Source organism: Athene cunicularia (genome assembly GCF_003259725.1).
Source record: "Athene cunicularia isolate RWA chromosome Z unlocalized genomic scaffold, athCun1 chrZ_part1, whole genome shotgun sequence".
NCBI lineage: Eukaryota > Metazoa > Chordata > Aves > Strigiformes > Strigidae > Athene > Athene cunicularia.
The window spans coordinates 2,206,738-2,260,048 of record NW_020799142.1 but is presented as its reverse complement, the minus strand read 5'-3'; the positions used below and the strand labels follow the sequence as shown (position 1 = coordinate 2,260,048).

The following is a 53,311-nucleotide window of genomic DNA, read 5'->3' as shown; positions in this document are numbered from 1 at the left end:
CGGCCTCCCCGAAGGGAGAGGCTTGTGGGGCCCGGCCTGACGCATGGGTGGCCTTGGTGGTGCTGTGACCGAGGGCGAGGGCCGCAGCCAGCGTGCCGAGGCAGACTGCAAGAGGGCACCAAGGCCGCTTCCGTCTAGCACAGCGGGCCTGTGCGTGAGGGGCCGAGGCCGTTGGTATGCGTGGGGGAGCTGGCTGGGTGCGAAGCTACACAGCTGACACAGGCAGGCCTTCAGCTCAAAGCTTTTTTGCTTTTGGGTTTCGTTTTGTTTTGTTTTTTCTTTCCCCACACGATATGATAGTGACTCGGTATTTGGGGCGGAATGGGGAGCCTGGTGCTGAGGCCAGATAGCTGTCGGCAGTGGCGGGCTGTTGTGCGCAGCAAGCCTTTAAGAGCAGCCGCGCCAGCTGGGCAGATTGCGTTCACACTGCATTATCTCGAACAAAATAAAAACCGGTGCGAGCAGGCTCACTCCTACAGCAAGCCACTTGACATTGCTTGCACTTAGTTATGAAGCACTCACACTACCAATTTGCTGGATGAGAGGACCCCCACGTTGAGGGACAGAAGACTGTCTTAGGTCCGGACTCCAGAGATTTGTTAATGTGCATCAGCTAAAAGTGTGCATTTTCTTACACATGAGCAAAAATGCGTTAATCTGTATTTACACTGCACAGGGTGGGTTTTGCACCTGCATGAGAGCCTCCTTGAAGGTGTTTCCTGTGTGTTCTTTGGTTTTGCGCCTTTAGTAGGTTCACTTGAACTACTTGTCTTCAGCGGAGCTGGCTGTGGTGGAATTGAGTTCTCTCACAGTATTGTGAGCTGCAGATATGCCTGACTGGATACTGCTGGTGAATTAACACTTTATGAAGTTATATAATATGAATCTGCATGATGCACAAAGATATAAAGAGTTGGTATTATAACTGTTATGCTGAGTACTTCTTAGGACGTGTGTGAAAGCTTACAGGCCATTTTTAGGTTCTTTCTGTACTCTTGACATGTTCAGACACTTCATTCTTTCAGTGTGGTTCTTGATTTGCACTTGTTTGTGTACACAGTTAAGTGATTTAGGGGACTGATTTTTGATTAAACTTGTGTTACACTGTATTTAGAAAAAATAAATCATGTCCTGTGGCAATAAAGAGTGCTCTCAGAGTGTTACTGTTCTCTGTTAGTGCACAAATCCTGAAGAACACATCCTTTATAGATGTAAATTTCACTTAGAAGCATGCATATTTAAATTTAAGCAAATATGTGTGATAAAATAAGTTTATTTATAGCTGTGTCAGACTCGCACAGAATTTATTTCCTGCTCTTTCTCACCCATTAAAGAAAGAAAATGGAAAAAGTTGTTCAGAAAAATCATTATTTTGAAGTTGCATTAAAATGCAGGCTCAGGAAACTTCTGTGAAATATGACTATTACCTTATTTCCTTTGTCAGCTCAGTGAATTGCAATGCAGTGTAGGTAGTGTGCAAAAGTTCTTGACAAATCAAAGCCTCATCAAAATAAGGCATTTATGAATTACTGCCTTGTTAAGCTGGCAGTTCCCATGAAGATGTTTACTCCTGCGAAAGCAGTTCAGCATAGCAAATGAAAAATACTGGTACAATGTATTGGATTAATTCAGCAAATACTATTGTGGGAATTTGTGGCAAAAAGTTAAGATGCAACTGCTACTTTTTTTAAGCAGTAATCTCCCTGTGGTCCATAGTACTTGTTGAGTTTGTTTTGGTTTTTGGTGTCTCAGAAGGCTTGAATAAAACAAGTGTTCTACAGTAGTAGAGGCCAGAATCCTGTTGTACTGAGGACAATACATTTGTAAGGTGGACAGTCACTGGCTTGTAGTTTGCAGTGTGTACTGTTTGGCATCCAAGTCATTGGAGCTGTGGATGTAATTGAAGTTGTGAGCATAAAATTCAGTTCAATGAATGTTTATCTTAATATTTCTGAACAATATTTTTGAACAAAGTATGGAGAGCAAACTTGTTCTAATTCATGTATTCACTGATATGTTAATGATCCTCCTGCATTTTTATGGATAGGGCTGTAAGCCTCGTAGTCCAATGCAGATTTATAATGACTTTTCAGCAGTCTTTTATCTATATGTTTATTAGTGTTATTTGGACAGGTCCTAAAGGTCTACTCTGTGTTCTTTTCAGTTGGCAAATGTATTTCAAAACTTCAGTTAATACTTTGATAAATGTTTGAGTTACATAAACAGCTTTGAATGTAGGCTAAATACAGGTAAACCCAAACCACTGGGGAAATGGAATGCTAGCTAACTTCAGCATTCTGTTCAGAGCATCCATGGACGGAGGAGCGATTATTTTTTATTTTTTTTTTTAAATATCCTTAAAAGACCTGCTAACCTGAGTTTAGGATGGTGCTTTCAATCAAGTTTGAAACTTGAGCTTCTGTGGTTTTGATAGCCTGAACTTGAACAAAACATACTTCATGCTGTTTATCACAGGAATACCCTGAACTACTTGAAGTAATGCTACATGTTTAATATAGGAGACCCTATTTGACTTGTCAAAGTGTAAAATATAGTAAGTATTTTAAGAACCTTTGTACTCTTAATAGGCCACACCTGGCTGGTGGTATTTGTCAAGCAGGGCTATAACTTATTTATATGTGAAATTGAGGTAACTAATAACAAGCTTATAGTAATGAGTAGAATACTTTGCAAGGCTGACAGAATGGATGGCCATGTAAATTGCTAAATGTTCATACATCACAGTGGAAAAAAGTATTCAGAAAGTCTCCTGCCAATGGTGTTAATTATTCTGAACAGTTTTAAAACAGCTTTTTAAAGTTATTAATTTCAAGTGCGATGTTTTGATACCAGACCCTCATACAGCATTTCTAGTAACTAGATATGTGTCTATGGAAGCAAAGAGAGTCCCAGCTGGCTCATATGTGCTTACAATTATTAAAACATTACCTGAAATTCTGCAGTAGTTCAGAGTATGAAATGATGCAACTAGTTGATATTACAGAAAAGTAAAATACAGAGAAATGGTTCTTACCCTGAGGGTGGATTGTGAATGATTGCTTGGCAGAGTAGTGATAATCAGTTATACCAAAATGTCTTACTCTATCAGCTCAGTGCCAAAGGTGATATTTCTGAAACAGTCAAGAGAACCTTCCATAACCCAAATTACTTTAAAACAATAGCAAAAAAGACTGTTTTAATGCCTCTGGAGTTGACTTTATATCTTTATATATATGTGTGTCTTCATCACATATTTGGTGAACAAGATACCTGTAGCTTGGTGACAGCTTAAAAAAAGTAGTGCTGTTAAAATTTTGAGCAGTTCTCAGCATCAGGAATCTGCAACAGTATTTTTGAGACCTAAAAGTTTGGTCCTAGGTAATGGATCTGTAATGAGTTTCCAAGATTGTAATAAGGTGCTTTAGGTGAAAAGTGGTTGTTTTGGGAAAGAGATGATCAAGAAAATCAGGTATTAGTACCACACCCGGTAAAACTAGTTCAGTTTCATACAAATCAACTGTGTAACCTTTTAGACATTTTTAAAATAGAAAAAATGTGTAAAAGTAATAGGGAAGTTCATCAGTAGAGAAATTGTGATTTATCTACAAGTTAGCTGAAAGCCAGCAAATAGCGATTGGGAGTTGTGTTGTAGGTTGTATCTTAGTCTACACACCAGGGGTTTAGGGAAAAAAGCACACAGATTTTCCCCTCTGCCCTAACATAGTTATGTATGTTTGTGATTCCAGCCCTGGGAACAGAATAAATATCTGAAATTCTGAAGGGCGGGTTTAGGGAAATGATGGTGGGACTGGTAGAGATCTCAGTCATCCTGTCAGGCTTTTCTTCTCTCTCAGCCCTTCCTCACAGCAGTTCTTCACTAGATGTTTGTTTGATCCCTTTCTTTGGGTTGCATTGCTGATTGATATTCTTCAGCCTCTCCAGTCAGTCTAAGTGATGATATACCTGCTGGTAGAGACATTTCCCTTATGTAATTTCCATGTGTTGTTTCCAAGTTTCAGGGAAATCTTCCTTGCTGTCATTTAAGAGTGATCTTTTTTGAAGTACAGTACTTAAAACTATACACAGAGTACTAGATTTTAACAGCATCAATCAGGATAGAAAGGTTACTTTTCATGTTTTGTAACCTTCACTCTAATACAACTCTGTATGTTGCCATTGTAACTGTGGTCCTCTATAATCTTCCACTGCCCTTCTGCTTAGCTGCATAATGCCAATTAGTTCCCCTTTGGTAATTTGCTGAGTTGTCAATTTCTACATGCCAATAATGTCCTGTACTTCTCTTCATGAGAATGATCACACTTTTTTCACAGGTATATTAGAATCACTTCACATTCTGTTTCAAAAATTTAAGTCTCGAAGACACAACTGGCTTCAGACAAGCTCTTCTGTCTGTCAGTTGGATCAGAGACTTGTTACCCTTGTATCCAAGATACAGAATTCCCTTTATGAAAGGAAAAGCAGTGAGTTTTTGCTGTGCTTCAGGAAAAAAAAAAAAATTACTTCAAAAAAAATTACTTCCACTACTTCTGGTAGTGGATGAAGATTCATTACACGTTTTGGGTTAACTTTGCTTTAATAAATTCAGTTAGGTAAGATGAAAAACAACAGTGCAAAAAATATGTCTTTGACCCTGATAATTGGCTGAATTGTATCTCTCCATTGTGTAAGTGTTTCGAGTACCTGAACTTCCACCTTGGGATTCTCTTGTGATCTCTTATTTGCTGTGTTTGTCAGGGAGAAAGGAAGTGACTTCTAACTTCTTAAAGTATGCTGAGGTCGTCTGCTCTGACAGAAGTGAACCATGTCTGCTTAAACTGTAGAAAAGTTTTGGCATTTTGTTTAGTACTGGCTTCTGTTTGCTGTCTTTCAGCTCTAGAAAGGCTTCCTTCTCTAGAAAGTTTGTAATTGGAACTGAAACAGAAGTGCAAAATGTGAAAGTCATAGGCAAAGGGAAAAGAGGACAGATATGGGGGTTTTGGTATCAGCCCATAATAGTGTTCTGTATTAAAACAGCATGTTGCTACAGGGGCTACTGACAAAGTTAGGCTTTTAATTCTTGAAGTTGTAAGGCTAACTTTCAAAGGGAGGATGGGACTTCAATGGTTAGTATGTGACACATACTCTGGTCCTTATCTTTGAAAGGTTTTAGTACTTCAGTTACTTAATCTCCCCTCTTGAGATTTAATGTGGAATTTCTGCTGAAGCTATTTGTCAGGACAAAAACTGAAAAAGCAGTTTTTGTTACCGAGCTGGCAGTTGGTAGGACAGATTTACATGTCCTACTGTTACTATAAATTTGGTCTCAAAAGAACCCCCTCAGACTTAGTCTAAAGTTTTAGAAGGCAGGCATTCCGTATTGCAGTGCTGGATTCATGGGTGATCATTCCTCCTAACATGCATGCTGAAAGACAAGGGCACACTTATATGTAATAAAAGACATGACTATTTATGTAACTTCCAAGAAGTACACACCTAATTCCATGTGTTAATATATTGTGCAAGTGTGCTAAAATTTGGGGAAGGGTCTCTGGGGATTCCGTGGGGGTTTTTTGGTGGTCTCCAGTGGTTGGTTTCTAGTGGTTGTCAACATTGAGGTGTCACTCCTGAATCCTTTCTCATGTAAGGGCTCGTTTTGGCTCATTGCTCTGTCTGTAGTTTCTCAGCTTTCTTATCTCTGGCTCCCACAGGTATCTATTGGTTTCTCTGCCCTCCCCAGGATGCACCCATCACAGTTGCAAAAATTATGTCCTTGGGTGCTTTCTTGTCTGAGACCCCTTGTAGCAATTAGCACCAACTGCTTGCAGGCATCACTACCAAAGCTGGGACTGAGTCAAAGGCAAGGAAGAATCAAGTGATGCATTTAGACTATTTACAGGTTTGTGTAATAAAGTAAGGAGAGCTGGGTTAAAATCAGAGCAAGACAGTCCAAATAAACTGAAAATGATGCAGAAATTGTGTATAATGTTGGAGCAGCTAGGTCATCAGAGGACAGTGAAAAAATTGGTGCTGGAATGGTTACAGATCAGTGCCCAGTGTAGAGCAGGCTGTGGCTCTGACATACAGGGGCTTTGGCAGCAGAGTTTATGTAGCAATTCCTGTTTCCAGCTGCTTGCATCTGGCTCGATTCTACTGCCTCAGCTGTGCTAATACAACTATCTGCAGAGCTTTAAAAGAATGAAGACAGAATTAGACCTTCAAAGAAGGAGATTTGTTAAAGCTGTGTAAATTCACACTGTTGTAACCACAGCTGAAGCAGCATCAGAGCAAGCCAGCCTAACCTTATCTCCTTGGCTGAAGTGAGCAGATGGCAGACACCTGTGGAGAGGGATTCTGTGAACTCATGTTGGTTGGAAGAGCCTGGATGAAGAAATAGGAGCTGTGCAGGATCTTGAAGGAGGATGTCTGAAGATGGAAAGGAACTATATCAAGATGGTGGTTTATAGCAACTCCCATTCAGACACTTCTGCATGGAGAGATGGTGACTGGGCTTCACTTGTAAAAGTAGTTCTGGACTAGAAGCAATCTCGTGTCTCTTTTTCTTCATGACTTTGGTAAATACTAATTGCTTTGTGAATATATCTACTTCATTTCCTTCAGAGCAACCATTTAGACTTTATTTCATATATGCTATTGTTTGTGTACTGCCAGCACCTGTTCCCTTTAAAGTCTGGCAAAATTTTTCATTTAGGTAGAGTTGTGAATTGTATATGCTGATTATAGGAGGTCATTGATTGAGATTGGGCTATGCAGATGATGTCCAAAATATTAATCAACTTGCTGCTTCTAGCCTGCATATTGACTAATGCTTTGATAAATGCAGTAATTGAACTATTTATATTTGTATGCCTTAATGGATTGTAAAATTTTGGAACCTCAGTTTTGCATTTATGGCACAAAATGTATACAAAACTGCTAACTTTCAGGGAAATGTAAAATAGAAATTGTTAGTATTTAAGTGGAAGAAAGCTGCTATCAGCTCGCCAGTGTCTGTATAAGATCAGTATCAACCTTGCTTTTAGGGGTCATTCATTATAAAATGGGGGGTGGGGGTGCTAATAATGTTTTGGATTTATATATTTATCATCTCTTCAGGCAATTCTAAGGGCTGTCTTATGTTCACATAGTCTTAATACTGAAGCATTTTTATGGATTTGAGCTAAAACAGATCGTATTCATCAGTAAGCAGAGGAAGAAAAAGTGATAAAGCCTGCGTCAAATTTGTATTCCTATCTCCTGTTGAAACAGAAAGCCTTTTTTCTGAAGCTGCATTTTAGTTTCTGTCCTCTTAACTTGTTGATTGCTAACCATTTTCATTTTAAGCACAAATGATATGCTTCATACAGCATCACCAAGCTTCCTACGTTAACATGCTACTAATTACCTTGGAGAAGGGGTCTGTTTGAAGACTGAGGGTTTGGCCCATGATAAAAATTGGAGTGGAAGGGTGCTCTGGAACTAAATCCCTCCCCTCCTTTTCAGGTCCAGGAATGCACAGCCTTCCTCTCCTCACCTGTTACCAGATAAAACTGGCTGTGTGCTGCTGCTGTGGTTTCCAATACTGCTGCTTCAGGGAGCACAGCCTGGTGTAGATCTCTTACTTCTGCTGCTGGAGCAGAAAGTTTGTGCAAATAGCCTTACTCCAAGGATACAGCTGCAGAGCGTGTGCGGGGAGCAGCGTGGGAATTTGCGGATGAGGCAGCTCAAAGCAGAGAATGACTGAACTGTCTTAAAAGTGTCAGTACCTAATTTAGGTACTGTATATACTTAGTGTCATAAGACTGCCTTGTATCGCTGCTTTACTGTTGCTGGTATTGATTCTGGTTATATCAAAATTGATACAGTAAGGCCAGTAGCATTAGTATAAATGTTGACACCAAGTATGAATGAACGCTTTTAAGTTATGAGTTTAGTTTGGAGTGTCACTAAGTGTGAAGAGCCCAGCAATGGCTTTGAAGTTCACAAAATATAAATTTGCTGTGATTAATATTTTCATTAGATCTGTAAACAAGTGTTAAATGCAGAATCATTTTTGTCATTGAAGTGAGCAAGGTGACAAGTAAACATTTCCTTTATTAATAAAGGTGTTCAGAGATCTTTAATTGCCTATGCTGTGTTCCCAAAGTTAGGCCCACAGTGGAAAAAACACCTGATTAATGTTTGCCTAAAGGATGCTTTGCACTCTTGAGATTCCACAGACCTAAACTGGTCAGTCTGTTTGAAGGTGCAGCCAGCTGCTGTTCCAGTCATTAACAAAGTAATCAGTTTCTATAATCTGAGAGGAAAAAAAAGTTTTTATTTTCATGTAAATGAATTCATTGGTAGACCAACCTTTCAATTTACTGAACTTGGACTACAGGCTACTTTCAGCCTTAGGCAAAGAGAAGGAACTGTACTAAGTAAAAGCATTGACTTAGTGAAATCTGTAGCTCAAACGAGAGTGCGAAATGACCCGGAAAGTTGATGAAAAGATAGTAATTTATGCCTTAAAAATAAATCCCTGAAGCATATTCCATTTTTCAGTGTACATGTAGCTGAGCTGATACTGCTTATGGAAGTAATCGCTACTGTGTTCTCAAATACCCTAGTGAGCAGCTTGAAGTCACTGCTAAAACAAAGACTGTGAAGAAGGAAGAGTTAAATTTCTTCATGGGAGCTTGCATGGATCTCTGTTTTGGATTTTTTGCTGAAAACAGTGCTTATAACGCAGGGATGTTTTAATTCTTGCTGAGCAGTGTTTACACAGAGCCAAGGCCTTTTCTGCTTCTCACACCACCCCACCAGTGAGTAGGCTGGGGGTGCACAAGAAGTTGGGAGGGGACACAGACAGGAGAGCTGACACCAACTGACCAAAGAGAGATCCCGTACCTTATGGTATCAGGCTCAGCAATAAAACTGGTTGGGGGAAAGGAGGTTGGCCAGACTGCTGTTACTTTAGAATTGTGGCATCCTTGTGCTGCTGGTGAGCAATTGGGGGGGGGTTCATCACTTTTTCCTTGCTTTTGCTTCTTTTCCTCTTTATTCTTTTTTTCTTTTTAAAAAAATTATTAAACTCTTGATCATAGCCTGTGAGTTTTCTCACTTTTACCCTTTTGACTCTCTTCCCTATCCCACTGGGTGGAGGTGTGAGTGAGCAGCTGTGTGGTGCTTAGCTGCCTACCTGGCCTAGACAATGACATTTGGTTTTCTGAGGTTTAGATAAATCCCGGACAGTGAAGGTAAATTCTGACTGAATATTCATTGTTTTGAGTGGTAATGTGTGAGTGTATATAGTTTGAAGCTTGTGAGCATAACTAAACATTTAAAGAATTTCAGTGTTAATCTGCTCATAGTGGCAAAAGAGGGAAATTGTGACAGTTATCAATTCTTGAAATATCCCTCTGCCTTTTGGCCTTTCTTCTGTTGACTGAAATGGAGTAACCTCTCCACCATCCTGAGCAGTGGTGCTTAGAAAACTGAAAATTCTTTATTCTAATTCAAATTTCTTTTAAATTCATCTGCTCTAGGAATCTTTCAGTACCTGCAGGAACAAAAGAGATGTAGAATATTGGTTACAGATAAAGAACATTGGCTAATACAGTTTAAAAGAAAATGTGAATATTTTAACCTGCATCTTTTTTTCTGAGTTGATCAGGAATATGCTTTCATTATGATTCAGAATTAGGTAAGGGAAAGGATGTAAAAAATGTGAGTTGGTTTTAAATTTCACCCATTTGACAGCCAAATGCATTCATATACTTGTGTGAGTAAATGTAGATTTTATTTTTTTTTAAGATAGTAACCTAGAAAACAGTAATTCTGTTAGTATTACATGCATTCCCTTTTCAAGCCTTGAATGTGAAATCTTGTTCTTGCCTTGAAGGGAATAGTTTCTGTAACTAATAGATTTAAAAGAAAAAAGAAAAGCTGAGTATGATAAAGCAGATTTGTTTTTCCTTCTCTGTCAGGTGTTGGTGAGATTGAGACCAGAATATGCATACAAGTTTTTTTGGAATGCTGGGAAAAATCTGAGAGTAGAAGAAGTCGGGACTTATTGAAAGATTTAAAAAGACACTACTTAGAGGTGTTTGAAGCTAACTTTATATGTCTTAAAAAAAGAAAAAAGCAAAAAAGCTAGTGAAATACCTTCTGCAGCAGAAAACTGACACCCCCTGCCCCTTCCCCTCTTCTGGATGAAAAACACCTAGGACTGCTCCTCCCGTCCCTGATTTACCCCTGCTACCTGACTTCCTCCCTTTCTCCCCATGCCACAATTTTGTTTTCCCCCTCTGAGGTATGTAATAGACCTAGGAGGTGACTATGTGTGAATGAATGATGCTAACAAAATAAAATTGGACATTATAGGGTGAAAACAAGATCCAGGTAAATTTGATGGAATACTTAATTGAAAATGTCCTTGTGAAGTTTCTAGGTTTATAGTATTTTTTTCAGTGGAGGTTATGAAACTCAGTTGCTTTCTCCTTAATTACAAAAATTGCTAGGTATTTAAGGGAAGGTTTTCTGTATTTCAGCTCTTGGAAGGAAGTCAAGATTTTGTTCAGATGTTCAGAACTGCTTTAGATAAACTGATTTCTTTAATTTTTGTAATTTTTTACCATTGCTTCTGTGAACTAGACTCTGCTTCGACAAAGTGGTGCTGGCCAGGTAGGTAACAGAGTCACGAGTATGACCTCCCTGCCTGCCTCTGTGGTAGCAGACATTGCCATGTTCATGTCGAGTGTATGCTGCAATTGGTGTCTTCTGTCTACATGGGTGGTGGTCATTTTTTGGAGTAGTGTTGTAGATCTAGGTCATGCAGTCTTTGATCACAGAAAACTGCTTCTCCTTTTTTCTAGTGCGCAGGATGCAAGAGTGTTAAAAGGACAGGGGAGAACAAAAGGTGGTGGAGAGGAGAGTAAAGGGAGGTGTCTGGGTTTCAGTGGATGAGGACTGGGATCCTGTCAGAGGACTTGGCATGCAATAGAGTAGGAAAATCCAATGGTCCTAAATTTGGCTCTGTAAATTAGAATGGTTTGATACTTACATGTAGCATTATGGTCAAGGGGATGGATAATTTCTGAACGCTCAAGTTACAGTCCTAGGTATGCATGCATCTACAGTTAGCCTTGAACATTGTGTTACTTATGGAAAAACTGTTTTTTATTGGAGAGGATACATTGGTTATGCAAGTCAGATGGATTGGGTCCAGATTCAGAGGCTTTCTGTATTACATCCTGTAGTTTGCTGGCTGTAGGGAGTGGAGTCCTTAGTGCAGTATTTGTAGAAGTAAAGAATCAGCATGCAGCTGTGTCAGTGCTTAAGGCAGTGCCTGGGAAAGGCTAGTCCTACCTGTTTATGCACTGTGCGTTTTAGGAGATGTTTAGGGCTTTTTGGATCCTGCTCTGTTAATCTAAAATGTTCTTCTGCTTTATGACAGCTGCTAATGATCCTTTGAGGAATTCAGGTGACTCTAAGTACCCTTTCAAAAGGATGGAGGTGTGTGTATAACATCCTTAGCCTGAGAATAACTAGCCTGTTTACCCTACCTTGGTTATTTAGTCATTGATGTGTGGCATCTCTAAGACTGGTCACTTTAGCAGAACTGTGTTGTCAGCAGGTATTGGGTGTGTTTTGAACAGGACTGCTAAACTGAGCTTCTGAAAAGAGATAGAGTGATACCCACTTTTAAGGTTGGGTTAGCCTAGAAGAATGACCTGAGAGAGGATATTATGTGTCTCAGGAACTTGATTGCCTGAAGAATTTCTTGTAAATTGATCTCTGGATTCTCTCATATTGAGGTATTTAAAAGTTAACTTCTCCAGTAGACCAAATGTGACATCCAGACTTTCAGTAAACAGTGAAAGCTTTCACTATATAAATCTTTCACAATAAATCTTTCCCAGGGCAGAATAGTAATTGTAGGATGTATCTTTTAAGAACAGTTGAATACAAGATGAGATATGCTATATGTGAGAGAATTATTTGAAACAAAACATGTAGTGCATTACACCTAGCTTTAAAGATTTTTACATGCTGTGGACTTGAATTTAAAAAAGAACATTTGCATTCACAAGTTTGACTCTTGTGTAGACACCTGGTTTTGAACAATACTGATGTTTTAGAGAACAAACTAAAATCAAGAATTAGGCAGTTATGTTGTATTTTTACTTTTTTTTTGTTTCAACTGCTTGTGTTACCAAGTTTTAGGGCACATTTCTTTGTTGCTCTGCTGATTTACTAACCTAACTGTTGGTTTCTGCTCTGCAAATTTGGATGTGGCTGCTTATTGTCAGCTCCCTTTGGCAATCTGCTAACCAGCAATTTTATAATTTAAGAATTTAAGAAATGTCAGAGCTTGCTTGAATAAAGACAAATTGCTGGTTGATGTAAGGGTATTAACTGGCTGACTAATTAAGAAAATTGTCAGTCCCCTTTTTCTTGCATTGCAGACTTTTTTGTCAAAGATGGTGGAGATTTTTCACCTTTCTAAGGATTGCAGGAGTAGTATAGTTATAACAGTTATAACTATATATACAGTTATAACAAATTGACCATCTTAGATTCTGTTGTTTAATGTGAGATGGGCAGGTTATATGAATATGTATGATGGGCAGTATATATGAAAATATTTTCAAGGAAGATTATATGTAATCAAACTACATAAAGATTCATAGATAAACGAGGGAAAAAGCCTCTGATACATGCTTTTTTTTATCTGCAAAGATTCAAAAAAGTTGTATCCCAGATTTGCAGAAATAAACAGTATCACCATATTGGAGCTAGTTATGGACATGTTTAAACTCTGCAATGTTCATGGAACTGGTCTGTGGTTGGAAAAATTTCATGTGTGGGAAGAAGAGTGGAAAGAAGATGTGGTAAGGATTACATCTTCTAAGTGACATTTTTAGAGCCATAGATAAAATGTGGTAGGAATAATGTGATAAAATGCACAATCTTTTTGTAGCAAATGTTTTTTATAACTGGCTAAAAATAACAAAAAATGAAACTGATGGCACTAGATAAAAGACTCCATGTTTTATTTTCTTAAATATGTTGCAATTTTAAGCAATTGAATTGTAAATATTTGCCTCTCAAGTTTAAGCATGGCAAGTATCTTCACTATCGCTGTCAATTCATCTGGGAGTGAAACAGTAATATTTTAGGATTCTGGCAGGTACTTTATGGTGAGTGTAATCATGTTTGGTTTACTATAACCTTATTTTTTTTCCCTGTTGGGCTAAAAGAGAAAGTGATTGTTTTTCTTATCCTGGAACTTGCATTCTTTTCTAAGCACCTGAAACTTCCACCATCATTATACTACTCATTCTGTCTTTCTTTGTTTTACCTAGAAGTGCACTTGGGTTTTTTAACAGATATGCAGATTGCTAAGAAATGTTTTCAGGGTTGCTATGCTGATAGTTGTAGACCAAATTCTTGTATGTGTCTGAACTTCTTTAAGACTAGCTCTAACTAGAATCTGTATCTTTCTTCTGTTTGCTTCTTTATTAAAGCTTTCAAGGGGTCATGTGATTTTAGAGTGCAGCCCCAAGAAAAATATTCAGTTTTTTCCTTGCATTTTATTTTTCATTATTTGTGTTAGGCATGCAGCAACAGAGTTAGTTCCCTGTATGTCAGTCATAGCAAAATGGCAGCTCCAACAGTGATGCTAGGTTCAAAAAACAAAGAAAAAAATATCTGCTTGGACTCTTCGATAGTTGGGACATGTGTGCAGTTGTATCTTTTAGGCAGTCTACATACTGCAAATACTAGCCTTACTAATGGCTATTCTGCTTGAAGCTGCATAAAATAACTGTTAATAAACAGTGTCTTTGCATATAGATACTCTTTTTTTATGGGTAGTGATGAGATCGGGTGTGTAGCCAGAAAAAAAAAAAAGCTTTCTTATTTTTCTGAAGTTCAGAAAACTGTGTTAATGGTTGCAAACTATCTTCTGGGACTTTAATGTCTTCTTTTTAGCTTGGTGAGTTTCAAGACCAGGAAAGCTACTTTGTTAATTCTGTAACTAGTGAAGATTAAAAGTGATTTAGAGGGACATGAAAAAACCACTGAACATCTGAAATGCTGAACTTCTGACTGCACTTGTGCAGGCAACAGCCTTTGGACATGAACCCTTCTGTTAAATTATTAATACCTGATACTGTTACTGTTTTAAAATATCTGATTTTCTCTATATTAAAATATGTTTTTCTCTGTTAAAAACCACGGGTTTTCAAGTTTCCTTGTACTACTTAGCGCCCTGTTTTCCTGGTAAAAGCATTAAGATCCATTAGTATATACTGCTGTAATGATAGGAGCCATATGTGGGCAATTGCCTCGTATGGCCATGCCTGAACATACTACCTACTGTAAAGAAAAAGCCTTCTCCCTGGGACTTGGGACTTTTGTTTTAGAAGGTGTGATTTTAATTAACTACTTTTCTTGTCACAGGGACAAGCTAGCTAGGGCTGGCTGAATAGTGCTGCATTACCTGAAGGCTTTTCCACTCTAGTGCTTGCAAATGTTTTTTACAAGGTGACATAAGTGCTGTCAGAGCTATATGCGGAAGTGTATCACATTAAGTCCAGATGTCATGTGACTTTGGGTTTTTTTTATTTTTTAAAAGGTCTCTGTTTTTTACTACAAATGTTAAGATGGGGGCAAGATCAGTGTTTTGTCAGTATTATTTAGTGATGATGAAAACTGTTACATGTTTTCATAACCTGTGCTTAGAGCATTTCAGATTCTTAATAATTGTATTGTTAGTGAAGCTCAAGACTTTAGAGAAATGGAAAATTCTTTACTAAAAAAAATATATCAAAGTATTTGAGAAGAGAGTGATTATAAAGCATTGTTGTCTAACAAGTCTCTCTGTCTTTTTCTTTACTCCATTATCTCTTGTAGCAATGAGTCAAGAAGCTGGCAAACCTGCCTGGCCCAGACCAGTGGGAGGATATCAGACTATTACAGGTGGAAGATATGGAAGAAGACATGCTTGTGTTGGTTTTAGACCATATCTGAATAGCCAAGACAGAGGTGAGCATCAATACTATGGAGACTGTGAACAGTTAGAATTGGAGGATGTTCAGAGTGGTATTTTTTTATGTATGTTCATATCTTTGTGTATGTGCCATTTAATTGCAAACAGGGATGCTGTGGGGTGGAGGAAGAAAGCACAGAGTAATGTGAAGGGAAAAGTGTAGCCACTTAATGTGTAAAGTACAATTCATATGGCTTTATAGAATGAAACTTAGTCTCTACTTTGTTTTGCATTCATGCTATCTCAGGCTGATTAATTTTGTCTGAAGAAGGGCATTTCTGAATGAGTTAGTGCATTCTAACCAACTAGATAACAATAACATTGTATAATGCAAATTATTTTGTTGTCAAATCAAATTACAAATCACATTTGGAAGAGAATACCTATTCTAACCTTCTGTTTAGAATATATCATGGACCAGGTGGTTTCTGTCAACCATAGTGTAGTTGTAGTGGGAATTAGCTTAAGCCTGTAAAACACTATTCAAGATTCTTTATTGGTTTATACCAGTCAGATCACTTTCCTTTCTTGGTTAATGAATATTGGATGTTAGTATTTCCTAAAATGTCTTTTGTGACTTTAGCATCTGACTAATAATTTCATGGACAAATACAAAATGGCTTGTTGAATTAGAAGCATAGTCCCATCTCCTTGAGTGTATGAGGTTCTCTGCTAAAATAAGTTTGATGTAGCCTCAAATCTTTCAAAGCGTCAGGTCCTGCACCTGGCGCAGCAGCCCTGTGCAAAGCTACAAGCCTGGGGAAGAGTGGCTGGAAAGCTGCTGGGTGGAAAAGGACTGGGGGTATTCATTGACAGCCATCTGAACATGAGCCAGCAGTGTGCCCAGGTGGTCAAGAAAGCAGATGGCACTCTGGCTTGTATCAGAAATAGCATGGCCAGCAGGGAGAGGGAGGTGATTGTCCCCCTGTACTTGGCACTGGTGAGGCTGCACCTCAATTACTGTGTTCAGTATTTTAGACCCCTCATGAAAAGACAGATGTTGAGGTACTGGAGCATGTCCAAAGAAGGACAATGAAGCTGGTGAAGGGTCTGGAGGAAAGGTTTTATGAAGAGCAGCTGAGGGAACTGGGGGTGTTTAGCTGGGGGAGTGCACCCAAGATGATCTCCAGAGAGGCCTGCCTGCTAACCCCAGCTGTTAGTGATTTTGTGAAGGAGCTTCAAGATTTCAAATGGATTAAATGCAATGTTTCAGTATTGCTTTCTGCAAGTCAGACTTCTGGTGCTGAGTGGCACAGCTCTCAGTTCAGTGCCATGAATTCACTTACATGTTAGCATGGGTTAGCTATTTAGATGATTTTTTTATCATGGAACACTCATTTTACATGGTTTATTGCCTCTACCTGTTTAAAAAAATAACATTCTAGGGAATCCCTTCAATTAACCATGTATAGGGTTTTTTTGGTTTTATAGTTAGGTTTCCAAATCTCTTCATATCAACAGAAAAATTTTAAGTTTAAGTACTCTCAAGTTATGCAAGCCATTGTATGTTCAAAATTAGTTTGGAGTATTGTCTTGGTGAGAAATTTACAAATTACTTGAACTAAACATTAATTTTGTAGTCAAAGCTGTATACATGTTTTTACATTCTTTAACTCTTGCTGCTGGGTTTGATATTTTTTGTCCCTTTATGCAAGAGGTGTGAAAGAGGTGTTCAAGAGTAATATAACCAAACTGAATTTGCAATTATGGTAACTACTAACTGTAATTCCATATTCATCCCTGCTATTTTCTTCCTGTGGGGTGTTGCTATCACAGCTGCATGTTCAAAATATAGTGCTATTAATATATAATTTATAGTAGTGATAAATGGCTTTATCTGATTGTGGCAGGAGGCACAATTTAGCCAGTTAATAAATAGTCCAATTTTTAACTTATGGCAAACAATGTTGCTTTTTTAATCTTCTAGTGTTTTTCCAGACTTCTGTTCTCATCTTAAAATTCCCTTTTATATAAACAATGTCAAAATGCTGCTTATGAATGTGTTCCTTTAATACTTGTTTTTTTTCTATCAGTCTGAGCTGAAATTGGCTCATTCAAGTCTATTTTTATATGCTTAATTTATTTAAATGAGAACATAAATATATCAGTGAAGAATTGCTTTAGTAAATGTTTATCAAAATGCACTGCAGTCATAGTGAACTATCCTTTCATTTTCATGAGCGGTTGTTGTAGATGAGGATATTTTGATTGTTTTTGATTATTCCTGTTTCTCCTGGTTTGCTAGATGAACCTTTGTCAGAAAATACTGGAACTGGAGAGCCCATTTGCCGAAGTGTATCAACCCAAACTGTTGAAGGGAACACATCATCATTTTCTCTATTCTCTTATGGTCTGGAAGGCAGACAGATCTCAAGGAACTCTGTGAATACTTACGGAAAATCTGAGGACCTTGCAGAATATGCATCTGGAGAGCATAATGATTTGAATGATCAGAATGGAATAGCGTTTGTAAACATTGACTCTCATAAGCCAGATAGCAGTGATGGAGAGGAAGATGATGCTCAAGACGGTTTTTCTTTGGCAAGAGAAAAAGCAGGTGTATTTCCGGGAACACTAGATAACATGCTTCCTGAGTTAGTAAAAGACTCCATGCCTTTTTCTGACTTAGAGTCCCAATTGTCTGCTCTCAGCCACAGTATTTCTGGAGAATGTTGCGAAGCAGCAGGACCAGTGCCCTTAATGACATATTCAGACTTGGCATGTTCAAACAACAGAACATTTAAATTGTATGCTGAAGATCAAACTATACCAAAAAGTAACACAAGTGATGTCAATTGTGAAATACAGCAGATACAAAGTATAGTGGATGCTGGCTTCAGAACCCCTATAGCAATTGCTAATGAACTCAGTGTCAGTGATGGAAAGATTGATGAAAGCAGTTCGCCTGAGTGTGTGGTGAGACCTAAAATAAGGAAACAAAATACTGTAAAACAGTTGGAGAGGGTGAAGCTTCTCCCTAGTGGTGATGAAGAAAATGAATTTGCTGAAGTCCAGCAAAGTTGTGGTGAGTGTGGCAGCAAAGAAGAGATGAGTTCTAGTATCTTCTTTGACTCAAGAGATTGTGAAGGTGATCGAGAAGACACAGAAATAGACCTAAGGAAAAATGCAGCAGCTCAAGAACAGAAAAGTGTTCTAGACTTTTGGAATGAGATTGAAGACCGCAGCAGACGCTTATCAGTGTCCCACAGAGATGAATACAGGTAAAATTTCATTTTTATAACTGTATTAGCATTGCATCCTTTGTGTGAATAATGTCAAATCTGAATAATTTGTTAGCAAATGGGATAAACTCAAGCAATTTCAGAATGCTCAAATCAGCTCAAAAGGTACCAGCTTTTTCTTTCAGTTCTCCTTCACCCTTCCTCAGGCCATATAAATAAATGGTAATGTATATTCTTCTGATAATGTAAAAGCCTTTCCTTATGTTTAGGGTCAATGTATATTATCACTAAGGAAGATTACTTGTTTATTTTTATGGGGTGGATGGAAGGTAGAGAGGGAAAAACTTGTTCAGCATGGGTTTTGGCAAATTATGGGTCTTTGAAAGTCCCCTTCAAGACTTGTTATTTTCAGAATTTGGGGGGTTTTGCCATCAAATCTCAATGCTGTTCTGTATGATAGCCTATGTATATTATTGTCTCCAGCCTTCTGGAAGAAGAATCTACTAGTCTTCCTTATCATATCTGAAAAATAACTTGATAGGATTGCCTATAATCCCTTCTTTTAAGTTGTTTACACTAGTAGGTGTTTCTAAAGTAATTTAATGAATACAGATCTACAAATGGCTCCAACCTGGACACCAGAAGCAGTATTTAGGCTCTTCTTGTTTTGGGCTTTCCACTCAAAAGATAATTTGGATAAACTTTGTGTTGATTAACTTTTACTCATATAATGCTGGTTAAGAACTTTTCCCTGTGAATTGGAGTTATGTAGCTGAGCTATTTGGGGGTAAAAAAATAATTCTAACCTTCTGTCCATTTACCATAAATGCAGTAGTCTTTATGATGGTTTTTGTTTGATTCCCACCCCACCCCCATTTTTTTTCTTCTAGTTTGCTTTCCTCTTGCTGTTTCTGTTCCCACTGCATTCTTTACAAGACATGTCTTCTCGATATTGATGTGGCTTTTTTTTCTGTGTGCTTGTCATTAGGCTTTATAAACTAACCTGCTGAATAGATTGTGTCTCCGCTGCTTTTGTAGGGAGAGCAGCATGAAAATTAATCTGCGTAAACTCTTGTCCTTAAAATATTTCAGAGTCCAAATTACAAGAGAACAAAATCCTTAAGGTGTAAATGGAGTAGTAGACTTATTTTTTTCTTATTAAAGATATAGGTAGACTTGCAAAAGAAGGATCCTCTTTTTGCTTGTAAGGTTTAATTAAAAAAAAAATACTGCATAATCCTTTTTTTTCCCCTTCTAAAATGCTGCCACTAAAAGACTAAAATGCAGTAGAGCAAATGGACTGTATTTTACAATTATAGCATTGTCTTCCATGATGCTGAATGATGAGTTGTAGCATGACAAAAAGAAATACAGATTGCATATATGAAAGTCACTAGTCATGGTGGCAATAACTGAGCCAGTAAACAGGAAGCATATGTGTTCTTTAAAAAACCCTCCATAATTTGTGTTCTAAACCCTCAAAAACCTTATCCTTATGAAGTGAGTTGTCAGTGTTTACTCTGTACAAAGGAATAGTATGTTTTTCCACTCTCAAAAGGCAAATTTTTATGTTTAAAGGATTAAACCATGTTACATGTTTATACATGTATAGCTGCATAAAAAGCAAAATTGACATATGTGTCAAGCTACAGGCTGAACAAGTTAATGTGTTATGCTTTTGGCACGTGACAAGTCTGTAACTTTAACCATTAAGTGACTTTCTGCATCTCTGCAGAATTTGTAATGCACACATTCAATGTTCTTCCTTTTTCAATATTAATGACTTTAGGCATAGCCTCTTTTCTGGTTTGAATTAGTGTTTCTGTATAAATTTTTAAAAGGATAAGCTTGACTAACAACATAGGAATTTTATGTGAAATGTTGTTTAAAATTTCTGGATTGTAAAACACAGAAAACTAAGAAGTTTGAGTATTTGGGCTACCAACCCTAAAACCCAAACAAACAAAACAAAAGGTTGTAAAATGTTAGTATTCAGTTTGTTAGAATCATAGAATCATTTAGGTTGGAAAAGATCTTTAAAATCAAGTCCAACCATAAACATCACACTGCCAAGTCCACCACTAAACCATGTCCCTAAGTGCCACATCTATACATACCTGCAGGGCTGGTGACTCAACTGTGTCCCTTGTTCCAGTGCTTGAAAACACTTTTGGTGAGGGAGTTTTTCCTAATAGCTAATCTAAGCCTCCCCTGGAGCAACTTGAAGGCCATTGCTTCTCATCTTATTGCTTGTTATTTGGGAGATTTGACACCCACCTCAATACAGCTTCCTTTCATGTAGTTGTAGAGAACCATAAGGTCTCCCCTCAGCCTCCTTTTCTCCAGTCTGAACATGCCCCATTCCCTCAGCTGCTCCTAAGATTTGTTCTTTAGACCCTTCACCAGCTTTGTTCTTTCGACATGCTCAAGTACCTCAATGTCTTTCTTGTAGTGAGAGACCCATAACTGTACACAGTATTCAAGTTGGTGAAATACAAGATGCATTAGATGGCACATCAGCATTTATTAACAGATGTTTTCTATTATAAAGTAATCCTTTAAAATAACCCAAAGTTAATGAATATTCTAATTTCCATTATTTTCCCTAGTTGTCAAAATTGTGATAAAATATATTCCTGCTTCAGATTAAAATGCTTCTATATAATCTGTCTTGATCTTCATTATTCTTCTAAAACTTGCAGTGTATAATATGCAGTTTTTTCAAAAGTACTTGTAATTCATTAAATAGCAAGTTGTGTTGGCATGTACTTACAGATACAAGGAGGGTTTCTCTAAAGTGAGTTTGTAGATGGGAAGATAGCATTGATACTGGGTTTAGCAGATTGAAAACTGAACTGCAGGTGTTGTAGATTGTTGTGTAAGATGTGCTTTTATTTTATTTATTTATTCCTGTTCACATATTAGTTTTCTATAACTTTTTTTGAAGTGACATAGCTAGTTGACTATACTTTGTATTTTGGTAGGTGCCAGCTGTCACTGTTAGTATTGAATGAATCTTCTAAGTGGCATTACCAAAAGTAGATAAGTTTGTCCTCCTTGAGATTCTGCTAACCACTATTTTTTTTTTATGCTGCCTGCAATTTAGTATTTACTGCCTTTTCCTATGTGGTGGCTGAGCAAAATTTGTCTTTGAGAAACTCCCTGCCATTCATCTGTTAGGGCTAGTGAATTATGTAATTTGCACTCAGTCATCTATTGTATCTTTGTATGATTACGAAAAAGTGACCATTGTATATGACTTAGAGGTTATGAGAGCTTTTATGTTTGTTTTAAATTTTGTTTTACTGTTGTCCTAAGTTTTGTTTGGCTGAGAGGTAAGGCTGACATTGCTTGCTCTCCAAGTAATCATTGGTGTTCTGTGTCACTGCTGCTGTCTCCTCTTTGTGTTTTTGGAAAAGGATGTGTATAGTGGGTCTAGATTTATATTCCTGAGTTGTTTCATGTACTCTGAAAATGTGGAGGGGGAAGAACAAAACACTTTTCCAAAGGCAGAATTCTTGTAGGAACTGATTTTTTTAAACAGCTCTCTTTATGTATACTTGCCTTTTAATACATCTATACATAGGAAATAATTAATTTCTTCTAGAAGATTATCTTTATTGAGAGCAGTGTTCATAGAGAAGTAGGAAATCAGAATGTTTGTTTTCTTTTGCCTAAAGCAGTGTTTAAATTCACACCTATTGCTTTGTTTAAATCGCAGCTCAGAACGGAGTGATGGGGAACGGTCTACAACTGTGTCTACCTATTTTACTGCTACAGAAAAAGGCCAGTCCTCAAGTGGTGAGAGCTGGGCAACTGTCCCAGGCAAGGAGGAACGTGAGCCTGAAGTGCAGAGCAGCAGCAGTGGTGTAGAAGAGAACACAAACGTCTTCCAAGGAGGGTATGGTTTTATTTTGTTATCTAACTTCCTATAAGTTCTGACATCAAGCAGTAACACAATATCCACATGACACTACAGAGGATAACATCAATTTTAAAAGTAGTTACTAGATCAGCAGTAATCATTTGCCTACATCAAAATAATCTGAGTTGTACGTATTTAAAATCAGGGAAAAAATGGCATGTCATGCAAACAAATCTATTTTATGAATGATACAGAAATAGTGAGACGGCATTGACACTTAGAGTCAGTAGGGATAATAGGCTGAATATACCAACTTCATAAAGCCAGATTAGGCAAGTTAATTGTAAAAATACACATTACATGCACATCTTTGGATACTACTTAGTACTCCTGGCGAAGCAGTTGTTTATTTCTGTGTCATTGCTTCTCATGTTCTACAGCTGCTCTTTGTTTCTGCAGCCCTATCAGTGATTATAGAAAACTTGAACTACTTGTTTGCTGAGAACTTGCATATTTTTCAGTTTTTAAGTACTTTACTTTATAAAATACATATGCCTTTATTGCAAATCAAAATTTTTAGCTACAAATAGCCAAGGAAAGTTTTCTTTTCCTAAGCATCTAATCTTGACCTTAAATTCTTAGTTTGGGTCTTGATAAAGCAACAAGCCATGCTTAATTGTCCGTTCAGCTTCTTCCACTCTTAGGTAGACAGTACCTATTACCAGGCATCCAAATCACTGTTACTGTTTTTTTTTCAGTGTCGTTGTCTCTTGAGCCTTGGGGAATTATTGTGGCTTTATGACAACATTACAAAAACCTGTCTGTTTCAGAACAACAACAATGGACCTGTGTACTCTTAGCTTTCTTTGATATGAACAGCCTGCAAATGTACCCATTTCTAACATGATTCATGTTTATTTGCCCTTTAAGGAAAGTGGGACTCACAGCTTTTTGGCTGTAAACATCCAGGTGACTTGTGCTTCTCTGGAAAATCCAGGCAGAACAGTCTTTCTCCTTGTACAAATAGCTTCTCTTGCAAATAGTGTCTCTTTGCATTCAGGCCAATCTTCCCCATGAAGGCTGTTCCAGGCTGTCAAGAGAGCTTTTCATTTTAGTGGCTTTAGGAAACTGTGGATTAATAAGAATCTTTAGTACCAAATTTACTAGCCCTGGCAGGGATACTGCCTGTAGGGAAAATGCAAAGCAAGCCGCTTACTGTACTGCTGGCTTTGTGCCATAGAGTTCTGCAATATAGTCATGGGTATACTAGATTCTGAGTATCAAGCTGATACCACTGGGACTTTCTTGGTTTTTACAGCAAATGCTAAATTCCTAATCTGGGACTCTGCAGTCTGGGAAATATGCATCTTTAGCCCCTGTAATATGTGTATCTTTTGTTGCTTGCATGTGTTATTAAGTCTTCTAGCTTTTTACTTTTAGCTTTTCATTTGTTTATTTGAAGGCCACAGGCATTCCCTGATCCTTTTTTGGAGGAAGGAGAGAGTCCTTGGTTACAGTACCGAGGAGGACTACAAAGTAGTAGTGATGTAGAAAATGATCTACTTAGTGATTTCATGCGTCCTGGATTCTTCCTGTTGGATGGAAATAATAACCTTGAGGATGACTCCAGTGTGAGTGAAGACCTGGATGTGGAGTGGAGGTATGCTTTTGAGTTTTCTGCATTAATTTCAGAGGTTTTGCAGTTACTGTTTTGCTTTTCATCTAAGATGTCAGAAATACTAATGGCTATCAGTATGCATGTACTTCGAAGGTGGATAATCTTAAGTTTTAACATTTAAAGTACTTCAAGTGCTATGTATCTTATAATGAGACAAAAAGGATGTAGATATGCTAAATCAGGCTATGATCTGAGAAAATTTTGGTGCACTGAATATTCAAGGGATGGGTGTACTTTTTCATTAACTGTCAAGATGGTAAGTATACTGGCAGTATAACAAGTAAAGCAACATGAATGTAATCAGCATTCAGTCAGTGCTGTTTTATAATTGGTCTTTTCCTCTTTTGCAACTGGTGTTAGATGTTATACTTTGAAATGCCATGTACTTACTTAGTATTATCATAATTTTAAATGCTTCACTCAATTTTCTGTCTTTAGATTACTGAAGAATATTGCAATATATTCTCCAAATAACAGGAAGGAAGTGATCAGAGCCACTTGCACAGCCTAATCCTAGAATATTACAATGCGTTTGTTTTAAAGTAAGAGTAAGCTAGACAGGATGATTTCCAGTGAGAGGCTTAATGCTTGCTCTCTTCTGTTTATTAAAAATATTATGAACTACATGCTAGACATATCAAAACCACAATTCCCCTGTAGCCCCTTAAGAAGACCACAGTGGAGCAGGTGGGTATTTGCTGAAGGAACTGTGCTTGTAGGGAGCCCGTGCTCAGGTAATTACTGAAAGACTGCAGTTTGTGGGAAAGACCCATGCAGGAGTAGGTTTACCCTAAAGAACTGCAGCATGTGAGAGGGACCCCACACTGGAGCAAGGGAACAGTGTGAGGAGAGAGGAATGACAGACAAGAACTTCCACAGACTGACCACAACCCCCATGCCCTGTCCCTCTGCCCTGCTTGGGATGGAGGGACATGGAGGAGTCAGGAATGCAGGAATGAAGCTGTACCTAGTAAGAAAGGGAGGGCTGAAGGGAAGATGTTTTCATTTTTGTCTGTTTCTCATCATCCAAGTTCATTTTTGTTGGTAATAAAGTCATAGAATCAATAGAACAGCCTAGGCTGGAAGGAACCTCAAAAGATTGTCTGGTTCAACCTTTCAATTAAGCTAAGGTTCTGCCTGAAGTTGAGTCTGTTTTGCCTGTGATGGTGAATGGCAAGTGATCCCCCTGTCTTTAACCCATGAGCCTTTAGTCTTATTTACATGCCCATCCAGTTGAGGTGGAGTGAGAGAGCAGCTGAATGGGTATCTGGCAGCCAGCCATGGTCAACCCAACACAACCACCTCATGAGAGTATATGCACACAGTGGTTAACAGGTGATGTGCAGTAAATTGACGTATCCAGCCCTCATGTTATTACTACTTAGTCTGAAATAAAGACTGTGTTTCCTAACTATTTTTTTTTTTCAGAGTACTTGATGAAGCTGATGGCCTAAGACTTGCTCAAGCCTTTCCTTATGTGAATCCTCAGTATCTCTCATCTGTGGCAGTAGAGGAACGCTTACACCAAGCTATGGAGGTATTAAAATATTCTTGATTGTATTATATTAGTGATACTGTGACACAAGTTTTTATTACTGAATCCTTTTTCAGCATGATCTGAAAATCAGGGAAAAAAATAACTTTCCTCTTTTAGCTTGAACTTTCAGGTCTGCAAACAAAAAGTTGGAAGTTCTTTCAAATTATGTAGTGTAAGAAGTCATTGGTGCTGCTCCTTTTAGAATATATATTTATTTCCTCTTAAAGGAAAAATACTGTTTTCTACCAGTATAGACATATGACATTCAAATTATTCTAAAGAATATTGCCAAATTCCCTACGTAACAGAATCTGTGCCTGTGAATTGTCCAAGTTTTTTTTCAGGAGTACAATTGGATTTCTCATACTTTTATTCCTCAGTAGAAGACTTTTCTGTGTTTGACTGTCTTGACTCCATGTTTTAAATTAAAAAAAAAAAAACAAAACAAGAAACAAATGACTGAAAAGCAAAAAAACCCTTTTACCTTTACCTTGTAATCTGATTTCGTCTGTCTGACTTCAGATAAACCAGAGCATTTGTTACCAAAACCAGTCATGGTTATGGTCTGTCTTTTCTGTGTTATCTGATGTTGGTCACCATCAGAGTAAGTATGGAGCTAGCTGAAATACAGTTTGATGCAATGTGACAATTTTTGCACTGCCAGAAACCTCCCTTGCAGGATATTTGTCAAAATAAGAGTTAAATGATGTGTAGGTGTTACACACAACATTAAATTTAATTGTTGTATGTCATGAGTTTAGGTTCAGCAAGGGGCAGTTTGACTGCATGCTCCTAATTAGAAGGGGTGAACTGGGCAAACTGTATGTCCTAGTGTGCTTGAGGATAAAATACCAAGGACACTCTAAAATGCTTTCTAAAGCTGACAGTCAGTGGAACAATCATAGATTTTTATTTTTTTTCCCCATGGATAAGTGTAAAGTCAATGATTTTGTAAATAAACTTAATGAGGATTTTCCAAGGGTGTGGAAGGGTTCTTCCCTGAAGTTGGCAGTCATTTATTTTCAAGGTATTGCTCATCTCCCAAGGGATATGAGAGGTCAGCATTATAAATAATCAAGTACCATAGGGTCTTCTCCAGCTGTGTAGGATCTTTTTAGTGTTACTTGTCTGTAGACATGTCAGTACTGCTTATTAATGTGCAGGAAGTGTGTTGATATCCATGCTACAAAAGCAGTATTTTGAAGTTGGATAAAGAAAATTCCTTGTCTTTCATAGCTGCTGGTTTTCAAGACATCAAAAAGAACAGAACTACACAAGCAGTGGACCTTCTCCTTTGCACCGAAGCAAAAGGATCTGTGTAGAGAGGGGAAACTAATCACATAATTTCTTTATTTTAATCTATATGATAACACTTGAAGAGGAGACTGAGACTGTTATGGCTCTTGAGTTTTTCTTAGAGTAACTTGAATAATGTTACACAGTCAGAAGAAACTTGTCAGACTGACCTGTAAAAGCAATCCTAGGTGGCTATGTGCATGTCTGGCTGAGAAGGTGCTGTAATTATGGTAGTGTCACCAGGAACAGTGTGTTACAGAACACACTTGGCAAGCAGGTAGATGACTACAAAGGCAGTTACTTTCTGGTAGCTGTGGTACAGGTCACTGTGGATGATGGACAAGAGGGAAAGCCAATTCCCTTAAATACTTTTTGTGCTTGAAATTAGCGCTTAAGGGTCTAAAACTTTGTGATGGGCATAGAAGTTTGGCATAATTGGAATTAGTCAGCAGGAAATGGTAGCTGAGTAATAGAAGGAACAGCAGTATAATCTGTGACTAAATGGACAACATGTATTTTGAGTAAGAATCCTGAATACTTCACCAAGTCTCAAGCAGAATATATGGAGCACCTCTCTTTCCCATATGAAGATGATTACTAAAATGGTTCAGAAAATAAGAGCAAGGATTACTCAAAACTGTTGAACATTTCTCTTGGGTAACATTGAAAATATTTCTGTAAATTGAGAGAAAGTGAGCAGAAAAAAAGGATCTGTAATGTCTATCCAGAATTAATTGTAATTGTTTGCTGAGATCCTGTATTTCAGTGACCACAGCAAGATGTAGATAGGATCAAGATATGTTTTCTGCTTTCTAGAAAACAGAGAAAAAAGGACTTATAAATAGCTAGTCCAGTATAGTCTCTTAATAAAATATGATATGACCTGTCCCTGACTGGATTTATATAGACTAGGAACTTGTGTTCCTGGAACACAACTTTCCTGGTTGTCAGACGGTTGTAGATTAAGATGTAGAAGTGTGTTCTGCAAATTTAAAAATGTAAAATGTTCCATTAAAATAGTAAATATCTCAGTGTTACAAAGCCTTTTCCTTATTTTTGGTACTGTGGTCACAGTGCTTGCTCAGATATCCAAAGTGTGGTGTAAAGCATTTTCAGGGGAAAAAAAATTATTTTAAATTCGTTTCTTTTGTGAAGCAAAACCCAACCTGAACTAACTTTTCAAGTTTGTGTACGAGAGATTGTTGAAAAAGTCTTTGCTTTCCGCTAGAAAATTTGATTTTTCCATTTATAGGGTATATAGAAAATGTGATATGATAATTTTTATTCTGAAGTTTGTTGCATATATATATATATATATATATATAATGTATGTATATATATATATGTATATATATGTATCAAGTGAGGAGTTAGAGATCACTGTGAAGGGGGTATTTTAGTAACTAAGGTCAAGGTGATCAGGCTTGAGAACTATTTCAGGGAAGTGAGAATTGAAGCTAGTTGTCTTTCTTCCTCATGACTGGTATTTATGCTCCTCATCCCTCTCCCCAAGAGTAAAGGGAATGATTTAATATGTTCTTGACATAGTTATTCTTATTTTGGGAATCAGGACTTGTCCTGGTTTTACTAGGCATTTTTCTGCAGGATGATTAGATTTGAGTTTCACCAGATGACCTTTCCTGCCTGTTCTACAACTTTTGTTTTCACATTGCAGCTTTTACTGTTTGCATGTGTGTTTTCTTTCCCTGTTTGGAAAATTATACCCCAAAATGGTTTGCCACTTTGCAGTTACATACTATCTATATATTTATAATGGACTTTCTAATAGGTTACTTGTTGCCAGTAATACTATTTCAGTACCATTTAGGTCTGGCTTTAGAGCAAACAGCTGTGATTTAAATCTCTCTTAGTCTGATTCTACCTTATGGGTGCAATGTATCTCTGCTTTTGCTTCAAGTTTAAAAAGTAACCCATCTGCTTTCCAGTAGTAAGTATTCTTACACCAGAGGTTTTGTAATGGAGAAGTCTGAGCTTTGACAAGGTTTAAGTACTATTATGATTTGATTAACAGATTGGCTTGAGTTTATAACATCATTAATACCCTATCTAATGACTGTGACCTCATTCAACCCCATACTGATTTATTTAATCAGTTTCCTTAAGTTTCCCATAATTCTCTTAATTAAATTAGTAGATTCATTAACCAAACCCTTTTTACCTTTTTCACAACGTAATTGATTAAGAATCTACTATAGCTCAGAAAATTTTCTGAAAATTTCTCTATCCAGCAAATGAATTTACTATAGCCATGAAATGCTTGAAAGGGATGTGACATGATAATGCATCCAGAATTCAAGTATACCTTAATTGGGGGTGGGAGGGGGAGATTGTTGTGACACTTGGAGACAAGTAGTGAATATATTAATTATTTTTTTTTTAAAGAGCTATGTTGTATAAGACTCTGGGATCCTAAAATGTAATAGCCTGCATGTACATTTGTTTCTATTTTTACTTCCCCTTGTTTTAAAGAAGTTACTTCATTGGGAGTGTTTGGTTTACTTCATTAGCAGTATAGAACAGGTTGGGTGTCACTGCAGTGTCAGTGACTTGATTTATTTCCTGTGCTGATTCACACATGTGAGGAGCTAAAAATCCCTGGAGGCTATAGCACTACTGTTTTTAGCAGTGTCCAGCACTTGGTTTATGGTACATGGAGCAGTAAGCAGTTGCACAAGTAATAAGAGGAAGGAAATAAAGATATTTTTGAAATTATAAAGATATCTTATAAAAATTGTAAAATGGACACTGCTGTGCTTTGAAGATGTGGTTTTAAGCATCAGAGTCATTGTAAGGCTTTCTGTCTGTGATGTTTCTTTTGTATAGCTTTCAAAAACAAACAGTAAAATGCTTTTTTGAGAATACATGCAGACGGAGAGGTTTGATGCATGGTAATATTTCATCCTTCTGTGTTCTTGGGATCTTACCTAATTTTTACTTCTGTAATAGTTAAGTATAGTATTTTTACTTACAAGTTATTCTCAGACTATAACAAAATGCCATTACAAATACTAAAATAACCTTAATGTTACTAAGGCAGTATTGTCTGCAGTGGCAGCGCTGAATATTTTTAAGCTGTTAAATTGGAGGAGTATACCTGTTTTGCAGGTGGACTTGCACACTGCACTAGAGAGAACTGTCTAACTATTTAATTTAAATTCATAGACTTATAACAGAATACATGTGACAGTAAGAGCTTTAAATACTTGTCCATTAGCTCATGCTGATCTCTCAGCTGCCACAAACATTTGACTGTAGGTGTAAACCTGCAGATTTGGATCTATGATGGGATGGTTGCCTGAGCTACCTTGTCACTGTGATAAAAGTGCAGGAGTGTTTTTAAGCTGCAGCTCTAGTAGCTTTCTCTAGTTTAAGGGGAAAGACCACTGAAGATGTATGTTTGTATATAATCCAATGTTTCTCTAGTATATCTTTTGGTTTTTAGTTAAGCCTACTCCCAACATTATGAAAATGTCAGATTATCTTAAAACTTCTCACCGAGTGAGTTTTGTGGCCATTAGATGATTAGAGTAGTAAATAGTGGTTGAGGAGTTGAGGAGTGTGACTAGTTCATTCAGGGTATGAACACAGTGCTTCTGTGGTCTTGGCTTTTCAGTTTCAGTTTGTTCTGCTGTTCATACAGGTATATTTCTTACTCAGTATAACCAATCTTGAGTTCTGTGTTGCATTTTTTCTACTGGAGATCCTTTTAGTGTCTTACAGGGTTGAATATATTATGTAAATTATCAAATCTGCCTGCTGTAGTGTCTGGATCTTAAAGATGGTGAAAAATTTGTTCTAAACAAGATGACTTCAGAGCACTGTGTCTCTCTTATGTCATTATACAGATGAGAAACATATATGTGGATCCCGTTTTTCTGTAAGCTTACATTGGTAGTGTAGCTGAGGTACTTAATATTTTTTGTTTGTATCTGACTAATTCAATAGTTGAAGCCAGGAAGCACATTAATGATGCTTTTATTTTCAGAAAGCAAAATGTAATAAGTTTTGTATGAGCAATCTTTATTACATTTTTGATTTGCTACCTTTTGTTCATTTTATAAAGTCTCAGAAATGTTCATTAGAGAATAAATGGTGACTGTCTGCATACTTTAAGAAAACTTGAAAATTTAGCTGTTACTCTTTTGACCTTCAATTTAATCTCATTTATTATGAAAATTAAAATGATGTAATTTTGTAATTTTGGAATACATGGAATTTTGTATTTGTGACTAAGAGAACTTGGTCTCTGGTCATCCTTTTCAGAATGCTCTGGCACATTTGGAGTTACTTGGAATTGAACAGGCTCCTCCACCAGCTACTAAAGAAACCATAGAATGTTTGCCACAGATTGTTGTCACAGATGACCACGATGGTATGGAGAAGTAATTAAGAATTAATTTCCACAAAGTTTATAAGAATAAATTTAGCTTACTGTAATACCATAGATGCAGTATTTGAATATACTTACTGTGCAGCTGATGATGATGTTCTAAGAATATTTTGAATCACGAATCAGACTGAATATAACTTTGATCAGTTTGGAAAACTCATCTTTACTGGAGTGTGATTTGTATTTTGTAATCGTGAATGATAGTGCTGGTAATATATGTATTTTAATTTGAGCTTGTCTTGGGTGTAAAACAAGAATAATAATAATGCTTTTTCATCATCATGGGTGTAGGTGAAGAGCAGCGTTGTACTGTCTGTTGCAGCGAATATGTGAGAGGTGAAATCATGACAGAGCTACCTTGTCATCATTTGTTTCACAAACCTTGTGTTACTCTTTGGTTACAGGAAGTAAGTACCCAGGACTGGTGGGGATTTTGTGTGGTTTATTGAGTATTTGCCTTCCTCTGGGAAGAACAGTTTCTTACTTCTTGAAAATGTGGGATGAAATGCAGGGGGGTTGGAGCTAAATGATCTTTAAGGTCCCTTCCAGCACAAACCAGTCTATGATTCTATGAAATAACTGGCTGCTGATTTTATGCATTATGGAATCAGATCCTACTGAGGGAAGTAATTTATATCTGTACTCACCTGAAGGGTCATTTCTTGAATAGAGGGGGTATTTTTGTGGGGAAAACCGTGGTCTGCTTTTAGTAAGAATGAAAGAGATGGATGAGTTACAACTTGTTTTGGTACAAGAAAAACTTTCTTTACTGTACTCATACCTTGAACTAAAGAAGATGGCTTTTTTTCTGAGAATAGCAAAGGATCTGATCTGTCTTGCTAGAATGTCAGGGCCATTTATGTTGATGGCTGAGGGTAGCAGGAGAAATACTGGAATGCTGGTAGATTAATTTAAAAATTTTACCACTGATAAATCTACATTGTATTAAAATTCATTTTCATAATCTGTAATCAGTTTCCTTCTAAATGTCTTAAGGCTTATATCATATTGATGCTGGGCTAAAAGAACTGTAATTAATGAATTGGTTTATTTTTTTCTTTGCACTTGCACTCCCTTACACACAGTATGAGCCTGGACTTGCTAGTTCTCAGTGAGCCTACAGTTTAATACATTGTTTCTCAAAAGGTTCAAGAGGAAGATTAATTGCTTCTGACTAGGGAGATCAGGTCAGAACACCTCTAGGATGGGTTATTGGTGGCTTTATACCTTTTTAAAATATTAATAGTGTTGATTACCATGTTGATATTGTTTGTATTATGTGTTTGTTGCCTTTTCTCTGCTGTAATAGTAAACTGCTCTTGCTGAAAACTAGAACAAAATCCATCCTGTTAGATTTGGGCTGTACCTAGTTTATGCTTGATTCAAAGAAAATTCCCACCTGCAAAGCAGGTGCTTTGAAGAAGACCTTGTAGAGAGCCTGATATATCTGCTGTGTAGCTGGTGTAAAAGCAAAAGAGCTTTCTTCTGAGATCATTAGTTTCTCTTAGCTCTGGGTAGCTATGTAGTCAAATTTGACTTTGAGACAGTGGTGGTGTGAGGACATTAAATACTTCATAAATAATAACCTTTAGTTTTTCAACAGGATTGAATGAAACTGTGCAAATGACCTGGTGTTTTTCTCTTTTTTTTGTAGTCAGGAACATGCCCAGTTTGTCGTCATGTGCTTGCACCTGTGCTTCCTGAAGCAGCTGCTGCTACTGTTCCCTTTCAGTCAAACAGTGATTCAGCATCTTCTGTTCACAGTGCTACAGGAGCTTCAAACTAGGGTCTGAAACAAAATTTGTCACCACAATAAATGTAAATTTTGTCTGTTTAATTACAATGTGAAAGCAATGATGTACAAGATATTATATGTAAAATACTATCTGTATTATATATTTCACCTTGGAAAGAGGTTGCAAGACTTTCTAAACTCTTTTAACTTACACTTTGAAAATTTAAGCTACTATTGTAAGTTAAGAGTGCACAGCCTTTTTTCTTAGCAGAATGTTGCTGGTAACTTTGTCTAAAGGTTATATAATGTTGTCTGTAGACAATTAATGTGGCACTCTGTTCCCGTTCTTGCAGCTGCCGTTGCAGCTTATTAAAGTTATGTTTAGAATTTGGTTTATGTAATCTGAACTATTTGTATTTGTCAGAGTGCCACTGAGTGACTTTAATTGGTTTCTTCTATCTGCATCAAATGTGAAGATGTTCTGTGATGCCAGCAGCAGTAGAATTTGATTTAATTGGAAAAAAATTGCATAAGGGAACAATATTTCTTACCAGTTTATTCCATAATAAACTTTTTTCCTGATGTCAGAAGTGCTATTAATTTGCTGCTGTCTTTTTTTTATAAATGCTACCACCATTTTTAAGCCTGTGTCCTGAATACGTATATGAACTATTGAACTTCAACATTTGAAGTTCTAAATTTCTAAGAAGTTGCATCTGTAAAAGCTGAGCAAATGATTCTTTCAATTTGTGTTTAAATTCCATTCTATTAATTAGGTCTCCTGCACTCTCTTGCATGTGTGCATGCTCTTTCTCTTTTTAAGATATATTTCTTTTACATACATCAAGGGTGGGATTGGTTTCTAATGCAGATATAGTTAAAATACTTTTGGCTGATGGACTCAAGTCTAAAAAGTAGTAGAAACTTGACACACTTAATTGAAAAATACATTTCAATACTTGGCTATTATGATAGTTGTGAAGTTATTTCAGAAATTTAAAAATTAGAAATGTTTCTGGTGTTTGCACTGGTTGCAGTGGGTTCTGCTACACTTAATATTTTAAAGGAGAGAAGTCTTGTCTCTAAAATATATTTCTATAAATAATACACTAGTATATGCAAAACTTTTAAGGGACATGGGTTAATCATTACAGGACAAAAATATTTGGATGTGTATATGTGTACTAATGGATGCAGAAGAACTCTTCTGTGTCCATGGGGTAGACACACAGTTCTTAATGTTGGTGCATGGGAATGATATGAGGGGTCTACTCAAACCCTCTTAAAACAGTTACAGATTTTTTTTTTTCCCAGTAACTTTTAAATCAAGGTGAATTAAACTTTGAGAAGCAATTGCTTAAAAACTAATAATCTTACAATAGCTTGCTGGCTGCTCAGTTATGATTATGGCTGACATATTAGTATCTAATTTCTTTACAAATATTAATATATTCTTTTATTAGCAGTACAAGATAGTATGTTCCTCAGACATGAATATTACTGAGTAGTGTGACATACTGTACAATGTAACTTGTGGACTGCAGCAGAACAAAGAATTGGTGGCAGTTGCCCTGAGACTGCTCCTGAGGTTTTCAGTTATGTCATTCCAAGACTTAAATTATAAGGAATCCAAAACAATAGGGTACTGGTGAAAAGTGTCAGATGTTTAGTTCCTTGCTGGCTTATTTTCCTATATCAAAACTTTATATTTGCTGAAGTAGGCATCAGTAGGACTTGGAGAAACATGAAAATTCTAGGCATACTAACCAGCAGAATTCATACTAGTCCAAAGAAGTGCTGTAATCTTCCACATCTCTTACTACAAACTAGTGCTGTGGAGAGTGGTTGATCCATGGTTACCAACTAACCCAGGTGATAAAATAGTAATGCAGCCTTTAAAGCTTATCTAAGGCGTGTATGGGATGTATGTAGATTTAAGAGAAAGTGAAAATTAAGACTTCTATACTGCTTGCACGGGGAGAAAAACACCAGAATGATGGATTTAATAGTGTAAAAATTTTTCTTTGTTAGGGCTTTATGTTGTTAGAGTAGCTCCCCCTGCAGCATATGTTAAAAGTATTTTAACCACCTGGTGCTTTGTTTCTCTCTGGAATGATGCAATATGTTGGCCTTCATTTAATCTCATAAACACAGTGTTTTATAAAAGAGAATTACTTTAAATCTTGGGGCAAGATTTGGAAATCCTTTTGATTCCAGACTTAGCCAGCAATGTCAAGAGCTAAGCTAGGAGCTTTTCCATTCCCTTGTTATCAGTTGTTGGCCTCAGCTCTGACTTATTCCTGTTTCTAAACAACTGTCTAAAAGAACTATTCTCCTTTTATTTTTTTTCTTTTTAATGTGAATGTAGAGACCTTATTCACAGATCTTCCCTGGCTCCTTGTCTGAGCAGATTAAAGTTCTTTCTAATGAGGTGTCTGAAAAAATGTATACTAGGTCATACTTAAAAGATTACTGATAGAAGTGTTTAACACAAAATAGAATGTAAAAAAATCCAAACCATTGTGTCCAAATGTTTGTTGTGATTTCTGATAAATGAAATCATAACAGATTGCTCTGCAGATTCTGTGGTTCCTGCTTAAAATATAAAACTGTTTGGTTAAAATGGATATAGTTCTTGAAAAGGCATTGCAAAGTATGATTTTCTAGAATAATTAATTTTCTTTTTGTTCAAAGACAATATTCTAGACATTGTCAAGTAAAAACTTTTAACTGCAAGGAATAATTTTTTTTTCATGTTAGGTGAAACAACCATTCCATAAGAATGAGGAATCATATGTGAAAAATAAGCTGTTTCTGTTAAAGATTTCTTCTCTGTACATGCACTGGTATATTGGAAGCATCTAACTTAACTATGTGATGAAAACTGAGTTAATATTTCCATGAAACACTTTCATTCCAAGGTTAAAATGCTTTTTTTTTTTTTTTTGCTTTAAGAAACCAACAACAGAGCCTTTTTAATGTGTTCCTCCTTTCAAATTCTCAGATTTTGAAAAGATAATTTGTTTCAGCTATTAGACACAAAAGTAACAGACTTTTCTTAAATAACCCTAATGAAAGCAATTACCATAGTGCGAGAAGAACCTCCCTTCAAGTCAAAGGGGAAGTTCCCTTAGTTCTTCTATAGGTCTTAGGATTTTTGGTTAAGTTTACCAGGTGAGATGTCTGATAACAGTCGTAACTCTGCAGACACCTTCCTTGTTATACAATGCAGAAAACCCCTGTTTCCTTATTCTGTGCTTGACTGAGGAAAACCAACCCTTTTACTTGCTTTTTTTGTTGTTGTTGATATAGAAGAGTTACAAAATGCAATTCTTTATTTCTACAAGAACAACTCCTTACAGGTTCTATAAGCTGTTTACTTTTCCTGTGAAAAGAGTTTCAATCAGGATGGCTTGGGTTGGAAAGGACCTTAGAGGTCATCTTCCACTTGGTCACATTGCTCAAAGCACTTCCAGCGAGGGGGGTATCCACAGCCTCTCTGGACTCACCACTATCAGAGTAAAGAATTTCTTCCTTATAGCTAACTTAAACTTACCCTCTTTCAGTTTAAAATTCCCTCATAAAGTGTCCCCTACCCATCTTGCTTTAGGCTCCCTTCAAGTACTGGAAGCCTGCTGTTAAGTGTCTCCCTGGAGCCTTCTCTTCTCCAGGCTGAACAACCCCACCTTTCTCAGCCTGTCCTCATACGGCAGGTGCTCCAGCCCCCTGATCATATTCTTAGCCCTCCCCTGCACCTGCTTGAGAAAGTCCATGTCCTCCTTATGTTGAGGGCCTCAGAGCTGGACACATTACTCCCCATAGGGTCTCACAGGAGCGCAGTAGAGGGGGAGAATCATGTCCTTTGACCTACTGTCCACACTTCTCTGGATGCAGCCCAGGCTGCTATCGGTGTTCTGGACTGTGAGTGCACACTGCTGGCTCAAAGTCAGTTTGTCATCCAAGTCCTCTGCTGACCTGCTCTCAATCCATTTATTGCCCAGTCTGTATCCATGTTTGGGATTTCCTTGGCCCATGTGCAGGACCTTACACTTGGCCTTGTTGAACTTCGTGAGGTTTTTGTGGGCCTACCTCTCAAGCCTGTCTAGGTTCCTCTTGAGGCATCCTGTCTCTCTGGATTATCATTGATACCACACAGCTTGGTGTCACACATGAACTTGCTGAGGGTGCAATCAGTACCACTGTACATGACTCCAACAAAGATGTTAAATAATTCTGGTCCTGGTACAGACCCCTGAGGGACACCACTCCACTTGGATGTCAAGTGTTGACTGCAACTCTTTTGAGCGTGACCATCCCACCAATTTCTTATCCACTGAGTGATCCCTCCATCAGATACATGTCTCTCCATTTTAGAGACAATTGTGTTGTGTGGGACAGCGTGGAGTGCAGTGCACAAGTTCAAATAAGTTTGATGTCAGTTGATCTTCCCTTATCCACCAATGCTGTAACCCCATCATGGAAGGCCACTGAGTTTGTCAGGTAGTGTCATGGTTTGAACTTGACCAGTAGCCAGTCACCACATGACCAGTTGTTTACTTCCCTTCCACCCACCCCCCCTTGCCAATGAAATAGGGGAGCGACCAAAAAAAAAAAAAAAAAAAATCTGTTTAATAAAAAAATAGTAACAAAACAGTAGTAAGTCCAAACGGGTGATATCCAATGCAGTTGCTCATCGACTGCTGACTGGTACACAGCCCATCCCCAGCAGCAATCCCAACTGCACCAGAAATGCCACCGCTGACTGGAAGATGGAAATGAGGGAGCACATGTCCCCTTATATACTGAGCATGACATCAGATGATATGGAATATGTCGATGATCCATCCAGGCCTGGCCCTCTAGCTGTGCTCCCTCTCAGACTGAGGAAAGTTAACTGTATCCTGGCTGAAACCAGGACAGGCAATATTTGCCCCTAGTGAAGCCATGTTGGCTGTCACCAATCACCTCCTTATTTTCCATGTGCATTAGCATAGTTTCCTGGAAAATCTGCTCCATGGTCTTGCTGGGCACAGAGGTGACACCGACTGGTCTGTAGTCCCCCGGATTTTCCTTCCCTTTTTTAAAATGGGGGTTATCCTTCCCCTTTTCCAGTCAGCAGGAACTTAACTAGTCTGACACAATTTCTCAAATAGGATGGATCGTGGCTTAGCCACTTCATTGGCCAGTTCTCTCAGGACCTTTGGATACATCTCATCAGATCCCATGGACTTGTGCACATTTAGGTTCCTTAGATGGTCTTGAACCTCACCTTCTCCTATGGTGGGTCCCAGTCCCTGCCTTTGGATTCTGTGAATTGGGTGGCATGGCTAGAGCACTTGCTGATGAAGACAAAGCAGATATGTTGAGTACTTAAGTGTCCTGCATGTCAGCTGTAGCCAGGTCTCCTGTTTTGCTCATCGAGGGGGGGAGAAAGTTTCATCTTTTGTTGTCCTATGTACCTGAAGAGGCCCTTTGTTAATTTTTACATTCCTAGCCAAGTTCAGCTCCAGCTGTGCTTTGGGTTCCCTGATCCCCTCCCTGGACTCCCAGGCCATATCCCTATAATCTCCTCAGGATGTGTATCCCTGTCTCCAACTGCCTATGCGTTTTAGTTTTGTGTTTTAGTTTGTCTAAGAGGTCTTGACTTAGCCAAGCTGGCCTTCTGCCTCCTCTGTCGACTTCTTGCATGTTGAGATTGAGAGCTCTCGTGCCCTAAGAAAAATGTCTTTAAATATCTCAGCTCTCATTTGCTCCTTTGCCTCTGAGGGCAGTTTCCCAAGGCATATGATGCACTAGCAACCTAAACAGCCAAAAGTTTGCCCTTCAACCAGTTTAGGGTCCTGACTACTTTTTACCTGTCCAGTACCCCACAAGGTTGAGAGTTCCACCAGGATATGAATGCTGCAGCCCAGGCTATCTCCATTCTTGATCCTTCTGATAAACTCTTCCTCATTTGTGAATGACAGGTTCATCCGTGTCTCTCCTCTGGTTGGTCTATCGCCTGGACTAGGAAGTTGTTCTCAACACACTCCAGTGGACTGGACTGCTTGCAGTTTGTTGTGCTGCTCTCCCAACTGTCTGTGTGGTTGAAGTCCCCTATTAGGATCAGGTCCTGCAAGTGTGATGCTTCCTGCAGTTCAAGAAAGAACTCTTCATCAACCTCCTCTCCTTCATCAGGTAGCATATAGCAGACACCGATCACAACATTTCCTTTGTTGGCTTGGTCTCTTAATTTTCACCCATAAGCTCTTGACCTGCACATTGTTGTTCTTCAAAGATAGTTCTGTGTAATCAGTCTTGGTTTTGGCATAGAGTGCAAGTCCCACACCTCTCCTTCCTTCCCTGTCCCTTCTGAATATTTTATAGCCATCAATCACAACAGTCCAATTGTGCAATTCATCCCCCAATTTTCTGTGACAGCAACCAGGTCATACTTATGTTTTATCTTCTGGAAAGAGATTCCAGCTGGATTCTCTTCTGGATTTTTAATCCCTTGCATGAGGTCGAGGTGAGATCACAAATCTGGGAGCCTTTTAAGGCTGTTAAGCCAACAACACTCAGGAACAGCCATGCCCTCTGTGTTTCCTTTAAACATTTAATCCATTTCTCTGTTGGCTCTGCCAAGACATGGAACAGCCTGTTGGATCTGAAGTCATACAAGTTCACACGGATTTTTTTTGTGGTGGCAAAATGGGTTGAGGGAAGAAGAAAACGATAGTACTCTGAGGAATGGGCAGATGTGTGATATGAGAAGCAGAACAGGGAATTTGAGGATGCTGCCATTTGGAGGCAGGGAGGGGGGTGTCTTTTACAGGTCTCCTCCTACCCCCTTCTGCAAGCCATTTCCACCAGCTTCCAGTCTCTCTCCATGACCAGCAGATGCCCTTCCCTTACCTGGTACAACAGCATCCCATGAATACAGATTCTTTTGTTCATCTTCCTTGTCAGTGACCCTGCTTTCCTTCTTTTGTCCAGTCAGCTACTAGAAATACAGAAAAAAGAGGCAAAGGCTTTGGGGTCTATTACAAACCTGGGATGCTGGTGGAGGTGAGTGACCAAAAAAAAGCTCTGGAGCTCATCCTGTGTTGCTGGAGGTGAGAGCAGTGAGGGCTTTCAGAGGGGTGGATTGGTTTTGTACCTTCTCCAGCCACACTCTTCTGTAGGGAGACTCTTAAGGAGGCTACTCCAGCTGCACTCTGCCTGGCCTCAACATAACCAGAGCGGGTGAGCTGCCTCTTTTTGCCTGTGTGTGAGCTAACTGTATCAGGGTAGCTAGGTAATCACAAAACCGATTCTGGCAAAGACTTTCAATGACATACAACAGTAATGGCTTGCTTGCTTGAGAGGGAACTCGCTAGATTTTGTGGGAATGTGTATGTCACCATTTAAGTAAAAAGAGAATTCAACACTTAAATTTAATTCATATCAATCACTGGAAACAGTTTGGCATCTTATGGATGGAATTATAATTTGTAGGTTTTTAGTTGTTAAAGATTGAGAAGATTTATTTATACTGTAACCTCCCATAAGACACAATTATTGCCACTGATTGAAGTATATTGTTCATGGCAGAATTGTTCTTGCTCAGAAAACCAAGATGACAACTGAACAAACAGAAATGTTTCCTCTTTGATTGCCTGGCTGCTCTTTTACCTTGAAAATAGTTATTATTTTTTTAACTCTTCCTGTCCTCTTGAGGCATGTTATCCCAAAAGAAGGGTTCTTTCATCCGGTATGCAAGCCAGTACACCCAGGGTCAAGGTGTTTCTTTTACTTCATGTCTGTGCAGAGATGGGTGCTAGGTGGTAGTTCCCCAAAGCTAGCACACTGCACAAAAGAACTTCACTGTATTTACACACTTCAAACTACATTAATGCCCATTTACTGTAATGACCCCTGGTTAGTTTCTCATCACTTTGTCCCTCATTGGTTAGTTACATTTAAATTAGCCTTGCTTTCTATGTAATTTAGCACACATGCTCATTACAGATGTGGGGCAGGCAAGTCTTTTTGGTCTTGAATTGAGTCAGTGGTTGTGATCTTCCTCCTCTGTCTTTACCTTCCCCTAGTCACCACAGATTTTTTTCAGACTTCATGCTTCTTGTGCAAACAAACGTTTGACACCTTCTGGAACAGGATGTTGCCCTCTTATCAATCTTTTAGCTCCTCTTCAAGGGTATAGTCATTAGCAAGGCTTGCATCATTTTTACAAAGTATCAGGCTTACACAACAGAGCCTTAGAAGATCAGTGCAGTACATTTGATCCTAAATTAAAGTGTCACTATAGCTTAGGCATTAACCCAAACTTAAGGTTTTACTTCATCTACAGGCAGATGTCATGAGGTTTTGGTGGAACACTGAGGGTATACAAAAACAGCTTTCTTTAAACAGGCTTGTTTCATTATGGAGGGGGGTTCAATTAGAGACTTGTAGAACAGCTGGCAAATACTAGTGGATAAATCTTGTCCTGTGTTACACAGGAGACAAATGGTCTGACAACCATCTCTGTTAGCCTCTGGATGTATGAACCTAATATCAAAGGTTAAACCAGTGTTCAGGAGTCCTGTATGGCCCAGGACTGCTGCTACCCTGTCATTGAAAACCTGTCCAGACTAACCAAAACAGAATTTGGTACTTGTCAGAACCAAAGGGAGCACAAGACTTCAACATGAGCTCATGTCACATTCCTCTCACAACAGAGAGTATAGGAAAATAATTTTTTAAAAGTTCTCTTCCCTGATTTGAAAGCAGAATCTGTCAGATGATTTTAGATGGAGGGGGTGGGGGTGGGGGGATGTGATATTTTGCTGAGAAAACTCTGTATTTGGTATGGATGTAATTTCAATATACAATCCCAAAGTGTATTTCCAGATGCATTATATTTTGCTTTGAACTTGCAATGACAGCAATCCTGAAAAGGCCCATTGTCTTTCAGTGAATTTAAAACTATTGCCATGAGACATTTTAAAGCAGTATCAGGGTTATACTTATTATTTCATAAAATAAATGTATGCAGCTGTAGGAGTCTTGTTCCACATTCTCCTTTTAATAGGACAGTCTCTCTCTGGTGACAGAGTAACTTTGTGAGCACATCCGAATTGTTAGTGTGAATTTAGGGCTTGTTGCTTGTAGGAAAATATGCCGGTCATGTGCAGTCCTTCAGTCAGTGTGGTGCACACAGTCAGCTAAGATATATAATTACTTAGGCGAGAGAAGGAATATCACTATGTAGAGAATAAGCCTTCGTTCTTTATAGGCTATAAGAAAAATCTGTATTTACAGATCTTTGTTGACCTAAAATTCCACATAACTGTGATTTTTTTTCAGTGTTAAACCTCTCTGTAGATAGTCAAGTTACCTCGCTCTGAGCCATTTATCATAAATAATGGTAGACAAAAGAATTAATGATGGTTATTAATGAATAAGTATGAGGATTTAATGATGTCTTGGGGCCAAATTGTAAAGGGTATAATTTTCATTTATAGCAGGCACTTTGCCCTGCTAAGGTGTAGGGAAAGGTTTTCATTAAGTAGAGGAGAATTAGGTAACAAAAAGGAAGGATAGTGTAAACAGGATTATAGTCCAATGTTTCTTCAACAGACTTTAAACAACAGTAAAAACAAGCCATTTTTTCAGTTGTGAGGCAAAATTGTCTTCAGCTTCCCAGACAGGAGCCTTTGAAAGGACCTCAAGGAAGTGAATTAAAATTAATATGGTGGTGAGAATTATATTTTCCCAGTCAGGTTAGGTGCTTTATGTCAGATCTTCTAATTGAAATGAAGCAGGGCTACAATTTTAGTTTAGTGGCAGTACTGATTAATAATAGCTAGGACCTGGTGGTTCTTTGATAGCTTTGCGATAGGAAAATCTGCTTAAATAAAAGTTGTAAGTCAAAGTATTTCTTTATTGTATACTGAGTACCATGACTTGCTAATGTGGAAGATCATCTCTGTCAATGAGTAGAACTCTCCTGTGTATAAGTAGAATTTCCTCCTCTTTCTAAAATCTGAAATACATAAAATGCTTTTCTAAGACTGCTTTAATGCTGAAGTAGGAAGATGTCAGCTACAGAAACTCTGACACAGATTTGAAAATGCTGATTGCATATTCCAGTCAATTTGGTAGTAGGTGAATCCTATTTTAAGGTGGTAACTTTTGATTTGCTACTCAAGGAAGATGTTCTTGTAAATAGGTTCCTCTTAAGCTATTGTAGTGAAATGCATTGGAGCCTATATAGAACCAGTTCTGTACATATATGTGTCTTTATTGTTTTACATGCCTGAATCACAAGCCATGTAAGAAAGGAGAAATTTTTGCTTTAAAGAAGGTGGTTTAGTCCTCATTATTTACATTAAAGCTATGCTGGTCTGTGAGACTGTCAAACCTCTTTTTTTTTTTTTTTTTTTTTTTCTGACAGTATGGACAAAGCAACACACAAAAATGGCAGAGCCTAAGTAAAGAGGTTGCTACTGAATGGTGAGCGTTTGAGACATGACTGAATAGCATCGTTTAAACAGAGAAGCAAAGTTAAAACACAGGCTATCTTTAGCAGTGTTTGTCAGTGGTGTGATAGCCATAGTCCATTTCAGTTCTCTTTTGCCCTGTGACGCAGCAAGTATTTTTCTCGGATCTTTAATAACAAGTTTCAAATTCACTGATTTTTTTAACTTTTGGTGAAGAAATGCCCTTCAGGTCCTTTCACTTCATGATATTTTCTTCTGAAAGTGGTCATCAGGAAGAGAAAAAATGGGAGCAGAGAAAGTGCGTTCTCATCAGTGAGTCTAAGTGACCTACCTTACCAACCAAGATGAAATCCACTTGTGAATAAGGGAGGAGGAAGCCAAAAGAGGAGTGTGTGACAGAGTCATACTTCTGGTAGCCCCGTACCACAGCACAAAGTATGCAGGCTCCCCAGACATTGCTGTCTGGACCACAGCACTTTCCTAGCTCTTCAGGAAAGGTGGAGGCTGATCATTTTTGAATGTGTTGTATTCAAAACTCTCTGTGTTTGACTCTAACATGATCTGTGAGACAGTTTTCTTTCTGATTGAGAGGAATGACTTGCATGTATTTGGTCAGGGACACAAAAAGGATGCCTGTGTGCCCTGTGAGCTATTAAAGGTAATCTAGTACTGTGTTTGTGAGGTACACATCACCTGCAGAAGGGTCTCTATCCTGAAATATCACAGCTTCTTCAGGCTGTTTTGCTGTATGGTAAACAGCTATAATAAAAAGCTACTCTGAATCAGTTAGCATACCTAATCAAAAGAAAGAAGCATAATTTCATTTGTTGAAAAATTATTTTCTGTTTTGTTACTGAAAATGGTTTGATAAGTGACAGCAAACAGAGGCATATTATTACAGTATAGTCAGTGTGTGTTGGTGGGAAAGCATCCAAAGATAATATTTTCTCCTTCCATATATTACAGAGGGAAGATATCTCTCTGTGTCCATAATTCAAGCCCAGAGCATCACGGGCAACTTCTGTATGTTTTATTTTCAGAATTAACCGATATTCAGGTAGTTACTTGTATTTCTGAACAAATATAAATTCTTTTGTCTACCTTTTAGGGTTTGTACTTGGAGTGCTAGTAGCTTTCATCTTCTATCCTTTGTTATGCATGAGATCACATATCCAAGCCAGATGACTATATTCTTCCCCACCCACCTGGTGCACTTTGAAGTTATCATCTAGGTAGTATAATCTGTTAACTTGCATTAACAATCTGGTTGCCTTGTTATGCTGCAGTTTGGAACACACTGGAGAGTGATAGCTAGTCCCAACTCATCTAGTGTACCAGAAGAACAGATGCATTCAGGGAATATAGTGCAATGCAGGGTAGCAGCTCATCAGAAAGACTTTAGACATGATTCCTTAAAGGAAAAAAAGGGAAGCATGTCAGCGCTGATCATTTCCAGGTAGCCATAGTTTTTGCTGCATAATTTCAAGCACTCACTGGATAATCATCTGAATACTAAGACATAACAGATGTAGATTTAAGTACAATATATGAATAAGTGAGGGTTTTTTTACATAATAACCTGCCTTAAAATCTGAGATCACACCTATGTACAACATACAGTGGAATTTTTAGGTTGCATTAAAGCTCAGGAGGTGAGTTAGAAATCCTTTCAAGATTTTCATTATCCAAATGAAAAATACATTTAATATTGATGAACTTCTTGAAAGAATGTGATCTATTGTTACATCATGTTAACAAAAAACCCCGCTGTAAAAATAAGTGTATATATTTAGATTGCCTATTCAGAACTGATCTCATGCAGCTTTTAGCTATAATCCTTATTAAGAAATACTATTTATCTCTTTATGTATCACACAAATTAAGCTTTGGTGAAGATCTAATTATTCAAAATTCTTGGCACTCTTTCCATGCATAAAATTCAAATATATTTGCAGTCCCCAAATGCAAAAGGCCATTGCTGTTATAAGTCACATAGGAAAATTACTTCTTTTCTTTTTTTTTCTGAGATGGAGTTATGAGAAGGCAAAAAAGTTGCTGAACCTTTGTCTGTTTCCTTAAATCAGTGAGTCTCTTGTCCTCTGCATGTATGACAAATTGACATATCAGCTGATGATTAATTTTGCAGAACATCAGAGAATGACTTAGAGTGGCAAAACTTGCTAAAAGATGTTGTGAAAGTTGTTTGAAATCCTAAAATACATATTCTTGCAAAGATGCAAAGAAAGCATTCTCATTCCTTTCTCTCCTACTTAAAAAAGTAGTAAAGGGAGGATAGTGTTAGATGCTCAAGTGTTAGCTTTCTAGCCTTTAAATGTCTTCATCATGGGCTTACTATGTTTTCTTAACCACGAACACTATAATTATTAGCTTTTTTTCTATGAATCTAATATAACTGAGTAGTGTTTTATAGTTCAAAGTGGGGAAGCAGAGGAAGATTAAAAAAAAAAAAAAAAAAAAAAAAAAAAAAAGCTTGGTAATTTTCCAGAAATTAAAATAACAATGTCACCACCAGTTTTGTGGCTCCTTTTCAGGCAATATTCCTGCTGAAGTCAGTGAACAAAAGTCATATTAAATATATTTAAATTTTTCTTCTCAGTGGTATTATTCAATGCAGAAGCATATAAGTTCTTCTAAAAACATTTATTTGTACTAACTCAAGGCATATGCTATTAATTTTCTTTAGCTACTCATAAAATTTTAGACTGTGGCTTTTATAATTTTGACCTGATAAATTGTAGAATGCTTGATAAAGCACAGGGACTGTTGTAAGCAGGAAAGTAAAACATTTAATCTCCTAACTGCTTGTATAAACTAGTGTAGGATTACACAAAACATGAGGCAAGAACTGTGCAAGAGTGAATGAACTACAGAAACCTGAAAAGCCTGCAAAATAAATGTTTTACATTAAAATGGGCAATATTTGCTTGCCAGCTGTCTCCGTGTTATCAGATCACAATGTAGTAGTCAGCAGAGTTTTCAGGAAGGATGCGGAGGACAAGGCAGAGGCTTTACTGAGTTTTACAGGTAGCATTGCTGAAGTACGATTGTACAAGAAGACATCCTGGTGCTGGAGACAGAAGTCTTTCTGACTTTGCACACTAGCACACATTACATGTATTTGCTTCTGCATTTTGTCTTGCACAGATGCAAGTTCATTTGTGCACAAAGATCCTCAAAGGCGGCCTTTATTGCTGCATGTAGCCACTAGAACTTTGCATCACTATGGGATAATACACTCTAACAGGTAATCACAATATATTGCCATTGTACGTGTCCAAACCATGCCCCAGATGGGTTTGAGAATCACAGAACTAGCACTTATTGGAGGACATAAGGAAGGATTTATGGAGCATGGTGTGGAAGACCATATACTCATGGGTGCAGCCATATAATCATGATCCACGAGGAAGCTAGTCACCAAGGTCTTTGCAGCCCTTCTCCACATGCTGCCCCTCTGCCAAGTGCTTGCCTGTGCAACTGCACGCTGCAGGTTTGGTTGGAAATGGCTCATGGAGGAACGTGTCTTTGCCTTATTCCCAAATGTTTAGAAGGAAAGAGAAGGCTTTGTTCCCTGATGCTTAGAAAGGGATTTCAGCAAACTGTTTTGGGACTTCCAGACAAGAAAATTTGTGCCCTTCCAAGAATATTAAAAACAAAAAAAAGTTGTTTTTTTTCTCAGTGATATGTTGTTGTCCTGGTTTTGAATGGGATAGAGTTAACTTTCCCTGGGTTAAGAGGAAGCACAGCTAGAGGGCTGGTCCTGATCAGTCATTAAGTGTTTCACACAGTGTGATGCCCAGGGATACAGGTGGGTTTGGGATCTCTCTAGCACTCACTGCTTTTGGGTTTCCAGTTCGGTCGCGTGTTGCTGTTGGGGGCAGTCGCCACTGCGGCATTTTACCCATTTCTTTTTGGACTCACTATTCTTACTGTTATTCTCTCTTTATATTTAGTAAATTCTTTCTTTTTATTCAACCCATGAATCCTCTCATCCCTCCCCTATCTTACCAGAGGGGAGAAGGGCCGGCCAAGTGGCCTCTGGCTGCCGGCTGAGTTCAAACCTCCACAGTTTTTGGCACCCAATGTGGGGCACAGAGGCTTTTCTTTTTGTCTGAGATAATAAAAAAATGGGTAAAATGTGGGTTGTTTGGCTCCTTAAGATCTTATCACGTCATACGCAATACGTGTTTCCCATGCTGTTGCTCCCCTTCTGTGAGAGGTGGGTTAACTATGTGATGTGCATCTATGATAGCATGCAGTCATCAGTCCTGGGGCAATTTACAGCTATGTTTGAGAAATATGAGGGGTTCAAATATCTGTGGAATATTGGTTACCGTGCTGTTAGGAGCTAGTGTGTTCCTGAATGTGGTTCAGGTTTTGTTCAGGGTTAAGAAATTATTTAAGAGTATCACTTGGAAACCGACCCCAAGGTTGGAGAATGATGAGTGGCTGGGGGTGTGGAGTAGAATGGGCAAGTACCTAGAACAGTGAGCACCTCCAGTGTATTGGAACTTCACTTCTGAACAGGTGCAGAATCCTGGAAAACTAGTGAAATATTTGGAAGAAGTATGTTGTCACCTGGGTAACTCCAGAGAGGCACACCTGGTTAGTCAATACCAGAGGATCTGCCAAGCCAGCTGACCCTGCTCAGTCAAACCTCCTACATACTGTGGATGGGGATGAAGCCCCCTTAGTGCGCATTAGGAATGTGTTGGGGAAGGCCGTCTGGGTTACTCCTACGTTGGGTAAAGGTAAACCCATGCATGGGATTACTTTTGCCCAAGAGTTTGGATGCACTTGGTGGGTGATGCAGAAGGATGGAGAGGTCCGATGTGTGCCTCAGGGAGATTTGAATTTAGGTGAGAATAGCCAATGAATCGAACTGTCCAATAACCCTGTTATTGCAATTGGTACCTCTCAACATTCCCCTGCCACACCCAAAGCCTCCTGTTCCACCAACTGAACCAACTCTGCCTCATTCCTCCAGCCTTACAGACTGCCGTGACTGATGGAACCCAAAGGTATGGACTAAATAAACTCAGCAGACATTTTGGAAGGATGGCCCATAGACTGAGGGAATGATATCTGTGAGACCTGGGAAAAAGAGGTGGTTATTCCTTAGAATGCATTTGGAACGTGAACATGGTATCAACAGTATGGAATAAAGGGTGAAGACACTCCTGGTTTCGGCCAGGATAGAGTTAACTTACCTTGGACTAAGATGGAGCACTGCTGGAGAGCTTGGTCCCAATCTATCATTGGAGCATTTCATACCATGTGACATCATGCTCGTTGTATATAGGTGGACATGGGCTCTCTCTGGCATGCATGGTTTCTGTTTTTTTCTGGGTCGACATGACAGGACTTTCATGGTGTGGTCAAGACACTGCTATGGGGGGGCGGTCACTGTACTTGGTAAGCCACTGCTGCATTTTACCCATTTATTTTGGACTCAATATTTGTTACTGTTGTTCTCTTGTTATATTTAGTAAATTCTTTCTTTTCATTCAACCTATGAATTTTCTTTTTTTTGTCCCTCCCCTATTTCACCAGGGAGGGGGGAAGGGGGAAGGTGAATGGCTGGCCACGTGGCAACTGGCTGCTGGCTGAGTTCAAACCTCAACAGCTGGTAATTTATTTCTTCAAGAAGGAATAAATCAACATTATCATTAAGAAAACAATGAGCAAGATAAATAACGTGCCAATTAATGACCTTATCCATGAACTTACATTCCAAGCCAATCCCACTAAAAATTTTGTCTATCCAATCTTCTGACATATCTTCTTGGAGATTTTCAATATCTTCTTTAATTTTTCCTAGTAATTCTAGATCATGTTCTACATCTTGTGTAAAATTTGCGATATGTATGCAGCAGTGATCCACTCTATTTTTAAGGTATCCACAAAATCCATGCTCTTTAAGCAAGAGCATGTTTAGTGCCATTCTGGTTTGCAAAGTCATCCTTGAGGTTTTCTGCAATTGAAGATTTAATTTCTTCAATTCTTTCCTTGTGACATCAACCAGTTTTTCTCCCTGTTCAGTTAGTTTATACAACCATTCCCTGTTTCTATATGATGCTATGGAATTCAAAAGGGATTCTAGAGCCCAACAAATTTTTACTCCCGTTAGGGTTCATTCCATGTGTCATCTACCTAGGATCTTTTCACCCACTCTAATTTTACGTTTTCTAAGGATCCTTTAAAGGGAGATTCCTTCCAAATTGGGCACGTTGGCTTACCTAAAGTAGTCTGGTTTACTTTTCCATCCAAAGGCAGGTGCATGTTCCATCACTCATTACACAAACCAAATGTCCTGGACTCTGAATTGCAGATCTTCTACAGCTAAACAATGTTCCTCTTCTGGGTATATATGTTTTGGTCAAATTAAGATTGGTTTTAAGATCTTGGCAAAAACACCCGTATTTTAAGGCATCAGGGAGGAATTCTCTGAATTATTAGATCTTCATTGCTGCAGTCATATACCTTCACACATTTCCATCAAGACACTACATTTTCCTTTTCTCTCAGTGTGCTTCCTTTATTGTTTACTGATGGTAAGACTGCAAAAACTGTCCCATCCCAAGTAAAACACCTAGGAGTTATAGCCATATACTGAAACTGAGAGAATATAGACATGGACCATATAGGATCCCATTGCTTCTCCTCCTCTTGTGTAGTCTGATTGGTTTTGTCACACTTCCATTCCATGCTGTTTCTACTCACGTTGCTTCTAATCTGTTCATCAAAGGTACACCACCCAACAGTTCGATATCTCCCTATCTTTGTGAAAACATGTTTTTTCACAATCTATTCCCTGGTGACTTCCATTGTTTCCTGATAATTTTTACTTGTTCATACCACTCAACAACAGACTTTTTCTTGCAATAAGTAGTCTCATTTCTGTGTCATAAATTGGTCAAATTCATGGCTAAAATTCCTCATGGAACAGATTCACATTCTGCTCTTGGTATTGGTAAACCAGCAGTAATCTGTGTTACATTCTGCAAATTGGCAAATCCCCTAAGTAATCCTAACATCAAATTTTCTTCTGGTATTTTCTTTGGGAGGTATATTAACTCTTCTGCTTCTCTCTGCCTTCTGTTCCTCACCTTCAAGTCTGACATTTCCTCACAGTTCTCAGTCACACTTTGTCTTTTGGTTGTTACCTCAGACCAGGATACCACCAGCATCAGTTTCCAAATTAAAATCAAATTAAAAACAGTTCCCAGTTGGTATATGAAATTAGACATATAAGTCAGTTTTGAAGTTTCTGGATCTCTATTGATCTTCCTGGAAGGGGGTGCCTTCTTCACTCTAGTATAGTGTAACCACACTTCTGATTCTGCAATCTTGATAGCTGTAAAGGTAGTCAGCAGTATTTGAAAGGGTCCTTTCCAGCATTCTTGCAAAGGTTGAGAAGTCCATGTCTTCACGCAGATGTAGTCTCCAGGTTGAAGGTCATGTACTGGATTTTCCAGGGATAGAGGTCTATTCCACAGTACTGCATTTCGGATTGATGAAATTCTTGTGCAACTGCCAGAAGGCACCAGAAGATATTTGACAAAACTCAATTATTTTGGATCCTATTAACTGCAACCACCAGAGAGATTCTGGAATGCAGCGGGCCTGTGACCAGCATCTCCCCTGAGCTGGGACACCTCTCAGGTACCAAAACCCTTAAGGTGTCGTCTGCTGCCAGAGTTGACAGAAGGCCAGGGCGAAGTCCATCCAGTTGATTCTCAATTATCACCGGCTGAGGAATGCCAAGCCATTGTGACTATCTGCTCTAAACTCGAGAGGGAAATTTTCTTTGAGCTAGCTTCTCTTTCACCTGTTCTTTCTCTGTTTATTGGTGTGTGTATGTACCCTTATTCCTGTGTGTGTGTTTGTCCATTTTGTGTTCATTTTACTGAATCCAAACACCTTTGTTTCTGTATGTATATGTTGGTTTTGTGTATGCACATGTATCTATGTATAAATTAAGGTACTTTTAAGTAAGTTAGAGTGAATTTTGTAATTTTAAAACCTGTGAATAAGTCACTTTCTCTCATCATATCTGAATTATTTTGTATTGATAAATTGCTGTTGTTAATAAATCTAGATTTCTTACTAAATCATTACTGTGTCAATACTTTCATCCGTGATAGGTGACATGGGCCAAGCATGGCCCAGGCTTGTCATGGGGAGCCTGATGTTATCCCCTTCAAGTCTAGTATAAATCAGCCCTAATAGCTTGTAAGCAAAGACCCTCTTCCCATTTTGAGAAAGATGAATCCCATCTGATGCCAGCAAGGTGCTGTGTGGAGCTTCCCATTGTTGAAAAACCCAAAATTCTGGCAGTGACATCAGCCACAGAGCCATGTTTCCTCCTGTACCACTGACTGCAACTTTAAGGATAGAGGAAAATATTACCTGTGCCCCAGATCCCCTTACCAACCATCCTAAGGCCCTCAAAATTCTTTTGATTGCTCTTAGACTATGTGTTGCAGCTTCATTGTCACCCGCATGGAAGAGAAATAATGGGTGATAGTCTGAGGGCCATACCAGGCTAGAAAGTTTTTCTAGTGATGTCCTGAACCTCAGGGAGGTAGCAGGCTTCCCTAAGACAAGGGTCTGTCCAGCATATTGGACACTCTGTTCCCCTCAGAAAGTAGCCACTTATAGCTATAACCCATCTTTTCTTCCTTGTGGAGGTGGTCATGGTATGGAGGGTAGTCCTTTCTGACCTTGGCAACAGCTCTGTTGTAGATGGACCATCATCCACATCATCAATTCACTGACCTTCCATCCAGATCCTCATACCTGTTGTACAGAGACACCTGGGAAGGTGAAGTAGTCAAGGAGGGGGTTCACCTGCCACCCCAAGCATAGACTTGCCTCCATTCACTCCTTTCCTTTCCTTTGAATTACTGCCTTCAGCCTGGTGGGGGGATAAAAGCCTTGATCTTGTGTTTTTTGTGGTGGGTGTTCTGTCTGAGGGAGGGCAGAGCATAGTTGCACTAGTCTCTCTTATACTTTCTGATGCTCCTTAACCTGTCCACTTCCTGTCAAAGCTCTGTCACCAGGCTGAGCAGATCATCTACTTGGTCACACCGGTGTTTTTACTACTGCCAGCTCCTGGAAACTGAGGGTAGAATACATCAGCAACAACACAAACCACCATATCTGAAAAGTGTGACAAATGACATCTTCCAGCATGGGAGGGCTTCTCCCTGTTGTGGTTGTCACTGCACTTGTTACTTGTGCAAAATCATGTTTGAATAAGTGCCTAGGTTACAGTTACATTATTCAAGTTAGAATTAGATATGCTGCATTTAAATCCTCTAAGGAGGACAGGGAATCAAGGCTTTATTGTGTGAGCCTGGTCACTTTGTATAAACAATGCAGACATTACTAGGACTGTAACCTTGAAGAGAAACTAAAAGGTTGATGAGAAGGGAACATCCTGCCCAGAAGGCACTGGAAGTTGGGTAATTGCCAAAGAAGCAGAATTTCAGCAAAAATCTATGGTAACTGAGGAAAAGGTAAAGGCAACAGGGGGAGACCACAACCATGGACTCAAAGACCAGAAAGACTTGCCCACTCTTTGAGTTTGTGAAGAATAATTAAAAAACATTGTAACTTTAAATCGAGATGAAGCATGTTGTTAACCAGTGAGGGACAAAGTGGTAAGAAACTAACCAGTGGTGGGTACAGTAAATGTGTATTGTGTAGCCTGAAGTGTATAAATACACTGAAATTCTTTTGTGCAGTGTGCTAGCTTTGTGGAATTACCACATAGCACCCCACTTTGCACAAAAGTGAAAGAAAAAAATTACTCCACTCTGTGTGTATATTGGTGTATTGCACACTGGGTAAGACTTATGAGACAACACTCTGACCTCAGTGATCGGTACTGCTCCTTACCAGCTTATTCACAGAAAACCATTAGTGGACAAGGTCTCACAAATCAAATTACAGCACAAACAACCCGGGACCATAATAAGGACTTTGAAGAACATCAATGGACCACAAATAAAGCCTTGTCATTGGTCTCTTCCACAACTCATTCATGCACGTGCGTGCACACCCCCCCACCCTGTCTCTTAT

At 38.4% G+C, this 53,311-nt stretch overlaps 1 protein-coding gene across 1 annotated transcript; it reads left to right on the top strand.

Annotated features, from left to right (window-relative positions):
• Nucleotides 1-13,160: 13,160 nt before the first annotated feature.
• Nucleotides 13,161-32,945, top strand: PJA2 (praja ring finger ubiquitin ligase 2). Its single transcript, XM_026866002.1, has 11 exons — nt 13,161-13,181; nt 14,899-15,102; nt 15,541-15,546; nt 16,214-16,224; nt 17,261-18,255; nt 21,938-22,117; nt 23,544-23,741; nt 25,188-25,296; nt 30,877-30,985; nt 31,295-31,410; nt 32,658-32,945. Exons 2-11 carry the CDS (start codon nt 14,901-14,903, stop codon nt 32,787-32,789), a joined length of 2,058 nt encoding a protein of 685 aa, XP_026721803.1. The 5' UTR covers nt 13,161-13,181; nt 14,899-14,900; the 3' UTR covers nt 32,790-32,945.
• The last annotated feature ends 20,366 nt before the right edge of the window (nt 32,946-53,311 follow it).

What these genes read in the sequence shown, in the direction of transcription:
- PJA2 (XM_026866002.1), top strand. Translation starts at nt 14,901, where the DNA reads ATGAGTCAAGAAGCTGGCAAACCTGCCTGGCCCAGACCAGTGGGAGGA. An exon ending in GCTTACACCAAGCTATGGAG is followed by an intron (nt 25,297 to 30,876) that starts GTATTAAAATAT and finishes CATCCTTTTCAG; the next exon opens with AATGCTCTGGCACATTTGGA. An exon ending in TTACTCTTTGGTTACAGGAA is followed by an intron (nt 31,411 to 32,657) that starts GTAAGTACCCAG and finishes TTTTTTTTGTAG; the next exon opens with TCAGGAACATGCCCAGTTTG.